Here is a 72089-nt window from a genome sequence, read left to right as displayed (position 1 = left end):
CGATGATTCCTAGACGTCTCGCGCCAGCCGAAGGATTAACTTCCCCTATTAGAAGAAACACAGACCTCACTTGCCTCCAGAGAAACACCCCACAGAAATAGCAGCCCCCCACATGTAATAACAGTGAAATGAGAGGAAAGCACATACGTAGTTATGAAAATAGAATCAGCAAAAACGAGGCCCGCTAAAGCTAGATAGCAGAGGATACAAAAGTGAACTGCGCGGTCAGCGAAAAACCCTTCAAAAAACCATCCTGAAATTACTTGAACTCATGTGCCAACTCATGGAACATGAGGAGTAATTTCAGCCCACTAGAGCAACCAGCAGCAAGGAATCACATATCAGCAAGCTGGACTAAGACAAAAATAAAGCAAAACGTGGAACAGGAAAATCAAAACTTAGCTTGTCCTGAAGATAACAGACGCAGGGAGCAGAGGTAAAAAGACACGCTGATTACATTGATAGCCGGCGAGGAAATGACAAAAAGGCCAGGTTAAATAGGAAACTCCCATAACCTGATGGAACAGGTGGACACCAGAGACCGCAGAGAACACAAGTCACCCAGTACCATCAGTAACCACCAGAGGGAGCCCAAAAACAGAACTCACAACAGTCACCGAACCCTCACCAGGGCCCCCAAGACGATCAGGATGACCCAGATGAAAGGCACGGACCAAATCAGCAGCATGGACATCAGAGGCAAAAACCCAAGGATTATCCTCCTGGCCATAACCCTTCCAGTTGACAAGGTACTGAAGCCTCCGCCTCGAAAAACGAGAATCCAAAATCTTCTCAACCACATACTCCAACTCTCCATCAACCAACACAGGGGCCGGAGGATCAACAGAGGGAACAACGGGCACCACATATTTCCGCAATAAAGATCTATGGAAGACATGGATAGCAAAAGAGGCCGGAAGCGCCAAACGAAAAGACACCAGATTAACAATCTCAGAAATCTTATAAGGACCAATAAACCGAAGCTTAAACTTAGGGGAAGAAACCTTCATAGGAACATGACGGGAAGGCAACCAGACCAGATCCCCAACCCGAAGCCGGGAACCAACACACCGACGACGGTTAGCAAAACGTTGAGCCTCCTCCTGAAACAACACCAAATTGTCCACCACATGAGCCCAAATCTGCTGCAACCTGTCAACAACAGAATCCACAGCAGGACAGTCAGAAGGCTCAACCTGCCCAGAAGAAAAACGAAAATGAAAACCAAAATTACAAAAGAAAGGCAAAACCAAAGTAGCCGAACTAGCCCTATTATTAAGGGCAAACTCGGCCAATGGCAAGAAGGCCACCCAATCATCCTGATCAGCAGACACAAAGCATCTCAAATAAGTCTCCAAAGTCTGATTAGTTTGCTCGGTCTGGCCATTTGACTGAGGATGAAATGCAGAAGAAAAATCAATGCCCAGCCTAGCACAAAAGGCCCGCCAAAACCTAGAAACAAACTGGGAACCTCTGTCGGACACAATATTCTCCGGAATACCATGCAAACGAACCACATGCTGAAAAAACAATGGAACCAAATCTGAAGAGGAAGGCAATTTAGGCAAGGGCACCAAATGAACCATCTTAGAGAACCGGTCACAAACAACCCAGATAATCGACATCCTCTGGGAAACCGGAAGATCAGAAATAAAATCCATAGAAATATGCATCCAGGGCCTCTCAGGGACCGACAATGGCAAAAGCAACCCACTAGCACGGGAACAACAAGGCTTGGCCCGCGCACAAGTCCCACAGGACTGCACAAAAGAACGCACATCACGTGACAAAGAAGGCCACCAAAAGGACCTACCAACCAAGTCTCTGGTACCAAAAATACCAGGATGACCAGCCAACACAGAACAGTGAACCTCAGAAATCACTCTACTAATCCATCTGTCAGGAACAAACAGTTTCCCCACAGGACAGCGGTCAGGTTTGTCAGCCTGAAATTCCTGAAGAACCCATCGTAAATAAGGGGAAATGGCAGAAAGGACCACCCCTTCTTTCAGAATACCGACCGGTTCTAAGACCTCAGGAGAATCAGGCAAAAAATTCCTAGAGAGGGCATCAGCCTTAATATTCTTAGAACCCGGAAGGTACGAGACCACGAAATCAAAACGGGAAAAAAACAAGGACCATCGAGCCTGTCTAGGATTCAGCCGTTTGGCAGACTCGAGGTAAATCAGATTCTTATGATCGGTCAAGACCACAATACGGTGCTTAGCTCCCTGAAGCTAATGTCGCCACTCCTCAAACGCCCACTTCATAGCCAACAACTCCCGATTGCTGACATCATAATTGCATTCAGCAGGCGAAAACTTACGGGAAAAGAAGGCACACGGTTTAATGAAGGAACCAACAGGATCCCTCTGAGACAAAACGGCCCCTGCCCCAATCTCAGAAGCATCAACCTCAACCTGAAACGGAAGAGAAACATCCGGTTGGCGCAACACCGGAGCAGAAGTAAATCGACGTTTAAGCTCCTGAAAGGCAGAGACAGCTGCAGAGGACCAATTCGCCAAATCAGCGCCTTTCTTCGTCAAATCGGTCAAGGGTTTAACCACGCTGGAAAAGTTAGCAATGAAACGGCGATAACAATTTGCAAAACCCCAACATTTCTGAAAGCTCTTCACGGATGTGGGCTGAATTCAATCATGAATGGCGTGAACCTTAACCGGATCCATCTCTATAGACGAGGGAGAAAAAATAAAGCCCAAAAAAGAAACCTTCTGCACCCCAAAGAGAGACTTAGACCCTTTCACAAACAAAGCATTGTCACGAAAAATCTGAAATACCATCCTGACCTGTTGCACATGAGACTCCCAATCATCGGAAAAAATCAAAATATCGTCCAAATATACAATCAAGAATTTATCAAGATAAGTCCGGAAGATATCATGCATGAAGGACTGAAAAACAGATGGAGCATTAGAGAGTCCGAATGGCATCACAAGGTATTCAAAATGGCCTTCGGGCGTCTTAAACGCAGTTTTCCATTCATCACCCTGCTTAATACGAACAAGATTATATGCCCACCGAAGGTCAATCTTCGTAAACCAACTAGCTCTCTTAATCCTAGCAAACAAATCGGAAAGCAAAGGTAAAGGGTATTGAAACTTGACCGTGATCTTATTCAAGAGGCGATAATCAATACAGGGTCTCAAGGAACCATCTTTTTTAGCAACAAAAAAGAACCCCGCTCCCAATGGTAAAGAAGATGGCCGAATATGCCCTTTCTCCAAAGACTCCTTAATATAGCTCCGCATGGCGCTATGTTCAGGCACAGACAGGTTAAAAAGTCGACCCTTAGGAAACTTAGAGCCTGGAATCAAATCAATAGCACAATCGCAGTCCCTCTGCGGTGGAAGGAAACTGGACTTGGGCTCATCGAATACATCCTGAAAATCAGACAAAAACTCTGGAATTTCAAAAGAGGAAGAAGAGGAGATTGACATCAAAGGAACATCATTATGAACCCCCTGACAACCCCAACTAGTCACAGACATGGACTTCCAATCCAACACAGGATTATGTACCTGCAACCACGGAAAACCCAGCACGATAGCATCCTGCAAATTATGCAACACCAGAAATCGACAATCTTCCTGATGGACTGGCGCCATGCGCATGGTCACCTGTGTCCAAAACTGGGGCTTATTTTTAGCCAAGGGTGCAGCATCAATGCCCCTTAAAGGAATAGGGTTCTGCAAAGGCTGCAAGGGAAAACCACAGCGCTTGGAAACTCAAAGTCCATTAAGTTCAAGGCGGCGCCTGAATGCACAAATGCCATGACAGAAAATGATGACAATGAGCAGATCAAGGACACAGATAACAAAAATTTAGGTTGTACAGTACTGATGGTAATTGAACTGGCGAGCCTCTTTGTCCGCTTAGGGCAGACAGAAATGACATGAGAAGCGTCGCCACAATAAAAACACAACCTATTCTGACGTCTGAAACCTTGTCATTCCGTTCTAGACAGAATCCTATCACACTGCATAGGCTCAGGAATTTGCTCTGAGGATAACGCCACAGCGAGCACAGTTCTGTGCTCCCGCAAGCGCCAGTCAATCTGAATGGCCAGAGACATAGAATCACTCAGACAGGAAGGCGTGGGAAACCCCACCATAACATCTTTAACGGATTTAGAAAGACCCTTTCTGAAAATTGCCGCCAAAGCATCATTATTCCATTTAGTCAACGCCGACCATTTTCTGAATTTCTGACAATACAATTCTGCCGCCTCTTGACCCTGAGACAGGGCCAACAAGGTCTTCTCAGCTTGATCCACAGAATTAGGTTCATCATATAACAATCCCAAAGCCTGAAAAAAGGAGTCTACATCAAGCAAAGCCGGATTCCCAGATTCTAGGGAAAATGCCCAATCCTGCGGGTCGTCACGCAGCAGGGAGATGACAATTTTAACCCGCTGAATGGAATCACCGGAGGATCGAGGTCTCAAAGCAAAAAACAGTTTACAGTTGTTTTTAAAACTAAAAAATTTGGACCTGTCACCAAAAAACAAATCAGGAGTAGGAATCTTCGGTTCTAAAACAGGAGTCTGAACAATATAATCAGAAATACCCTGTACCCTAGCAGCAAGCTGGTCTACACGAGAAGCTAATTCCTGAACATTCATGCTAGCACAAGGCTCTTCAGCCACCCAGAGATAAAGAGGGAGAAGACAAAGTAGACTGAAGAAAAAAAATGGCTCAAGACCTTTCTTCCCTTCTTCTGAGATGCATTTAACTAATTTTTGGCCAGTTGTACTGTTATGATCAGGTGACCTTGGAGCAGCATGAAAACTTTCACTGGAGTAGGTGGTAACTATACTGACCGCAAACCCTGATCTTAACACCGCAACTAGAAGTAGCCGTGGGGTGTGCCTAACAAAACCTAGACACCTCGACACAGCCAGAGGACTAAATACCCCTATAGATGGAAATAGGAATTTCTACCTTGCCTCAGAGCAGAACCCCAAAGGATAGGCAGCCCCCCACAAATATTGACTGTGAGTAGTAGAGGAAAAGACACACGCAGGCAGGAAACAGGATTTAGCAAATGAGGCACACACTAGCTAAATAGGAAAGGATAGGTCAGGATACTAAGCAGTCAGTATTTAAAAATCCTTCCAAAAATATCCACAGCAGAAAATACAAAAACTCCACCATCTAACTAAAGATGTGGAGCGTATATCTGCAACTCCAGAGAATCCAACAAGACTGAGAAAACACTGACACAGTCTAAGCTGGACAAGAGAAAAACAAAAGAATAGCACAGAATATAAGCACACTGCATGTGTGCCACAGAAACAAAACCAGACACTTATCTTTGCTGAATTGGCAGCTAAGCAGGAGAAGCCAGAAAGTGATCCAACACTTCACAAGAAACATTGACTACTGGCAAGGACTAATGAATCTTGCACACCTAAATATCCCAGTCAGAACTGCAATCAGCAGATACACCTGGCCAGGACTGCGACTCAGACAGCTGCATTCCCACCTACAACCACTGGAGGGAACCCAAGAGCAGAATTCACAACAGACAGGTCCCTCTGGAAGAGACTCCATCAAAAGATGGAGGAGTTTCCCCTGTGTGCCCTCGCTGGAGAGGGGGATGAGACGGTGACAGAGGAGCCCATTTTCCCAGAGTTAGAAGTGCCTGAAGAGAACTTCTGACTGCTCAACTTGGAGATCTTACCTTAAAGGGAACCTGTCACCTGAATTTGGCGGGACTGGTTTTTGGTCATATGGGCGGAGTTTTCAGGTATTTGATTCACCCTTTCCTTACCCACTGGCTGGATGCTGGCCGCAATATTGGATTGAAGTTCATTCTCTGTCCTCCGTAGTACACGCCTGCGCAAGGCAAAATTGCCTGCAGTGTGGAGATTGAACAAAATGTGAGACACGTGTCTGTAATGGCCATGCAAGGTGACCTTGTGTCTCATAATGTAAAAAAAGATGGAGGAAACATGGTAGGAGACATGAGAACGGACGAAGATGATGTACAAGGGCCACTAAAAATAGAAGACGTCTCAGAGGCCCAACTCCAAACTAAAGTTGGGTAAAACTTGTTAAAATTATGCAAAATCATTCCTGCATATGATAACAAAATCCATGTGTACAGAAATTCAGAGTTACTTGAAAGTTTTGCTGATAAGTTTGATTTAACTTATGAGGAGAAAAATCAGTTGTTTAAAATGTGGCTTCCTGTAACTTTTTCCAGAAGGTTATCATTAAAAAGATTAAGAATCCTGATATTCTGTGGATTAAAAGAAAATTATCCAGATATTGATATTCTTGGGCAGCACGGTGGCGCAGTGGTTAGCACAGCAGCCTTGCAGCGCTGGGGTCCTGGGTTCTAATCCCACCCAGGACAACATCTGCAAAGAGTTTGTATGTTCTCTCCGTGTTTGCGTGGGTTTCCTCCGGGCACTCCGGTTTCCTCCCACATTCCAAAGACATACTGATAGGAATTCTAGATTGTGAGCCCAATCGGGGACAGTGATGATAATGTGTGCAAACTGTAAAGCGCTGCGGAATATAAAAATAAAGATTTTTGCGCTATATAAAAATAAAGATTACTATTATTATTATTATTATTATTCTAAAATTAAGGATTGGCCGGAAAGAATGTACTTTTACATTCATGTTCATATTTGAAAGGTTGTACAAAACTCTCATTAAAAATGTCAATACACAATCAATGATAAAATGTTTTGTAAACAAATTTGGATTCCTAAATTCTGTATCTCATGTTATTGCTTCATAAAAAGATTCTTTATTTGAGTGTGCCCAATTCCTTGATTTTTCTAGAAAACATGAGAATCTTGAAAGGAAAATAATTCATACTAAGTTTTTGAAAACAGACAGAGTAAAGTCTTATCAGAAGCCAAAATCAAAATCTCCAAAACTGAGTTATCCCCAAAATCAAATCTATGAAGTATGAAGAAAATTACATATTTATTATAAGTCCTACCAAAAGATCCAAGAGTCCACTTATGAAGTTGCACAGACCGAGTTAAAAATTGAAGGTTCAGATCTCTCTGTAAAAAGGCAAATGGCGGAATTTGACAGACAGAAGCAGGTGGCCTCACAGAGCCACATTATGGGAGGTAAGCTAAAGACTTCATTATCAGAGCTCTTCAAAGAATCTGTACATTTTAAAATGGCAATTTTAAACAGAGCTTTTCAGGACATTATCGACAGAGAGATACGATTTGGTTTAGGAATTGGCTAACAATGTAATTATATTATATGTTGCGTAAAAGTGTGATACAATGTATTTCGTAATTAGTCCGCAAGGACAGGGTCCTCTCGCCTGTGCACAAGTCTGTCATTGTAAATTTCTTTACTGTAAACGTTATCTATAACCATGTACGTAACCCCTTTTCTCATGTACAGCACCATGGAATTAATGGCGCTATATAAAATAATAATAATTTGTAATTATTTTAAACAGTAATTCTGTAGTTCTATAGTTTTTGTAGATATATATTCATACAGTATACAGTTAATAGCATATTTGTATAAAGTAGAGATTGTATAACTATTTTTATATGTATAGTGAAATAACTAAAATTTACTCCAGAGATAAAACTTAGAATAACATTAAATATATATTAAATATATACATATGTATAAGATATTCAAATTAACCTTTTATTTTTTATTTTTCCTTAGAATTTCCACTTCAAAGCAGGAATTTGATCAAAAAACCTTTTACATGGATTTATGTCTTTATTTACACAGGAAGTTATAATAACTGCATGATTTTATATATTTAACAATTAAAAGAAATAATCTAACATTTAGTTTTGTGTACTGTTACAAAAAATGTTAACGTAATGCAGATTTTTTTCTTTGCATGGTAATAAATAAATCTTTATTGCATGGCATGACATGATAGTCGCAGATGACATCTAAACAGTTTCAGTGTTTGGATTCAGTTGCAGCCCCTGCACCAAATATATGGTTATAACTCATGCCCAAGTTTCTTAGGAGTACTATATATCGAATGTTTTACAAAGTGTTAGGTAATGTGTATTTGGGGAATATTCAAAGAAATATTAACCCCTTCATGACCGGGGGATTTTTCGTTTTTCCGTGTTCGTTTTTCGCTCCCCTCCTTCCCAGAGCCATAACTTTTTTATTTTTCCGTCAATTTGGCCATGTGAGGGCTTATTTTTTGCGGGACGAGTTGTACTTTTGAACGACATCATTGGTTTTAGCATGTCGTGTACTAGAAAACGGGAAAAAAAATCCAAGTGCGGTGAAATTGCAAAAAAAGTGCAATCCCACATTGGTTTTTTGTTTGGCTTTTTTGCTAGGTTCACTAAATGCTAAAACTGACCTGCCATTATGATTCTCCAGGTCATTACGAGTTCATAGACACCAAACATGACTAGGTTATTTTTTATCTAAGTGGTGAAAAAAAATTCCAAACTTTGCTAAAAAAAAATAAAAAAAAATTGCACCATTTTCCGATACTCGTAGCGTCTCCATTTTTCATCATCTGGGGTCGGTTGAGGGCTTATTTTTTGCGTGCCGAGATGACGTTTTTAATGATAGCATTTCGGTGCAGATACGTTCTTTTGATCGCCCGTGATTGCATTTTAATGCAATGTCGCGGCGACCAAAAAAACGTAATTCTGGCGTTTCGAATTTTTTTCCCGCTACGCTGTTTAGCGATCAGGTTAATACTTTTTTTTAATTGATAGATCGGGCGATTCTGAGCGTGGCGATACCAAATATGCGTAGATTTGATATTTTTTATATTGATTTATTTTGATTGGGGCGAAAGGGGGGTGATTTAAACTTTTATGTTTTTTTTATTTTTTTCACATTTTTTTTAACTTTTTTTTTTTAACTTTTGCCATGCTTCAATAGCCTCCATGAGAGGCTAGAAGCAGGCATAGCACGATCGGCTCTGCTACATAGCAGCGATCTGCTGATCGCTGCTATGTAGCAGAATTGCACGTGTGCTGTGAGCGCCGACCACAGGGTGGCGCTCACAGCGACGGGCAATCAGTAACCATAGAGGTCTCAAGGACCTCTATGGTTACCATTCACAAGTATCGCCGACCCCCGATCATGTGACGGGGGTCGGCGATGACGTCATTTCCGGCCGCCCGGCCGGAAGCGGTAGTTAAATGCCGCTGTCTGCGTTTGACAGCGGCATTTAACTAGTTAATAGGTGCGGGCAGATCGCGATTCTGCCCGCGCCTATTACGGGCACATGTCAGCTGTTCAAAACAGCTGACATGTCCCGGCTTTGGTGCGGGCTCACCGCGGAGCCCTGCATCAAAGCAGGGGAGCCGGCATCGGACGGTATAGTACGTCCGATGCCGGTAAGGGGTTAAGATATTAAATGTAATAGTTTACAATACGCATTGATAATTAGGATACAATAATTTGTGGTGTGAGTTTGTATGTGTCTGTGTGAGTGACAGATGACAGATGCGTGTATGAGCAGCTGTTAAGAGTGAATTTAACGTAAGACTACCGTGGAATGTGTATGTATGAGCTGTCTCATGATTCATGGTATGCTGAAAAAAAAGCAAAAACCTTGTAGTTATGGGAAGTAATGCAAATCAGTTAAATTATTAGAATATTAAGATATAATAATTATCTAATCAACATATGTCTATATTTCTTTAGTAATTATTATTATTATTATTAATTTAGTATTATTTCTTGATGTAGTTAATAGTGGATAAGTGCAATCACACATCAAAATGGTTTAAGAAAATCTACATAATACATACATAAAATATTAGAATATTTTTTTTCCAAATGATAATTTTATGGTATTGTGTTTTTTTTTTAATGGTTACATATATGGGTACATATCTTCAGAGAAATATATGACATAAAGCTGATATGACAGTTATAAAATAATATTTTTTTAATATTGATATTTACAAATGGTTTTTTTTCAAAAAAATAATATTTTTTGATATTAAGGGGGAAATGTGTTTTTGATCCTGATTACATCATCACATTTCATCAATACCTCTTCTTCACACATTTTAATAAAAAATATTAAAAAGGTACTATTGGGTATAATAAGATGAAGTATTATAAAATAGTCTTTTTTTATTCTAATGAAGGGTGTTATATGCAAAGTTGCATAATTTAAATATTTTGGTAATACAAGGTTATGACAAATATGAAAACATCCAAATAATAGAAATATTAAGGGTATGGGATACTTAGAACATAATTACTCTGCATTTGTCACCAACATATAAAGACAAATAGCAAAAAAAATGGCTAAAAAAGCCAAAGCCAGCTCACCAACCAGACCATCAGATGCGGGGCACGGAATCCGTCCACACCAAGACGTCCTGCAATAGTAACTCCAAACATGAAAAATATTCCAGCTCCAGCAGATGGGTAAAAAAATTATTTTCTTTATTAGGATAACACACGTAAAAATATCCTTACACCAGGTAGACCAGACAGGTGATAGTGTGGATAAAACGGCTACGCGTTTCGACCGAAATAGGTCTTACTCATGCCAGTGAAGTCTCAGGACTGAACGCCATACATATAGTAAAATCAAAAGACACACCCATATGGGTCACATGATTCAATCGTAAGGTCCTGAAGCTACACAAATCTTAAATAGAAAGTGAAACAGATAATACAAAACACATTAAAATTATACATAATGATACAAAATTTCATTCCTCTTATTCATACCTTTCGGAAAGCGAGTATTTAGATTGTACATCCAGAACGCCTCTCTGGTGAGCAAGCGTCTTTTGATGTCACCTCCGCGGTATGATAGGTGAACCTTTTCAATGCCGTGCACTTTCAAAGCCGTAATATCTCCATTATGCTGCATGTGAAAATGTTTCGATACCATAGATACATTTCTATTCATTATGTTTGGACAAGTAGCATCCCTAATATGCTCTGTTATTCGAGTTTTTAGCTTACGTGTAGTGCATCCTATGTAGGACAAATGGCATAATGTGCAGTCTATCTTATATATTACGTTTTTAGTATGGCAATTTATAAAGCTGTTAATTTTATATTCCTTAGTGTGTTCCGAATTATAGAACACACTACCTGGCTGTATATGTGCGCAAGTGCTGCAGGCAGAGGTGCCGCATCTAAAAAAACCTTTGCATTCAAGCCACGTATTAGACTTGGTTGCAGGCGAAACAAAACTAGGGGCAATGAGGTCACCGATGGTTTGAGCCCTCCTGGCTACCACATTAACTCCATCCTTTAATAGATCACATAAGGTGTTATCCTCATATAGAATAGGCAGCCTCTTATTAATGATCCCTCTAATTTGACTAAATTGGGAAGAAAACTGCAAACATACATATGGCTTTTTATTATATGTTTCTTTCTTAGATTTCTTATCGATAGGGGGCACCAGCATGTCATCTCTATGTTTTTTATTTACTATGTTAATAGCCCTCTCAATGGTCCAGTTCGGATATTTCCGATTTTTTAATCTTTCTCTCAATTCTCCAAATTCCTCTAACCTATCCTGCTCTCTACTACAGTTGCGCTTATGCCTAAAAAACTCCCCTACAGGTATGGATTTAATAGTATGGGCAGGATGGCTGCTATCCGCATGTAGTATAGTATTGCCACTAATTGGTTTAACAAATGTTTTACTTGCAATAAATTCTCCACTACAGCCTGACAACTCCAAATCTAAAAAAGAAATACTAAATTCGTTATGCACAAATGTAAATTTGATACCACAATCATTACAATTAATGTATTCCACAAATCCCGGTATGGCAGACACATCACCCCTCCAAATAATCAGGGTGTCATCAATGTATCTGCCATACCAGGAGATGTGTTCAACATAAGGATTATTAACAGAATATAAGTATCTTTGTTCCCAGTATGCCATTGTGAGGTTAGCCAGAGACGGTGAGTATTTTGCACCCATAGGGACGCCCGACCTCTGGATGTACATAACATTATCAAAAGAGAAAATATTATTCTGCATAAGGAAATGTAAAACCTGCAGATAAAGGGCTTATTTTTATTCTCATTTTTATTTTTACTTCATTTTTATTCTTAATTTTTATTTCTCAAGAAAAAAAATCAATATTTAATAAAGTAATGTCTAGTGCAAGAATATTGCTTCATTAAATATAGTGATCATATAGTTTCATTATAAGAGAAATGTTTCAATTCTGAGTTAAATACAACAATTTTCATTCATTCAATTTATTATATATATTCTTATTTTGGTTCATGGCTATACATTCATACATATTATTGGTCTAATATAGGCTATTAAAGTTTTAGTAATAAAGATGGAAACACACAACATCTAAAGGTAATTACACCTATGGCATAAAAATGTTCTATCACATGAAGAATATGGTTAATAATGTATTATCATTTATTATTGTTTTATTTTCCAAATATGAATTCCATATTGATCTGATAATTATGTGGATATTATTGATTGCTATGGTACGCTGTGATATTATAGGTCAGGGAAATTACCAGATTTGGTATAGAATAGGGAATGAAGACTTCAATCAAGATACTGGAGTTACGCTAATAAAGACTTTTCATATTTCTAAATTCAATTGATTCTTAAAAGTTGCAAAAAGAAAAGGCCGCTATCCAGAAGTCCCACAAGGTAACAATGCTATGATATCTGAGTAATAATAGATTGTGTCAATTACAATCCAATCACCACTGACAACCACAACTGCAGTATCCATCACTGACAACCACGATTGCAGTATCTAAACTGACAACCACAATTAGAGAGGACGATGATCCTGTGAAGCTAAAATGAACTGTGTTATCATGTTTTTAGCATGTTGCAGTGGTTTCCTATCACCTATAAAGCTTAAAAGAAAAGCTGGTGAACAATAAGGTAATTGTCAGGAAGCTACAACCCTGACATGTGTCCTGTGAATTAGGACTAAAAACTGGTTATGATGCTATGTTTAGCAAGGAAGAGTCATTTTAACCCTTGCTGTGCTGACCAAAGATGTCATACCAGTTCCAAGACCAGTGCGGATGATATGGAAGGATTCCAGAAATATCCAAGGCGAGCCAATGTAAGTCTAGATCTCTAAAGGTGACACTGCACAGATATTAAAGCTACATTTCATCTATGGACATTGTTTTCTTATCAACATTTGAATTTATGGACTTTGACATGACACACGGTCTCTACAACATCTACATGCCATTTCAAAAGAATTATAATACTGTTTTAGAAGACATCAAGATGAAGACCAGATGACATCAGATGATGATGATAGGACCAGAAATGCTTAAATTTTGTATAGGGAAGTATAATAATATATTTTATATGAATATTGGTAACGGCTTACCATAATATGAATTTACATATCATTATGTTATTGAGTACGTATAAACAATATTATTATTATGGACATTAAATTATTTTGCCAAAGAAGAAGATCGGACATTAAATTATTTTGCCAAAGAAGAAGAAAAGAAGATCTTATCAATATATTTACTTTGAGGGTTCCAATCAATGTCTGTCACCCTCAAAAGGGGGAATTGTTAAATATTAATGATTGATTATTACACTCAATTCTGTACTGAGCCTCGTGGAAAGTTTTACTGACATTACAAAAGCTATTTCTGTATATTTAGCTCAGAGCAAAAGTTAACACCCAATAGAGAGAACACATGTTCTATGGGACATATATAATCACGGCTCTTAGGAGGGTGGGGGCTGTCACTTGGGACCTTCTCTTTCACTCTCTACAGACTTCACACAAATGGAACGAACAGCTGGTATGCGAGTTAACAACGATGACTTCTACTCCATGACAGAGAGACACCATTTACCATTCAAAATCTCAGGAAAGATGGGGAACAAACTTTGATATGGAGAAATGGACAATCTCTTTGTAACTATTTCACCTATGTTATGTATTGCTGCAATGATGTTTTTTGGTGGACAATCCAATAAACCACTACATTTTTTATGAGGCATTTGATAAAGAGTCCTGATTAAGTAAATATGCTAAATAAGTATATTCAACAGAGTGCCAAGGAGATGGCCTTTGATGCTGGATGGGTGTTTACAGTACATCAGAATACCCTTCGGACTGGAGGGGGCCCCAGCTACCTTCCTTTGGGCAATGGGTCAGAACATGGCTCCACATAAGTATGCTGCGGTCTACCTTGATGACATTGTGGTCCTCAGCCCTGACTAGAGTAGTCATCTACCAAAGGTACAGGTGATCCTAGATGCGTTAAGAAAAGCTGGGTTAATAAATCCAAAAAAGTGTGCCATAGGAAAGGAAGAGGCCAAATACTTAGGCTACATCCTTGGGAGAGACGAAATCCAGCCACAGTTAAAGAATATCAAGGCAATTCAGAAGTGGCCACAACCGCTTTCCAAGAAACAAGAGAGTCTTTCATGGAATTTTGGGATAAATCGACAGTAATACCCCACGTTTCACCATAATTGCCTCACCATTAATGGATCTCCTTAAGGGCACAAAGTTAACGATAGTGAAATTGACTACTGACATAGAGGTGGCATTTCAGGAGCTCAAGTGGGCTCTGTGCAAACATCCGATTCTGGTAGCACCGGACTTTAGCAAAGAATTTGTGGTCCAGACAGATGCTTCAGAAATCGGGTAGGGAGCGATGATGTCTCAGGAGATAAATGGGGTAGAGCATCACATCCTGTATCAGAGCCGGATACACTCTTCCTGCGAGAAAAACTATGTGACTGTTGACAAGAAGTGCTTAGACATAAAGAGGTTGGTGGATACACTGAAATATCTACTAGGCCGAAAGTTCAAACTAGTGTCAGACCATGCCCCTCTGAGATTGTTAAGAATGCACAGGTGACTGGGTGGTTCTTAGCCCTTCAAGATTTCAGTTTCCACATAGAGCATAGAACAGGCAAGTGACATGGTAATGCGGATGCTCTCTTCCAAATCCCATTTGGTGTCTAAAGGTGCCAAAGCCCACGGCTTTGGGCAGAGGGGGGTGGATGTGTGACAGGGTCACTGGCACTGTATGTGAGGAGAGATACGTGTCAAGAAGATTGCTTTCTTCTGTGATCTAAAAACCCATAAGTTTCTGTCCAGCATGCTATGTGCTGAAGGGGTTAATCAGCCATAATAAGGGACTGGGTTTTTTAGGCGAGTAGGTCAGAGATGGGCTGGAAGCCTACTCACCATATCTCCACCTCAAGGGTGTGGCTGGGAAGTTAAATGCTCAGCCACTGTTTTTTTTTCTGTGTTGTGGTTTGGAGAGGAAAGTCTCCAGACGTGGCTCTAAGAGGAGCTGAAGACATATGGTGGTCTGAGCGGGCAAACTCCTCAGATATAAGGACTTTGCTGTGATTTATCTTTTGTTTTGCACTTATGCCAGAAAGGCCACGTTTACTTTACTTAACCCTGCTATGGTTATTACTGTTCCATAATAAACCTGCAGGTGAGTTACCTAAGAAACATTCCAGTGTCTCCTGCCACTTCCAATGACACTCTGATCCAATGGCAATTATCCTAGTATCCCCCACACACATACCTGTGTGCTATTCATGGTCTATCAGACTTCCAGAGATAGCAGTGTGGCACCCCAGGAGTTCGGGTACCACAGTAGTGCTGCCTTCCTCTCGAGGAGGGTAGTGCTATGCCTGGAAACAAGAGGGATCTCTTTGGCAGGTAAATCACACACACACACAACACCTTCTGAATCCAGGCCAGGAGGGGGGGCTCAAAACCCTGTTTAGGGCAGCTTCCCTAGATAAAGATCCTGGTTTGGAGGAGGAGCTAGTTTTAGTCTGGATCATCATCAGACAGTCTGGAGAGCAGGCAGGAAAGGAGCAGAGGAGAGATTTCTGGGCTCAAGGAGGCTACAAGTGGGCCTCTGAGGAGCCAAAGCGCAGAAACTGGGTACTGGGAGCCCAAGGCTGTGGGGAGCTGCAAGCCCCATAGCAGAACCGGAGGGCACAGAACTACATGTGTACTGCCCAAATTAAGCCTGTGGTACAGCAGCACCCTGGAGCCTGGAGTTACCATGCAGAGACCCCAGAAGGAATGGCTCAAGCTGCCTACCATACAGGTACCTGTCCCAGGACAGGGGAAAGGACCAGGACCTTGTTAGGACACTACAGACAGCAAGAGACGATAGCAAGCGCACAGTGGAAGGCTCCCAACCTGACTTGCCAAGGGGATTCCACTTGTTTCCGGGCTGCCTGGACTCCTAATGTACCTGTTGCCGGTACCCTGGACTGTGGCCTGCCAACTACAGTAAACCAGGTAAAGACTTTACAACTTGTATCCTTATACCCATTGACTAGCAAACACCATCATCACCATACACTCTAGGAATCCTGGGGACCCTGCTTCACCTGTGGGAAGGTCACCATCATTGCTGCAAAAATATCCCCCAGAGGACCCCGTTAAAGCAGCGTCGGTCCCCCTATTGACCGAACACCACAGGTGGCGTCACGACAGACTAATTCACAATTCCCCTTTAAAGACCATTCCCCTTTTAGGCCGGCGCCACACTTAGCGTAGGGAAATAAGGTCCATTTTTTACAGGCGTAATACACAGAAAAGTTCCTGAACAGTGATTTGTATTCAACGCGAGGATGCGATATTTCTCAAAAAATTATCCGTGTCATCCGTATGGCGAGACTTTTTCGCCGGCTTGCAAAATGGACATAGAATGGATCCATGGGCTCAAATATTCGTGAAAACATATATACAGTCTATATATATATATATATATATTTTTTTTTAATACAGAGCTAGATAGCAGAAAAGCCGGTAATTCAATTGTCGGCTTTTGCTATCTCCTTATCAAATCCGACAGGATATGAGACATGGTTTACATACAGTAAACCATTTCATATCCCTTATATTTTTAAATATTCCTCACTAATAACGTTAGTGTGTGTGCGCAAAATTTGGGAGCCCTAGGTGTTAAAATAAAGGGTTAAATCACGGAAAAAGCTGGCATGGGCTCCCACGCAATTTTCTCCGCCAGAGTGGGAAAGCCAGTGACTAAGGACAGATATTAATAGCGTAGAGAGGGATCATGGTTATTGCTCCCCCCTGGCTAAAAACATCTGCCCCCAGCCACCCCAGAAAAGGCACAACTGTAAGATGCGCCTATTCTGGCACTTAGCGTCTCTCTTCCCACTCCCGAGTAGTGGTGGGATATGGGGTAATAAAGGATTAATGTCACCTTGCTAATGTAAAGTGACATTAAGCCTGGTTAATAATGGAGAGGTGTCAATAAGATACCTATTTATTATTAATCCAATAGTAATAAAGGGTTAAAAAACACACACATTAGGAAAAAAGTATTTTAATGAAAACTACACATGGTGTAATAGCTTTATTATACGCTCAATCCAAACTACCCTTGTCTTCTGAAAAAAAGTTAAAATAAAAAAAAACAATATCCCATACCTCTCGGCCATACAGTCATGTCCCACGATGTAAATCCATCTGAAGGGGTTAATCTTTATCTTTTTATTTTTTATTTTTTATATAGCGCTAACATATTCCGCAGCGCTTTACAATTAGCACACATTATCATCACTGTCCCCGATGGGGCTCAGAATCTAAATTCCCTATCAGTATGTCTTTTTGATTGTGGGAGGAAACCGGAGTACCAGGAGGAAACCCACGCAAACACGGAGAGAACATACAAACTCTTTGCAGATGTTGTCCTTGGTGGGGTTTGAACCCAGGACTCCAGCGCTGCAAGGCTGCTGTGCTATCCACTGCGCCACCGTGCTGCCCCTGGTTAAATAATTTTACAACCAGGAGCCTGCTAAGGCAGCTGCCCCTGGCTTTAAAAACTGGGGAATTATTATTATAGCGCCATTTATTCCATGGCGCTTTACATGTGAGGAGGGGTATACATAAAAACAGGTACAATAATCTTGAACAATATGTCATAACTGGTACAGGAGGAGAGAGAACTCTGCCCGCGAGGGCTCACAATCTACAAGGGATGGGTGAGGATACAATATGTGAGGATAGAGCTGGTCGTGCAGTGGTTTGGTCGATCGGTGGTTACTGCAGGTTGTAGTCTTGCCGGAAAAGGTAGGTCTTCAGGTTCTTTTTGAAGGTTTCGATGGTAGGTGAGAGTCTGATATGTTGTGGTAGAGAGTTCCAGAGTAGGGATGATGCGTGAGAGAAATCTTGTATGCGATTGTGGGAAGAGGAGATAAGAGGGGAGTAGAGGAGGAGATCTTGTGAGGATCGGAGGTTGCATGCAGGAAAGTTCCGGGAGATGAGGTCACAGATGTATGGAGGAGACAGGTTGTGGATGGCTTTGTATGTCATGGTTAGGCTTTTGTACTGGAGTCTTTGGGTAATGAGGAAGTATAGCGCGGCACAGCTGTGTCGGTGCTCAAGAGAGGTTTCCCACACCAGTACGCCAGGCTACTGGCCGTCTTATTTGTCCTACTGGATTCTAATATAGGACCCCTCATCCATATATACACATACAAGTGCTATATACATTCTACCTTTCAGCAGTCGGGTACGTAAAAATAATTTCTTCCCTTCCTCTCCTTCCTTCCTTCCCTTCCATCACTTTCTTTGGTTTTGAGATTTATCTTTTATTTTATTTTCATATTTTATTTCCATACATTGTGATTACAATACATTGTTATATATCTATGCAGTTTACTGAAGAAGGTCTTTATGTTGGACCGAAACGTCTATTATTTTCTGGACTGCTACTCGAAGTAATAAATTTTGATTTTCTTGATTACCACCATTCACCAAGTTGAGTGCCAAGTTATTTATTTATTATACTTACTGGTGTGGGAAACCTCTCTTGAGCACCGACACAGCTGTGCCGCGCTATACTTCACTATTGACTTCATCTACGCGAGCACGCTGTCTGCTATGTCATCTCTGACATTCTCCTATAATCCGGATGAAACTAATACCATACTCTCTAAGTTAAATCTCCCCAGTGACTTCCTCAAAACACCTCCGAGAGAAACGAGAGGGAGGGACCTGGAACGTGAACAAAGGCACCAGATCAATCTAGAATTACATTGCGCCACCCTTACCGAATACCTACGAGTGAAGAGAATTCAAAGGGGACTCAGAGTTCCTCTCCGTCCCACCCTGTTCAGTGACTGTCAGGAATATTGTCAGAAATATGAGCAAATACTGAATAAGTGCTCGTTTGACTTAATGACTCTTACTGTAGAACACCTACAGAAAGCCATCGCTTCTAGTAAAGACATTATTAAAAATATCGAGACGCAACTGTCATCTTCCAGCACTGTCGAAGAACTTGAGGCTTTAAAAACTCGTCTAAAAACAGTCACTGACCAACATAGACGGGATACTAAATATAGAAAAAGATCTAAATTTCAGAGAGACTCTGATGATTATCTAAATAATCGAGTCTATCGCTGGCAGAACAAAACCACATTCCAGTCTAATACAACCAGATCTGATTTTCATTCCTCCATTGACTTCTCTACTTCAGGTTCAGAATCAGACAGACGCGACAATCCCAGTGGATCCAACGTTTTTTTAGGCCAGCGAAGAAGACGACAACCACAAATAAGAAGAGGACAAGGAGGAGTCAACGAAAGAAGAGACGCGGACTTCTACAGGGTGACCCGGTCCCAGGTAAAACACCATTGGTAATTAACATCTCCACAAAGACTCTCAGCATTGCGGAACATAGTGTCCTACAGAAGGGTCTTTCGTTCTGCCCTTCATACAAGTTCAACACATTTACAATGGACATGGACTTACACCGTTTTTACCGCCGCTTGAGACTACTGGTACACTTTGACACCTCTGAGACTACTCCTGTTACTACCCCAGAAGCCCCTAAATCCCTGATTTCATCACATAGTCTAGGCCTACGTAACAAGAGCACATACAGACCACCCAGGTCCTCCCATGCGGTTGAAGCCTTCATAGGCATCATTGAACAGTCTTTTTCTAAACTCCGTCAGGATATTGAGACACATAAGCTATACACGTCTACCAACCTCAGTGCCCCCGATTTCCAAGCACTACAGACACTGAGAAACGACAAGGAGATCATCATTAAGCCAGCCGATAAAGGCGGGGCTATAGTGATTATGAACAAATCCGACTATACTAATGAGATTCACCGACAACTAAGAGACGATACTGTCTATCGTCCGCTACCAGGTGACCCCACTATCATGACTAGAAATCTCATCAAGGAAACTCTTGATCCCTACGTGGAAAAGGGTGTCATTGATGGTAAAACGCAAGAGTATCTGACTAAGGATTTTCCAATCACTCCGGTATTTTACATACTACCCAAGATACACAAAAACCTTGAGCATCCACCAGGCCGCCCGATAGTAGCCTCTACCGAGTCCATACTCTCTCCACTAGCCATCTTCCTGGAAAAAATCTTGACACCTCTCATTTGTACATTTCCATAATTTCTCCTCGACACAGGAGATTTCCTACGCCAATTACGGAATTTGGACTCCCTTCCTACTGATCTCCTACTAGTCTCTCTAGATGTCAAAGATCTCTATACTTCCATCCCCCATGCACAAGGGATTTTTAGTGTAAGACATCTTCTCACTAACTCCTCACTCCACCCAAATATAGTTAATCTCTGTTTAGACCTACTGACAATAGTTCTTACCAGAAACTTTTTTATGTTTGAGGATCAATTTTTTCTACGAACAAAAGGCACCGCTATGGGGTCGAACGTAGCTCCGCCATACGCTAACAGTTACATGGCCCTCTTTGAGGAGGAGATTGTCTATCCAGACCCCCTGTTCCAAGCTTACTGCCCCTTTTGGAGACACTACATAGACGACGTTTTCTGTCTATGGACTGGCACATCAGAGTCCTTGGACCTATTTTTGCATACATTGAATACGGCCTGGCCAGGACTAACGTTCACTATGACAAGCAGCACAGAAAAAGTAAGTTTCCTTGACACACTAATTTTCAGGGATGAACTAGGTACCCTCAAGACAGACCTGTACACTAAGCCAACTGACAGAAACAGTCTGTTACACTACAGCAGCCTACATCCGGCTGTCACGAAAAAATCGATTCCCCGATCACAATTTAAACGTGTACAGAGGATAGTCACCGATCCTAACTTACTGAAGACTAGAACCGATGAGATGTTTCTCAAATTTAGAGAAAGGGGCTATCCTTCAGACCTCCTAACAGAGGCGATTAATCCCCACACCACAACACGTCCCCTCAACAATAAAAGAGTACCCTTTGTACATGTATATCACCCATACGTACACATCCTGCATCATAAGATCAGACGTCATTGGAACCTACTACGCACAGCCCATCCACAAATCCCAGAATTTCAAGATCACTTCTTGCCTTGTTACAAACGCCCTACGAACATACGCGATACACTGGTCAAAGCTGACTTTGGTACCAATAAGGACAGCACTCAACGCTTCCTCACCCAACCTAAGTATGGTACCTTTCCATGCTTACATTGCAACCAATGCAACAGCGTTATCAAGGGAGACGTGTTTCACCATCCCCATTCCGGTAAGAGATACAATATCAAAGGGTTTTATACCTGTGACTCGTCATTTGTCATTTATGCGATTAAATGTCCATGTGGCCTACTGTATATTGGCGAGACTACTCAATCCATCAGATCTCGTATTTCTAAGCACAAGTCCACAATTCGTTGCCAGAATCTACTATTGCCACTTCCGTCCCATTTCATATCAAAGGGTCACAACGTATCACAATTAAGATTTCAAATACTGGAACACATCCCGGTACAGAGACGGGGTGGGAACAGGATCCACCTCCTTAAAAAGAAGGAGGCTTATTGGATCCATGAACTACAAACTTTGTCTCCTAAAGGTCTCAACAGAGATTACGACCCTCTGGCATTTATCTAATTGCTAGATCATGGCCAAATTGTGTTTCTCCTTTATGCCATGTATTAGGTTTTTATGCAATCTGTACAGTATGTCATACACTATTTTGCCTGTTTTGTACAGAGACACATCGCTTTAATATGAAGTTTGTAATAATCTGTACAGTATGCTATGTACTAATTAGCCTGTTCTTCCTTTCAGAGTCGCCTTTATTGACGCTCATCATGCAAATCACCGCCTGCTCCCTCCCCCTCCCTGGATTTTCCCTCCCTTTGTCCCCTACCCGACTGCATTTATTGCCATTATTTTTACACATTTCCTTGTCTTCTCCTTGGTCTGTATTCCTATCCCACTTTCCCACTCACGGCTCTATTTCTGTATACATTTGACATCCTGTATCTCATACTAGTATCCGTTCTTCTATATTCGATCCTTGATATCATATTACATATCAAAGGTAGTGCTTTCACCATGTCCTACTATATTACGCTCTTTCTCCTTGATCGCTCGTACTTTACGTGCTCTAGCTGTTCTAGCTACTTCTATTCCTGTGACTACTGTTCCCAGTTTGCTTTGTGCCCTAATCCGGCCCTCCTCTAGCCCCATCGTCATCATTAGTCTCATGACACGCCTCCTGGCCCTAGCCGCGTAATCCACGGCGCGCTTCCTTCCACACATAGTGCCGGTACTTGCCGCCTTTGGGACTACATGTCCCACAATCCCCAGCGCTGGTTTCCGGACCTACGTTCTTCCGGTTGTGGTCCCGCCCCACCGCCATGTATTTCTGCTCCGTTCCATTGGGAGTATTCAACCAGCGGTGGACGCCGCGTTGATGTACGCCCATGGTCCGCAGCATATCGGTAAGTCTCCCGTGCCACTCTAGCCTTTTATCTGCCTCTGTAGCCCCATTCACGTCGGTCACTGTGTACTGTTAGCTATTTCTCTATGTATACTTTAGGAGCTGATTGTTTCCATTATTACCCACGTCTACTTAGAGGTTTTCTCTGCTCCTGATATTACATTTAGGACCTTTTTCTATCCATGGTGAGCAACAATGTTTCTTTTGTTTTTTCCACCTCTTTATAGCATTTACTTTAACGGCTCTTTCTCTCACCTGTAGTTTACTTCTGGGCATATCGTTCTGCCATATATGTGACATTACCCTCATGGCTACATATCTCCCCAGACATCTTTATTAGGTGAGACCCCCTCTCCTTCGTTACCCCTATAGTTTAGTCTTACTACTAGTGGCTTATTACCTACTATTCTACCCCCGCAGCTCCGCTCTCCGTTTACTCTTCTGTTCCTTATTCCTTGTGGATGAATACTGATGACCTATATAGTTCGGTTAGTATATATACCTCTCTCATATTCCGGTTATTGTTATGACACTTGTCCTAATACATTGCCCTACGATTCCAGGCTACTGGCCGTCTTATTTGTCCTACTGGATTCTAACATAGGACCCCTCATCCATATATACACATACAAGTGCTATATACATTCTACCTTTCAGCAGTCGGGTACGTAAAAATAATTTCTTCCCTTCCTCTCCTTCCTTCCTTCCCTTCCATCACTTTCTTTGGTTTTGAGATTTATCTTTTATTTTATTTTCATATTTTGTTTCCATACATTGTGATTACAATACATTGTTATATATCTATGCAGTTTACTGAAGAAGGTCTTTATGTTGGACCGAAACGTCTATTATTTTCTGGACTGCTACTCGAAGTAATAAATTTTGATTTTCTTGATTACCACCATTCACCAAGTTGAGTGCCAAGTTATTTATTTATTATACATTTTGGGTAATGAGGAGCCAGTGAAGGGATTGACAGAGGGGAGAGGCCAGGGAATAGCGGGGGGACAGGTAGATTAGTCGGGCAGCTGAGTTTAGAATAGATTGGTGGGGTGCGAGAGTGTTAGAGGGGAGGCCACAGAACAGGAGGTTACAGTAGTCGAGGCGGGAGATGATGAGGGCATGGACTAGGGTTTTTGCAGATTCTTGGTTTAGGAATGTATGGATCCGTGAAATATTTTTGAGTTGAAGGTGGCAGGAAGTGGAAAGGGCTTGGATATGCGGTTTGAAGGAGAAATCCGTGTCAAGGATTACCCCAAGACAGCGAGCTTGTGGGACTGGGGAGAGTGGGCAGCAGTTTACTGTAATGGATAGGTTCGTTGGGGAGGGGGGGGTCGCGTCAGATGGGGGAAAGACAATGAATTCTGTTTTGTCCATGTTAAGTTTTAGAAATCTAACGAAGAAGAAGGATGAAATAGCGGATAGACATTGAGGGATTCTGGTTAGTAGGGTGGTGATATCTGGTCCAGAGATGTAGATCTGTGTGTCATCAGCATGATGAGATGAACATAGCTACTTAGATTTGTGGTGCTGCGCCCCCTGCTGGCATAACCTCATATGAACTTTAGTGTGGGAATTTTTCGGAATATTTCCGTTCGATTCAGAAAGGGCTCTGCATTTACCTCTATTCATGGGATTGGTAGGGGTCCCAGTAGTCTGACCTCAACTGATTAGAGGATCTATCACATGGATAGGCAATAAATTTAAAGGGTATATAAACCTACAAAAATATCCACTTGGCTAAGTGGAGCATACCCCTAAGCGATGACATATAACCAAAGAGATAAAGGAGATTTTTGTGTACTCACCGTAAAATCTTTTTCTCCGAGCCAATCATTGGGGGACACAGGACCATGGGTGTTATGCTGCTCGCCACTAGGATGACACTAAGTAAACACAAAGAGTTAACTCCTCCTCTGCAGTATATACCCCTTGACTGGCCAGTCACGACTCAGTTCGGTAGTAAAGCAATAGGAGTAAAACCAAGACAAGTAAACTATTTCCAAAACTGAGAAACAAAATACAACAACAAACAGCCAATAGGCTAACAGGGTGGGTGCTGTGTCCCCCAATGATTGGCTCGGAGAAAACGATTTTACGGTGAGTACACAAAAATCTCCTTTTCTCCTACGCCTCATTGGGGGACACAGGACCATGGGGCGTCCTAAAGCAGTCCCTGGGTGGGGAGCGATAGCACTGCTAAAACCCCATGTACCACTGGCTTACTGAGGTACCGCTGTCTGCAGAATGCGCCTGCCAAGGGCCTGGTTATGAATGTGATAGTGCTTCGTGAAAGGTAAGCAGACTGGACTAAGTCGCAGCTTTACAAAGCTGTTGTGCGAAAGCCTGGTGCCGAATGGCCCAAGAAGCACCGACCGACCGAGTCGAATGCGCCTTAATCCCTGCTGGGATAGGGGTGTTCCTGGCGCGGTAGGATTCCTGAATAGTGGAGCGAATCCACTTGGCTAGAGTGGCCTTTGAGGCAGGTAGCCCTTTCCTATGTCCCTCTGGAAGCACGAACAGGACATTCAACTTACGGAAGGGAGCCATGCGAGATATGTACCGCCAAAGAGCTCTAACCACATCCAGAGTATGGAGAGCTTTCTCGATACGATGGGTTGGTGCCGGACAGAATGATGGCAAGACAATGTCCTCATTTAGATGAAAGGAGGAGATGACTTTAGGTAGGAAAGAGGGAGAGGTTCTCAAAACTACCTTGTCTGGGTGAAAAATCAGGAAGGGGGGTCGGTAAGAGAGAGCCGCCAACTCAGAAACTCTCCTGATTGACGTAATCACCACGAGAAAGACCACCTTCCATGAAAGGAGGTTGAGAGAGATGTCCTGCAATGGTTCGAAAGGGGCCTCCTGAAGAACTCCGAGAACCAAGTTAAGATCCCATGACGCCAAAGCCATTCTATAGGCAGGGACCACTCAGGAGACTCCTTGAATGCACGTCTTAACCGGCAGTCTGGAAGCGATCTTTCGTTGGAATAGAACAGACAATGCGGACACTTGTCCCTTGAGCGAGCTTAGGGCAAGGCCTGACTCTAAACCTGATTGAAAAAACTCCAGAATGGACTGAATGGAAAAAACCAAAAGGAGAACGTCCATGGGTATTGCACCATGAAAAGAAGATGCGCCAGGTGCGATGATAAATGCGCATGGATACGGGTTTCCTAGAGCGAATCATGGTAGAAGAAACCCCTGGAAAGAATCCAGCTTGGGCTACAATCCAGGATTCAACGGCCACGCCGTCAAAGACAGGGCCCCGGAGTCCTGGTGGCAAATCGGGCCCTGTGAGAGAAGATCCGTGTGATCTGGAAGGCGCCAGGGGATGTCAGCGACCATTTGGACGAGTTCCGCGTACCATGCTCGGCGCGGCCAGTCTGGCGTGACGAGAATCACCGGTCTCCCTTCTGCTCTGATCTTCTTGATGACTCTTGGGAGCAGAGGAAGAGGTGGAAATATGTATGGCAGTTGGAACCGATGCCACAACAGGACCAGAGCATCTGCCCCGATGGCGCGAGGAACGCGGGACCGCGCAATGAACTGGGGAACCTGGTTGTTGAATCTCGAGGCCATGAGATCGACATCCGGCGTCCCCCAGCGAAGGCAAATCTGCTGGAAGACTTCCGGATGGAGGGACCACTCACCCGAGGCAAGACCTTGGCGACTGAAGAAGTCCACTTCCCAATTCTCCACGCCCGGTATGTGGATCGCCGAGATGAGCAAGTGATTGGTCTCGGCCCAGCGCAGGATGTGGGAGACTTCGAGCATGGCTGCCCTGCTGCGGGTTCCCCTTGTCGGTTGATATACGCCACGGCTGTGGCATTGTCGGATTGGATTCTGATGGGATGGCCTGCGAGAAGGTGGTGAAAGTTGCGTAAGGCAAGAGTGATCGCTCGAATCTCCAAGATATTGATTGGGAGGCACGACTTTCTTGTGGACCAATGACCCTGTGCCATGTGATGATTGAAAACTGCGCCCCAGCCCAAAAGGCTGGCATCGGTGGTCTCCACTAACCAGTGCACTGAAAGAAAGGACTTCCCTTGCTTCAGGGAGGACTGTAGCAACCACCACCTGAGGGTCTGCCTGACCTGTGGGGGCAGGCGAAAACAACAGTCGAGGGAAACCGGGCCCAGGCTAACAGAAGCGCCTGTTGCAAGGGACGGAGATGGAACTGCGCAAACGGAACAGCTTCCATCACCGCCACCATTTTCCCGAGGATGTGCATTGCGAAGCGAATGGAGTGAGAGACTGGGCGGGAGAGCTTGCATGCTCCCTGTTGTAAGGACAAGACCTTCTCTGGAGGGAGAATGACTAGCCCGCAGGAAGAGTCCAAAATCATGCCCAGGAAGATTTGCTGAGCCGGCACTGGAGATGATTCCTCAAAGTTGATCTTCCAACCCAGGTGAGAAAGAGAATCCATGGTGATACTTACAGACTCCTTGCAGGCAGACTGGAGCGGACCCTTGATTAATAGGTCATCCAGATAGGGTAGAACTACCACTCCCCGGGCGTGAAGAATGGCCATGACAGCCGCCATGATCTTCGTAAAGACTCTGGGGGCGGTGGCAAGTCCGAAGGGCAAGGACACAAACTGGAAGTGTTCTTCTTGGACTGCAAAGCGCAGGAACTGCTGAGGGGGAAAAATTGGAATATGTAGATAAGCATCCTTGATGTCTATGGATGCAAGGAACTCTCCTTTTTCCAGGGACGCGACAACGGAACGGAGCGAGTCCATCCTGAAGTGTCGGACCCGTACGAACTTGTTCAGCAGTTTGAGGTCCAGTATGGGCCATAGAGTCCCGTCCTTCTTTGGGACCACATATAAACCTATAAAAATTTGCACGAGTCAAACCTCAAGGTACAATACAATATCAAACTTTATTAGCGTTAAAACATAACAAAAGACAATGATGATGGTGATAACTACCAATGAACAGACACCATAGACCTGAGGCACATTAATTATAACTCACTTCACTACCACATTATATAGATCTCCTGTACGTCAACAGTCCATTACGCCCAATGGCATTGTGATCTTGTATCCCATACTTAGATATCACAAGTGTGGCATGAAAAGACATTCATAGTAGATCACACGTTACATTACCTCAGGTCTGATGGTGCCAGTGCCCCTATGCACATTTCGGCCGCGTGTGCCATCTCACAGTGGAGTGGCATTATCAGATCACAAGCCAGATTAAATAGTGCTACTGTCCAATCATACTAAGTTAAAATATACCACGTGATATGGTCTCCTCCTCGGGGACTCGGGCTTCCTGACGGCGGTCGGCGCATGCACCGCACCAAGGAGGAGACCATATCACGTGGTATATTTTAACTTAGTATGATTGGACGGTAGCACTATTTAACCTGGCTTGTGATCTGATGATGCCACTCCCCCGGAAGAAGGCACACATGGCCGAAACGCGCATAAGGGCTCTGGCACCATCAGACCTGAGGTAATGTAACGTGTGATCTACTATGAATGTCTTTTAATGCCACACTTGTGATATCTAAGTATTGGATACAAGATCACAATGCCATTGGGAGTAATGGACTGTTGACATACGGGAGATCTATATAATGTGGTAGTGAAGTGAGTTATAATTATGTTTTAACGCTAATAAAGTTTGATATTGTATTGTACCTTGAGGTTTGACCCGTGCAAATTTTTATAGGTTTATAGTTAGTTTTTGTACGGGACCGGTAGGATTTTATTATCCTTTGATGGTCACAGGGTGTAATTTGTATTTTCCCTGTGTGGTGTTTGTCATTCTTTGGTAATTGCATTCCTGCTGTGTATTTTCACAGTTTTTTCTTGACAGGCAATGGATTATAAAAATCGAGACATGACCTGGCAGGTACAAGCCGCTTCGGTTTTTGATGGTGAGGGTGCCAGTGCAGCAACCAATAGCAATGAAGAGGTTAAAAACTTGGAAGCTCAGTTGAAACGTCTGGTACATAAGCGTACTAAATTATGGTGGTATAGAGCGTTCCTTGAGAACTATTTGAGTAAGAAATTGATCCCAAGGGGATTAAGAATTCAGGTCTTCCCTTCATTTCCAGTGCAAGATGAAAATTTCATTACGAAATGGGAGGATATCTGTACGAGATCATCCTATCAGTTTATGGAATTACTTATTGAATTGAATAAAAAGTCTGTATCTGCTATAGAGGAGGAGATTGACGAATCTTATAGCAATTTGAAGAAATTAATATCTACAGAATCTCTATCTAGTTTTAACCTAAGCATGGATAAAAATTCAGATGAGTGGGAAACACAACTAAAAACAGTACAGGCCAAGAAGGTGTCCCGTGATAATGCAGATTTCCAGCAAGGCACAATGTATAGATGGAGACGAAAAGGCGTTGGGAACCGCATTAGAAGAACCTCTTCGGTGTCATCTTTAGCATCTTCTGGTAGATCCGAGATAACTCAATACTCGATTCAAACGAGGTTTGGGAATAATAAAAGGAAAAAAGAGCAAAAAGCGGATACCAATAAACGCCCACAGACTTCTACCTCCAGAAACGATGCCCTTAAAGGTAATAAATGTATCTAATTATGAGCTTAGTAATGAAGAACTATCTGTTTTATCTAAGGGTTTGACTTTTTCACCCAGTAAACGGCTTGACACCTTCACAGTGATAAAGGACTTGCATGTGTTCGGGAGATCGTTGTTATTCAAAAAATGGTACCATAGTGAAGAGATTCAGAAATTATTTCCTTTACCGAAGGAGCAAGCTGCATTGAGAACTTTGGAGGAGCTGGCAGAGGAGCATGTCAACCCATCTCTGGGTAAGGTACCACCCTCTCTTCGCCCCAAATCTAAAAAATTCCCACCCTTGTCATTGTGTCCGAATGTTGAGATCTTTATTCAATTAGTAACAAAAGAACTAGAGGAAATTCCACCAATAGTTTGGCAGGACAATCTAACGAAGGAAGAACATCAGTCCATTAAGGGTTTGAGTAACCTTAGGGACATTGTAATAAAGCCTGTTGACAAGGGGGGGAATGTTGTGATCTGGCCCACCAACTTATACGAGACAGAGGCATATTGGATGTTGAGGAACTCTGTTTGTTACAAAAAATTAACGTTCAACCCCCTTGTCTTGTATAAAGAGGAGTTACAAAAAATTTTGTGGAGGGCGGAAGAGAGGGGGATTATTACCATGGAGGTGAGGGAAAACCTTTTGGTCAAGGATCCACGTATCCCGACTCTATATTTATTGCCAAAGGTGCATAAAAATCAGACAAATCCCCCCGGGGAGGCCCATCATCTCCGGGATAGGCAGCCTTACGGAGGGCATCGGGAGATACATAGATATGTTCCTCAAGCCGTTGGTAGAAGCAATCCCCTCTTTCACTCAGGATACATCAGATTTTCTGAGAAAAATAGATTCACTGCATATAGAGGATATGCTATTGGTGACTTGCGACGTCGAGTCGCTATATACAAACATTCGCCACCAGGACGGCTTGAGGGCGGTATCTACTTTTCTAGCTATGACCAATTTGTCAAGGGAGGAAATTGATTTTTTGTTAAATTTACTACAATTTCTTTTGACTCACAATTTTTTATTTTTAATGGATCCCTCTACCTGCAGCTCCAGGGCACTGCGATGGGGGTGGCTTGTGCGCCTTCATATGCAAATGTGTTCCTGGGGCTGTGGGAGAGGGATCTATTCACGTCGGATCGGGGTACATCGATGGAGCGGGTCATTTTTTGGACCCGCTACATCGATAACATATTCTTGATCTGGCGTGGCTCACCATCTGATCTTGATACTTTCTTTCAGTGTTTGAATAATAACGATTATAATATTCAATCAACGTACAAGTATAGTTTTGAGCAGATTGAATTCCTTGATGTTTTGGTCAAAAGGGACCCTAGTGGTCTCTTAATCTCCGATGCCTTCCGTAAGGATACTGCGGTAAATGCAGTTTTACACGCCAGCTCCTCTCATCCATCTCATGTAATCAATGCAGTACCATATGGCCAGTTTCTTCGGATCAGAAGAATTTGCTCCACTGGAGGATTTTGAAAGTCGTGCACTGGAAATGAAGGCAAGATTCCTGGAAAGGGGTTACAGCCGAAGAAGTATAAAAAGAGCATATAATCGTGCTAGAAACATGGATCGCCACCAACTTCTTTATTCACCTGCTAAAAAAGTTGCAACTAATCAGGTAAGGCTGGTGACAACTTATAACTCCCAGTGGGGTAAATTGTTTGAAAGAGTGGCAAAGCACTGGCCGGTTCTGTTGGCAGATCCAGTGCTCAAACAATATTTGTCGCAGAAACCCTCACCGCACGAAGATCCAAGAATTTAAGGGACATGTTAGTTAAGAGTCTATACGTCCCAAAAGAGCGCCCACTATTTGCGTCCCAGAAGCAACAGCTGAGGTCCCCATGGGGTTGCAAACCATGTGGGAAGTGTGTGGCGTGTCCCAACATGGATACAGTGACTGATTTCGTATCTTCAGATGGACGCAATTTTAAAATTACGCATACTATAACGTGTACCACCACTGTAGTAATTTACTATGCGTATTGTACGTGTACCAAAATTTATGTGGGCTTGACCACAAGAGCCCTGAAGATACGAATCAGAGAACATGTGAGAGATATCCTTGGTAAGGATGAGGAAAACTTGGATGTGTTAAAAAGCATTCCGAGGCACTTTAAGCAATTTCATGCAAGTGATCCCTCTTTTTTGCGGGTCAAAGGGATTGATTGTATCCCCTCTAATCCACAGGGGGGTAATGTGAGCAAAATTCTAGCTCAAAAAGAATCCCGTTGGATTTGGGAACTCCGTACGTTGAAACCGGATGGTTTGAATGAAACCCTGAGCTTTGCTCCTTTTCTTTAATATGGTTGCTTTTTAGTTTGTGTGTTTCATTGGATTTTATGGTTTTTGTCTTTTTATTTGATTTTAACGTATTTTGATTCTTTTTTCAGCCTCCATATTGTTTTTTCGTTTTCTTCTCCATGAGTGATGAATATAGTCGGATGAGTAAGGGAAGAACTCTCTACTGAATGCACCTTTTCGGCCACAAGCACCTTTTATACAGCACAACACATATTTGTGTTTATTTAATAGAATATAATAATGTACGTTGTAATTTTTTCTGTCTGTTAACAAATTTAGCACTTTACTATTTATATATTTGTACAATGATATTAGATTCATTTTTGTACTTTAATAAATGTGTTAGGTGTTTACACTGCACTTTTGTGCTCTAATGAGCATTTATATATATGTCATGGAATGCACATCTTTTATAGTGTTATTAGTTTAATCTGTGCATATTGTAATAAATGTGGGGGTTCACGTTTGCACTGTAATATTGTGCGTTATGAGCCTCCATATATATTTAGTATGTTGTAAAGTGCACAGTTTCTCATATGTATAATCTTGGTAGTAGTGTCTTCTCTCTATCTGATTTTAATATTTAATGCTCGGGTTTGAAGTACCGTATATAAATTTATACCTATAGCATATATGGTGGCTTGCTCCGTGGATGGTCTCCTTCTGTGCGCGTGCAGGTTCTCCGTCATGGGGCTGTGCGTTGTTCATCGGCATCTGTATCGGGTCCTGCGCTCATGTGACCGCACTAAGGGGCGTTCACATGGGTGTGGCTATCCGATGACGCCATGGGGGACTCGGGCTTCCTGACGGCAGTCGGCGCATGCCCCGCACCAAGGAGGAGACCATATCACGTGGTATATTTTAACTTAGTATGATTGGACGGTAGCACTATTTAACCTGGCTTGTGATCTGATGATGCCACTCCCCCGGAAGAAGGCACACGCGGCTGAAACGCGCGTAGGGGCTCTGGCACCATCAGACCTGAGGTAATGTAACGTGTGATCTACTATGAATGTCTTTTCATGCCACACTTGTGATATCTAAGTATGGGATACAAGATCACAATGCCATTGGGCGTAATGGACTGTTGACGTACGGGAGATCTATATAATGTGGTAGTGAAGTGAGTTATAATTAATGTGCCTCAGGTCTATGGTGTCTGTTCATTAGTAGTTATCACCATCATCATTGTCTTTTGTTATGTTTTAACGCTAATAAAGTTTGATATTGTATTGTACCTTGAGGTTTGACTCGTGCAAATTTTTATAGGTTTATAGTTCGTTTTTGTACGGGACCGGTAGGATTTTATTATCCTTTGATGGTCACAGGGTGTAATTTGTATTTTCCCTGTGTGGTGTTTGTCATTCTTTGGTAATTTCTTTGGGACCACGAAGAGGTTGGAGTAAAACCCCTTGAACCTTTGGTGTCGAGGGACCGGAGCGATGACACCGTCCCTTTGAAGCACCTGTATGGCCTGAAGATGTGACGCCCTTGATTTGGGGGGAGAAGACTGGAAGAAGCGCGGTGGGGGGATGGAAGAAAACACGATTTTGTATCCGGAAGACACAAGCTCTCTGACCCACTTGTCGTGAACGACCGAGAGCCAATTTTAACGAAACGAAAGAAGGCGTCCGCCTACTTTGTCGGTGTCCGCCGGACACGTCGACGAGTCATTGTGTAGAAGGTTTAAGGGATGCGGATGGTTTAAGGGCAGAAGGTCTCGGTCTGGGTTTCCAGGAACGGTTTGGTCTGTATGAGACCTGGGGATTTCTGTTTTCCCGTCGTCCCGAACCAGGGGAAGAGGAGGACCAACTTGAGTTGTTACGAAAGGACCGGAATCGAAACTGCTGTTGATTCCGAAAAAGCCGGGCAGGTTTTTGCTGGGGAAGAAATTTACTCTTCCCTCTGGTAGCGTCATAAATGATTTGGTCTAGTTTCTCCCCAAATAAACGGCCCGCTTGGTAAGGTAGAGAAGTCAGCAACTTTTTGGAAGCAGAATCTGCTCACCAATCGCGGAGCCATAAGGCCCTCCAGATGGAAATTGCGTTTGCAGCCACTTGCGCTGCGCAATTCGCCGCATCTATGGAAGCGCAGACTACGAAATCTCCGGCCTGAGCTATCTGGTTAGCTAGTCTGGCCGCCTCTGGGGGAAGATTACTGCCATGGACGGTAGAGGTTAACACCTCTGCCCAGGCCACCATTGCCTTAGCCACCCAGGTAGCTGCCAAAGATGGAAGGAGAGCTGGTCATGAGGCCTCAAAGACTGAGCGAGCTAGATAATCAATTTGACGGTCAGAAGGATTTTTGACTGATGAACCGTCGGACAGGGGTAAGACTGTTTTGGATGCGAGTCGCGATACAGCAGGATCCACAGGAGAGAGAAGCCTCTCCCTCACCAGATCCTTGGAGAAAGGATATTTAACTTCTGTGGCTTTTTGAGCCGTAAAGCGCTTCTCCGGGTGTTCCCTGTGTTTTTGGATAATGTCCTGAAACTCAGGGTGATTAGCAAATATCTTTTGGATGCGTTTAGACTTTTTAAAAGATACGACGTGTTCCTGAGAGGAAACGGACTCATCGTCCACCATTAGAGTTTTGTTGACTGCGTTAATAAGGGAGTCAAGTGTCTCCTGACCGATAGAGGAGACTTGGTATACGAGTCGGAGGAATCTTTAACCCGAGTCATGTACGCTGCGACCCTCAGGGGAGAGGGAGCGAGAAGATGAGCTGACAGATGCGGAAGCTCGAGCATAGACAGGAGATGAGGGAAGGGTTCTTTTTCTGGCACCCCGAGGGTCCCGTAGAAGGGTACGCCCCCTGTGGTCGGACGGCCGCGCACCGTCGCCAGATTCCGTCGCAGCCGACGGAGGTGAGTTATGGCTTAAGGAGGACCTTCGGAAAGAGTCCAATGCCTTGACCAAGGACTCCATTGAGCGTGACAGGGACACGGTCCACTCAGGAGGGTAAGGCTCGGCGGGGTCAGTGGAGACATTGGAGGTGGCTGCGCACAGGCCGGGTCACAGTTCTGGCACAAAGGGGTATTGTGGGCACGTGGCAACGCAGAATTGCAAGTAGCACATGAAGTAAAAAACACAGTGTGCTTTTTATTGCCCCTTTTTGCGTCCTTAGATTGAGACATAGTGTATGTCTATACTCCAATTAGACTGCGACAGCAGGGCTATGAGAGCAGAGAAGGGGTTAAGCTTTTCCCTAAGGAGTGGAGCAGCTTACCCACGGTCCTGTGCTGGTGTCCCCGGGGAGGCAGAGAGGGAAGGCAGCGTTTTCGGCTGGATGTTCCCTGCAGAAGTGGAGTCCCAAGATGGCGCCCGAGATTTGCAGGGACTTCTCGGTCAGAGTGAGAAGCGCCTGAGTAGTGGGCGGGGCTTCGACAGTGGGCGGGAATTTTAAGTTGCGGCCTAGTCCGGCAGTAGAAGCCGGGGACTAAATTTGTGGAGCCGGACGGCAGGCGCGGTGTAGCGTCGAACGATCGCCGCTGTCACCAATCAGCGGCGCCTCTCCCCAGGGACCCGGACCGCATCCTCCCACGCTGCAGCGTGATGGGACTACTCACCGAGACTTGGTGCGGCCTCCAGCTCAATTGGTCCTCCCTGCGCCGGAGCATGGAGAGCGTCATATGTGTGCCTGCCGCAGGGGACTTACGGCTACCGTGGGGACTACAAGACGCCGAGGTGAGGGCTTGAGTGCAGTGGAGCCCAGGAGATGCACATGAGAGGTATACTCTATGTGCTCGCCCACCTATATGGGGGAGATCGGGACCGAATAGGAACCGTCGCCCTGGGTTTAGGTTAGGCGTGCCCCATTCGTCGCAGGAGAGGCACGGGGAGGTATACTCGCCATGCTCGCCTGTTGATGGTTCGGGGGAGAGCGGACCCTAAAAAGGAGTCCATCTCCCCCTTCACTCCGTTAGATAAAAATAAAAATTTACAGAAAATAAAATAATGAATGGTGGGGTCTGAACAGACCCAAGTGCCTCCTACAGACACTAAGCAAGAACTGGGTCGTGACTGGCCAGTCAAGGGGTGTATACTGCAGAGGAGGAGTTAACTCTTTGTGTTTACTTAGTGTCCTCCTAGTGGCAAGCAGCATAACACCCATGGTCCTGTGTCCCCCAATGAGGCATAGGAGAAATCTCTAATGGTATGTGCACACGTTGGGGATTCCATTGTGGATTTTCCGGGCGGATTCTGCAAAATCCGCCCTGCGTTTTACCTGCGGATTCATCGTGGATTTAGTGCAGTTTTTGTGCGGATTTCACCTGCGTTTTTCAATTATGAAACAGGTGTAAAACGCTACAGAATTCGCACAAAGAATTGACATGCTGCTGAAAATAAACCGCAGCGTTAACACACTGAATTTTCCGCAGCATGTGCACTGCGGATTTTGTTTTCCATAGGTTTACATTGTACTGTACACCGCGGATCCGCAGCCAAATCCACAACGTGTGCACATACCCTAAATCAGAAGATACAGAAACTGTAAATAGAATAATCTAGGTAATGTAGAGTATACATAAAAGAGCGATAATCAAACATGAGGGGTAAGCTTATCAAAAATATTAAATTTTTATTAAAAATTAAATGTCTAACAATGATAATGTGAGGTAATGGAAGAAAAAACAGCTAAAACAGATGTGGGAACAGATGGAAAAATTACATGACATCAGAGAGAAAAGAAAAGTGTCAAACTAGTGCGCCAAACACATCTAATATAAAGAAACTCTGCCGCTGTAGTATGGAAATAAGATCAATGATGAAGTACATCAACCTTATAAATCAAAAATCAGTGTCTTTTAAAGGGCAATGTAATAAAATAATAATACTGCCACACAGAAGTCTCGTCTGAGGGAGCACAGATAAGATGGAAAGTTAACATGACTAGTTGCCACTACCATCTCAATGTATAAACCTATTAGGACCCAGGAATGTGAATCTATTAACCTTGGCTTCGCTAAGAGGCGTGGTTTGGTAAAAAGGCAGGGACTATTTATATCAAAGGGTAATAATTAGTGTTGAGCGAGTGTACTCGTTGCTCGGGTTTTCCCAAGCACGCTCAGGTGATCTCCGAGTATTTGTTAATGTTCGGAGATTAAGTTCATCGCCACAGCTGAATGATTTACAGCTACTAGCCAGGCTGAGTACATGTGAGGATTCCCTAGCAACCAGGCAACCCCCACATGTACTCAGGCTGGGTAATAGCTGTAAATCATTCAGCTGAGGTGATGAAAACTTAATATCCGAATATTAACAAATACTTGGAGATCACCCGAGCAACGAGTACACTCGCTCATCACAAGTAATAATCCTCGGCAAATCAACGTGCTAACCATCATGTTAACTTTAGGGGTTGTCTGGTCCAAATCAACAAGTCTGCAGTCACTCTGTGACTGCAGACTTATGAATCCCCCAGTGTACGCACTATACTCTGCGGGGATTCACGGCTTTATAACCCAGAACCAGAAGATATGTATGAGTTATACATACACCTAGCCAGTGGTTGTGGCCTCGCTCAATATACTTGGCCTCGTCTGGTGACGCAGCCATCCAGTGGGCATGGCCGACTTGAGGGTGTGGCAGCTCTCCATAGGTGCACCCACCAGCCAGGAGCATGTATAACATCAGTCCCAACATATCATCGGTCCCAGTTCAGAAATCAGTGCCTGCGCTGGGGGGGAGGGAGATTCATAACTCTGCAGTCACTCATTGTAACTTTAGACTTATCGATTTGGACCGGACAACCCCTTTAAAGCATGGTAGAAACCTTTAAAGGCTTGTGCACATGGTTATAAATATTTTGTATATAGCAGTTGCTAGGCCATTGACTTCTACACCTCTGCATGTCTGTTTTTTAATAGAACTCCACAGTCCAATTTTTTTAGCTTCCTAAAAGTATTTTGTACCTTTTGATTGTTCAATGAACAGGTTGAATTGTGTCTTCCTCAAATATCAATTGCATAAAATGGAACAATTCCAGAAATTAACCTATACAACCTTATTAAATATGAATAAATACTGACCACCTATTAAGAGTTTTCCATAAAAGTGTGATCTGACTTCTGTAGTAAATACTTTGTGTAGTCAGAATACAGTAATGTGGGCCTCTCTTCCATGTGACTATTTTGATGCTGAACAAGAATGGATTTTTGAGTGAAACATTTGCCACATTGTTCACAAGGAAACAACCTTTCTCCAGCATGGATTCTCTGATGTTGGATGAGATTTGATCTGTGTGTAAAAGATTTATTACACTCTGGACAAGAATATGGCTTCTCTCCTGTGTGGATTCTCTGATGTGTGAGAAGATTTGATTTGAGGGTGAAACACTTTCCACAGTATGAACATGAGAAGGGCTTATGTCCTGAGTGGATTCTCTCATGTCTGACAAGATCTGACTTCAGGGAAAAACATTTTCCACACTCAGGGCAGGAAAATGGTTTCTGCCCTGTGTGGATTCTCTGATGTCTGACCATATCTGATTTTAGGGTAAAACTTTTCCCACAATCTGAACACGCATGTGGCTTTTGGTCTGTATGAATCCTACAATGCTCGACAAGATGTTGCATGTGACTAAAAGATTTCCCACAAATTGAACACACAATTGGCTTCTCACCTGTATGAATTCTCTGGTGCACAATAAGATTTGATTTCCTTGTAAAACATTTCCCACATTCTAAACATGGAAACATTTTGCCCCCTATAAGATCTGCACTTTGCATATAAATATGGGATGGGTCCAAAGAACGATCCAAGTGTTCAGATGATATATCTCCACTGTAAAGCATCGGGGATATACTTTGAGCCATGAGGTTTTGTGCCATAGTATATGAAGCTTCAGGAAAATATTCTAAGCGATCAGAAGTATCAGAAGAAAGATCTTCATTGTAAAGAACTGGTGGTATATTTTGGACCATATGGTTTTGTGATGCATTTGAAGACAGATCTTTATTTTCAAGGTCTGGTGGTATATTTTCTCTTTGAAAAATTTGGCCCATGACTTTGTGTTCTGTTTCATCATTTGAAGACCAAACATGGTGTCTTTTCGAGATACTGCTATTGTTGGGTTGACCTATTAAAGATAAAATAAATAATTTGCATGATAACCTAAAGTATGTAAAATATATTTAGATTATTCAATCTCGTAAAGGAGCTGTCCACTGCTGGTCAACCCCATCTTAATCATTTCAGAACGAAAATTAAAATAAAAACTGTGTAAGCTCACTTTTTGTAGTGGCAGGGTTTCAGCGATTCTGGAACCCATTTCCGTAGAGTAACTGGGCGACAGCCAATAGGCCGCCACTCATCAGCTTTACTACCTCATCTGAGCGAACGTCTGACTTAACAGAATATTGAGGAGTTGCAGCCTACACGTGACATAACAAATCTTGTTACTCTCGGAATACAGTTGCGCCAACTTCAGTGGAATGGTGCCAATGCAGAAGGTGACTTTTTAAAACTTGGTGTCCTGAAATGATTAACTTGAGGTGGTCCTGTAGTAGAAAACCCCTTTTAAAGGAAATTGTGGATTTAAAATATATATATATATATATATATATATATATATATATATATATACACATACATGTACAGTGGGGCAAAAAAGTATTTAGTCAGTCAGCAATAGTGCAAGTTCCACCACTTAAAAAGATGAGAGGCGTCTGTAATTTACATCATAGGTAGACCTCAACTATGGGAGACAAACTGAGAAAAAAAAATCCAGAAAATCACATTGTCTGTTTTTTTAACATTTTATTTGCATATTATGGTGGAAAATAAGTATTTGGTCAGAAACAAACAATCAAGATTTCTGCCTCTCACAGACCTGTAACTTCTTCTTTAAGAGTCTCCTCTTTCCTCCACTCATTACCTGTAGTAATGGCACCTGTTTAAACTTGTTATCAGTATAAAAAGACACCTGTGCACACCCTCAAACAGTCTGACTCCAAACTCCACTATGGTGAAGACCAAACAGCTGTCAAAGGACACCAGAAACAAAATTGTAGCCCTGCACCAGGCTGGGAAGACTGAATCTGCAATAGCCAACCAGCTTGGAGTGAAGAAATCAACAGTGGGAGACTAAATACTTTTTTGCCCCACTGTATGTATGTATGTATGTATGTATGTATGTATGTATGTATGTATATGCAATAGTACTCTGGAAATATTGTTTTTCCCCAAAATAAGATCTACTCTGAAAATAAGCACAAGCACGATTTTACTAGATTTTTAAAATGTTTCTTGAAATACAAGCCCTATTCTAAAAAAAAAGCCAAGCTACGGTCAGTCAGCGTTGTGAGGGGAGAAAATTGGGCAACTGCCCAGGGCCCCCACACACTTGGGACCCCCAAGCGCTTTTATTCCAAGCTTAAGACTGCTTAAGGACCTTAAGTGACATCACGGTCATGTGACCAGATCAAAGATCCTTTAACTGTGGGAGTCTAGAGAAACTGAAGAGGAGATGGGCTGGGATGCACGGCCGTTATTAGGGGAACTATGCTAATTCTCAGTGCCCCAACTCTCCTAGAAGCCCCCAGTGTTTCTATTCCAAGGTTAAGGCAGCTTATCGACATTTGATGACAGTCATGTAACCAAGATATCACCAAAGGTCCTTTAACTACGGGAGTATAAAGGAACTGACACAGGCTGGCTGATGTACCATATATGCAGCGTGCGCGTGTGATGACAATCATATTTTAACCCCTTAACCCCTGGAGCTTTTTTGTGTTTTTGTTTTTCGCTCCCTTCCTTTCCAGAGCCATAACTTTTTTTATTCTTCTGTCAATATGGCCATGTGAGGGCATACTTTTGAACGACACCATTAGTTTTACCATGTCGTGTACTAGAAAATGGGAAAAAAAATCCAAGTGCGGTGAAATTGCAAAAAAAAGTGCAATCCCACACTTGTTTCTTGTTTGGCTTTTTTGCTAGGTTCACTACTAAAACTATCCTGCCATCATGATTCTCCAGGTCATTACAAGTTCATAGACACCAAACATGTCTAGGTTATTTTTTATCTAAGTGGTGAAAAAAAATTCCAAACTTTGTGCAATTTTTTTTTTTTTTAGCAATTTTCTGATACCTGTAGCATCTCCACTTTTCGTGATCTCGGGTTAGGTGACGACTTACTTTTTGCGTGCTGAGCTGAGGTTTTTAATGATACCATTTTGGTGCAGATACATTCTTTTGATCGCCCGTTGTTGCATTTTAATGCAATGTCATGGCGACCAAAAAAAACCATAATTCTGGCGTTTTGATTTTTTTCTCGCTACGCCGTTTAGCGATCAGGTTAATTTTTTTTTGATCGGGCGATTTTGAATGCGGCCAATACCAAATATGTGTAGGTTTGATTTTTTTATTATTTTATTTTGAATGGGGCGAAAGGGACGTGATTTGAACTTATAGATTTTTTTTTTCATATTTTTAAAAACATTTTTTTTTTACGTTTGCCATGCTTCAATAGCCTCCATGGGAGGCTAGAAGCTGGCATAGCCTGATCGGCTCTGCTACATAGAAGCGATGCTCCTATGTAGAACTACTGAATTGCTATGAGCTCCGACCACAGGGTGGCACTCACAGCAATCTGGCATCAACAACAATAGAGGTCTCCAGGAGACCTCTGGTTGTCATGACGATCATGGGACGGGGGTCAACGCGATGGCCAGAAGCACTTGTTAAATGCCGCTGTCTGAGTTTGACAGTGGCATTTAACTAGTTAATAGGTGCGGGCGGATCGCGATTCCACCCGCGCCTATTGCGGGCACATGTCAGCTGTTCAAAACAGCTGACATGTCACAGCTTTGAGGTGGGATCACCGCCGGAGCCCACCTTAAAGCGGGGGTACTGACCTCGGACGTAGTATTCTGTCCGAGGTCAGTAAGGGGTTAATAAATGTTGATTTTTGGTTTAAAAATATATGTGGATTGTTGTTCACAGAAAAAAAAATAAGACATCCCCTGAAAATAAGCCGTAACCCATCTTTCAGAGCTAAAAAACAATATAAGACCTTTTCTTTTTTCAGGGGAGAAAAGGTATTATTAACATGAAACACTATAGCTACATACATAAAAACGTTGATCAAATTATGTCAGCCTATCTACCAATAAGGTACCCTCTTTTGATGGACTCAAGCTAAAAAAATTCAACTCTCTCTCTGTGCCTACACTTCATATGAATTAAGATCCAGCAATACTTTGCTGTAACTAAAATAACAGTTTTTGAAAACAGTGACTGTTGCTGGTAGATGGGCTCACATAATTTGATCAAATGTGTGCAAAGAACCTGACAGGTTTATGTAACACACGCATTACTGCCCTTACTGGCGTATTGGGCCCGATGAGCAGAGGTGGGCCCGGACCTGACCCGACTGCTCACCGGGCCCGAGCAGCAGGATTCGGCTGGCTCAGTATCTGAATGTGCATCCTTTGAAGCACATTCAGTTGAAATCCATTGATAGATTTGAAACAGGTAACAGCCAATCAGAGGCCGGCAGGTGACGTCACTGTCATGCGCCGGGTGATAGAATCTGAAATGGATGAAGAGAAGAGGACGCTGTTGAACAGTGGCCAGGTAGGGAGACACTTTTTTTTCTGTAACTTTATGGGGGCAGTTTACTTTGTTGTACTGAAATCAACAATATGGGGGCAAGAAGGGAAGACACATGGGGCAGGATGTGGGACATTATTACTGCAGGGGCTAATTAAGGGATATTATTACTGCTGTGATGTATTTTATTTTTGAGGTTATGTTTTTCAGTGGGGGAGGTCCTGTTACTGTTAAGGATGACACTCGCTTTTTTTTCCCGCAGTGGATAAATTGTGGAATGTGCTCTAGATAACAGTCTGTTATTTTCTGCAGAGATGAGCGATTGCGGTCTGCACTGGATGAAGAAACAAAGATGAATATCTTCACCTAGAAACGTCACTGGTGAGTCAGTATTACCTGTACACTTACACCATACACTGACACTATGTACAGAGCTCCTGTGTATAATGTCACAGGTGATCACTGTAACTGTAGACCCACACTACATACAGAGCTCCTGTGTATAATGTTACTGTACACCGACACTATAGACAGAGCTCCTATGTATGTCAGTTTTTCTCACTGTGCTAGCGGGGATGTCACCGAAGTCACCGCAGTTTAGCCCAGCTGGGAACACAGCCTCCGCGACATCACCGCCAGTCACTGACGCGGCACTCGCAGCAGTTCGTTACCCAGTGGTTCTCAGCCTGGACAGTCGCATCTTGGCACCATCCAGGTTGCAAACTGTTTTTCCCCCAGACATGGATTACGGTGTGGGACAAAACAACGAACAAGTATGGTACATTGTTAAAATAAAAGGGGAGAAGCCAGCGCTGCTTATGGTCAGAACGCAATACAAAAATTACACATGCACATATTAATTTCTAACTGTATATCAAAATGAGACATTTAGCAAACAATTGATCAATTCTTTGAGCCACCCCGCCACGCCAAGGCATTCTCATAATGGGGCAGTCCTACTCTACAATTTTTATATTCGCTGTGCCATTACGGCCTCCTAAATGTGTTGGAAGCAAGACCACATTAATCCCACTTTACCTTTTTTATATTCGCTGTGCCTCCTAAAATGTATCAAAAGCGGGACCATATTGAATGCAAACTGTACCTATAGCGTTTCAGAATCACTCCCATAGCGCCAGAAAGGGTACGCGCAGATAAAGGTCGACCAGGTCCAAACAGACATTTCAGATCTGACCTCCACACTGCCTGCCAGCACCACAGATAAGAGTGAGACAGGCCCAGTCACAGGTGCACAAATCAAACCGAGTCTGGGGCAGGGCAGGGCTGCTGTTTGGGTGTACAGCAGCCTAGATCAATCACAAAGAAAACAAAGAATGGCGTGCATAACCCAGCGCGCCCGGCAACAGTGGTGGTCAGCTTCATAAACGCTTCATGTACAGTTTGAATTTAATGTGGTCATTCTTTTAATACATTTAGGAGGCCGTAATGGCACAGTGAATAAAAAAAATTAGAGTTGGACTGCCCCATTATGAGAATGCCTTGGCGTGGCGGGGTAGCTCAAAGAATTGATCAATTGTTTGCTAAATGTCTCATTTTGAAATACAGTTAGAAATCAATATGTGCATGTGCACTTTATATATTGCTTTCTGACCATAAGCAGCGCTGACTTCTCCCCCTTTTCTCTAATTTGACATTGGATTGTGGTTGACCACCACTGTTGCCGTGCGTGCTGGGTTATGTACACCATTCTTTCTGTGTTCACTGTGATTGATATAGGCTGCTGTACACACATACACACAGCAGCCCTGCCCTTCCCCAGGCTCTGTTTAATTGTGCACCTGTGTTCTGAGCCAGTCTCATCCTTCATCTGTGGTGCTGTTTTGGCAGTGTGGAGGCCAGATCTGAAATGTTCGGACATCTTACCCGGACCTGGTCGGTCTTTATCTGCGCTCGCCCTTTCTGGCGCCATGGGAGTGATTCAGAAATGCTTCAGGTACAGTTTGCATTTAATGTGGTCTTTCTTTTAATACATTTAGGAGGCCGTAATGAAATGGCGAATATAAAATAAAAAGTAGATTAGGACTGCCCCATTATGAGAATACCTTGGCGTGGCGGGATGGCTCAAAGAATTGATCAATTGTTTCCTAAATGCCTAATTTTGAAACAGTTAGAAATCAATATGTGCATGTGCACTTTATGTATTGCGTTCTGACCATAAGCAGCGCTGGCTTCTCCCCCTTTTCTCTAATATGGTATATTGTTTTATTATTTTTGGATTATTACAGAAGAACGAGGGCTTCGGTGGAATTAGGCAAGGCCGTAAGTATGGTTTAATTGAGATTATTAAAGGAGTCTGTCATTTTTTCAATTAAAGGACTTTATTCTGGGTTCAGGTCTGGAGTTTGGCTAAGTCACTCTAGGACCTTGAAATACTGAGCCATTACTTAACTGCCCTGGTTGTGTGTTTCAGGTCATTGTCATGCTGGAAGACCCAGCACACGATCCATCTTCAATGCTCTTACTTAGGTAAGGAGGTTGTTGGACAAAATCTCACAATACCTGACCCCATCCATCCTCCCTAGTGATGAGCGAGTGTACTCGTTGCTCAGGTTTTCTCGAGTACGCTCGGGTGGTCTCCAAGTATTTGTAACTGCTCGGAGATTTAGTTTTTGTTGACACAGCTGCATGATTTACGGCTGCTAGTGAGCCTGAGTACACGTGGAGGCTGCCTAGCTGCTGGGCAATCCCCACAAGTATTCAAGAGGTCCATCAGCTGTAAATCATGCAGCTGAGGCAATGAAAACTAAATCTCCGAGCACTTACAAATACTCTGGAGACCACCCGAGCATGCTTGCGAAAACCTGAGCAACGAGTACACTCGCTCATCACGAATCCTACCTTCAATACGATGCAGTCGTCCTTGTCCCCTTTGCAGAAAAGCACCCCCAAAGTATGATGGTTCCCCCACAATGCTTCATTGTTGAGACGGTGTTCTTGGGGGTTGTACTCATCCTTCTTCCTTCAAACACAGAAAGTGGAGATGACACCAAAAAGTTCTATTTTGGTCTCATCTGACCACATGACCTTCTCCTATGCATCCTCTGGATCATCCAGCTGATAATTGCCAAACTTCAAACATGCATGGGCATGTGCTGACGTGAGCAGGGGGACCTTATGTGCCATGCAGGATTTTAATCCATGACGGTGTAGTATGATACTAAAGGTAATGTTTGAGACTATGGTCCCAGCTCTCTTCAGGTCATTTACCAGATCCTCCCATGTAGTTCTAATCTGATTCCTGACCTTTTGCATGGAGCCTCAGACTGAGGAAGATTGATAGTTATCTTGTGTTTCTTCCATTTAATAATAATTGTGCCAACAGTTGTTGCCTTCTCACCAAGTTGGTTGCCTATAGTCCTGTAGCCCATCCCAGCCTTGTGCAGATCTACTGGTGTCCGTAGACAGCTCTTTGGTCTTGGCCATGGTGCAGAGGGTGGAGTGTGATTGAGGTTGTGGACAGGTGTCTTTTATACAGATAACAAATTCAACAGGTGCAATTAATACAGGCAATAAGTGCAGAGTAGGAGGGCTTCTTAAAGAAAAACTTACAGGTCAGGGAGAGCCAGAATTCTTGATGGTTGGTAGGTAATTAAATTTATTTTATGCAGTAAATTGCAATTTAACTATTTAAAAATCATTACAATGTGATTTCCTGGTTTTTATTTTAAGATTCTGTCGGCAGTGTATCAAATATTTATTTTCCCCACTGTATGTGATGCAGTGTTTGATGGGAACTGTTAATGTGTGTTTAGTGAGGACATGGTGCAGAAGTGAAGTTTTTCCAAGATTTGGCAGTGGGTCTGTGGATGGTTCGAAGGGCGTAGGCGTAGCTGGGGTAGAGTCTGGGTGGAGTCTCAAGGAGACCCGAAAATTTTTGCCAGAAGCACTAGCTGTTGTGATAAAACAGATAGGGAAATGTGTTACCTGCTATGCTACGAGGTCTATATACACTTGTGCGTCCTCCCCTCCCAGGAGCTGTGGTATGATCAGACCATGTTCCCGCACGGTTAGACAGTGTGCCAATAAACTGATGTTTCCGGATTTCTTCATCTACTCCCTTTTGCTGTATATACACAGTGTTCCAAATTAACATGCAAATTGGATTTAAGTGTCATAAAGATTTAATTGTTTTGGTTTTCAAATAAACTTATGGATGTTATTGTGTGTCAGGGCTCAATGGATCACTGAAATCAATCTTAACCCCTTCATGACCAGGGGATTTTTCGTTTTTCCGTGTTCGTTTTTCGCTCCCCTCCTTCCCAGAGCCATAACTTTTTTATTTTTCCGTCAATTTGGCCATGTGAGGGCTTATTTTTTGCGGGACGAGTTGTACTTTTGAACGACATCATTGGTTTTAACATGTCGTGTACTAGAAAACGGGAAAAAAATTCCAAGTGCGGTGAAATTGCAAAAAAAGTGCAATCCCACATTGGTTTTTTGTTTGGCTTTTTTGCTAGGTTCACTAAATGCTAAAAATGACCTGCCATTATGATTCTCCAGGTCATTACGAGTTCATAGACACCAAACATGACTAGGTTATTTTTTATCTAAGTGGTGAAAAAAAATTCCAAACTTTGCTAAAAAAAAATAAAAAAAAAATTGCGCCATTTTCCGATACTCGTAGCGTCTCCATTTTTCGTGATCTGGGGTCGGTTGAGGGCTTATTTTTTGCGTGCCGAGATGACGTTTTTAATGATAGCATTTCGGTGCAGATACGTTCTTTTGATCGCCCGTTATTGCATTTTAATGCAACGTCGCGGCGACCAAAAAAACGTAATTCTGGCGTTTCGAGTTTTTTTCCCGCTACGCTGTTTAGCGATCAGGTTAATACTTTTTTTTATTTGATAGATCGGGCAATTCTGAGCGCGGCGATACCAAATATGCGTAGATTTGATATTTTTTTTATTGATTTATTTTGATTGGGGCGAAAGGGGGGTGATTTAAACTTTTATGTTTTTTTTATTTTTTTCACATTTTTTTAAACTTTTTTTTTTAACTTTTGCCATGCTTCAATAGCCTCCATGAGAGGCTAGAAGCAGGCACAAGCCGATCGGCTCTGCTACATAGCAGCGATCTGCTGATCGCTGCTATGTAGCAGAATTGCACGTGTGCTGTGAGCGCCGACCACAGGGTGGCGCTCACAGCGATGGGCAATCAGTAACCATAGAGGTCTCAAGGACCTCTATGGCTACAATGGAGACGCATCGCCGACCCCCGGACATGTGACGGGGGTCGGCGATGACGTCATTTCCGGCCGCCCGGCCGGAAGCGGTAGTTAAATGCCGCTGTCTGCGTTTGACAGCGGCATTTAACTAGTTAATAGGTGCGGGCAGATCGCGATTCTGCCCGCGCCTATTACGGGCACATGTCAGCTGTTCAAAACAGCTGACATGTCCCGGCTTTGGTGCGGGCTCACCGCGGAGCCCTGCATCAAAGCAGGGGAGCCGGCATCGGACGGTATAGTACGTCCGATGCCGGTAAGGGGTTAAACACGCGATAATTGGTTTTCCAGGTGATTCTAATTAAAGGAAAACTACTTAAAAATGATGATCCACGTTATTAAGCAGGCCACAGTTTTCAAGTAACATGGGAAAGAAAAAGGATCTCTCTGCTGCCTAAAAGCATCAAATAGTGCAATGCCTTGGTCAAGGGATGAAAACATTAGATATTTTCCGAAAACTTAAGCGTGATCATTGTACTGTTAAGAGATTTGAGGCTGAATCTGAGCACAGATGTATTCGTGCTAATGAAGGCATTATGAGGAAGGTTTCTGCCAGGCAAGCTCATCAGATTAATCTGCTAAAAAGCCATTACACACCAGCAAACAGATATTTGAAGCTGCTGGTGCCTCTGGAGTCCCTCGAACTTCAAGGTGTAGGATCCTTCAAAGACTTGCTTTGGTTCATAAATCTACTCTTCGGCCACCCCTAAACAGTGTTCTCAAGCAGAAACGGATGCAGTGGGCCCAGACATACAAGAAGACTAATTTCCAAACAGTCTTGTTTACTGATGGGTGTCGAGCAACCCTGGATGGTCCAGATGGATGGAGTAGTGGATGGTTGGTGGATGGCCACCATGTCCCAACAAGGCTGCAACGTCAGCAAGGAGGTGGAGGAATCATATTTTGGGCCGGAATCATGGGGAAACAGCTGGTAGGACGCTTTAAGGTTCCTGAAGGTGTGAAAATGACCTCTGAAAAATATATAGAGTTTCTGACTGACAACTTTCTGCCATGGTATAAAAAGCAGAAACGTGCCTTCAGGAGCAAAATCACCTTCATGCATGACAATGCCCCATCTCATGCTGCAAAGAATACCTCTGAGTCATTGGCTGCTATGGGCATAAAAGGAGATAAAGTCATGGCTTGGCCACCATCTTCCCCTGACCTCAACCCTATAGAGAACCTTTGAAGTATCATCAAGCAAAAGATCTATGAGGGTGGGAGGCCATTCACATCAGAACAGCAGCTCTGGGAGGCTATTCTGACTTCATGCAAAGAAATACAAGCAGAAACTCTCCAAAAACTCACAAGTTCAATGGATGCAAGAATTGTGAAGGTGATATCAAAGAAGGGTTCCTATGCTAACATGAAACTTGGCCTGTTAGGATGTTTTGGAGTTAAATAGCTTTTTTGTTCAGTGAATGTGACCTCCTAATGCTGCAAATTCCACAAATGAGCATTTTCAGTTCTTTAAAACATATCAAATGTTTAGAAATTCTACTGTGCCTAATAATTTGGAACAGTTCATTTTGAGTTTTTATTCATATTGGAGATTATGCTGTTATCATTGGGAGGTTTCTTCAATAAAATTCGATGTATAATCTAACGGGTGATGACTTTTATTAGACTGACTGTCATTTGGAGTGACCATTTAGAAAAATCGGAGAAAAATGTAATTTGCATAATAATTTGGAAAATAGTGTAGCTTCACTGGATAAGTCCAAATATATTATTCTCATTATTAAGAGTGGGAGTTGAATCCCTTACCCATATATGATGTACAAGTATGTCATACAGTATGTTTGCTCCTTGACTGACGCAGGCTCAGAAACTGGATGATGATGGCAGTATGATTCAGCCATCATATGCCTCTAACAGCCACAAGTGGAGCGGAGCTCCGCCAGCGGCTGTTAACCTGTTGACAATATATGACAGAGGAAATTTACAGTGGGAAATCATTGAATCACACTATTCTATACTACCAATCTCAAAATCACTGGGATCTGTTGAAGCATTCCAGAGTTATAACCACATAAAGTGACACTGGTCTATCCTCCATGATTATACATTATCATTGTTTCTTTGCCAAATTAGACTAGTAGACAACTGGTCATTACTTATGACGCTGGGTGTGGCATACCAGGGGGTGTATGTGTGTTTTTATTGATTATTGTGTTAGTGTGTTCGATACGTCATGTCCTTTTGTACCACGTGGGACTTTGACCAGGTTTCCGATTTCACAAATGACCCAATAAAAGGTTATGCTTTAAAATTCTCACTTAACGCTATATTTACAATCATGATGCCAGGTCAATATGCGGCGTAAAAACAATTTCCCAAAACAATGTCAGAATTGCATTTGTTTTCCTGCAATTTTGGAAACCCTCATACATCTATGTGCATGAAAACGTAAAAAAAAGTTATGGCTCTTGGAAGTAGAGGAAAAAAAAAAAAATATCAAAAAATGAAATTTGGCCACGTCAAAAAGGGGTTAACTGGATTGACGGTGAAACTAAAAAAAAAATTGACCGCATTATTTTACTTTTCCAGATTTACACCTAATATTACATGAGCCAAACAACATCCTAAATCACACAAACGCCAAGGTTAAGGGCACAGTTAGACACGGCCTTCTTTATGGTAGGTCCCCAAGTCTTTTAGATATTCCAGTATTCTAGGGGGCTTCTGATTAGACAAAGCACAGGATTATTTTCAGCATTTGGCCGGCATTGCTTACCATTGTAGAGATCTGTAGAGTGTTCCATCGCCATGAAGTGATGATTGCCCATCATGGATGCGTCAACATCATCATCTAGATCTTCAACTTTAATGTTCAGGAACCTTTCACCCTACATGCAAACATTTAACACAATACCAGTGAAAATAAGTCACACGGCCTATACAATTCATACAGACATGGACACATCAATCTACCTGATAGTCCTGTGCTGGAGCTTTGTGGTTGTCCTCGGGACCATCCGGGAAGCATGGCGGACTGGGAGTGCTCTCTGTTCTATTTCTCTTACCGCTTTCATCTGTAGTAAACACAGTGACCAAATAGGTTGTGATCAGACACAGAACGGCATCCAGGCTTTATAAGAACGTACCGGCGGCACTGAATGATTGCCGATGGAAAACATTTACTAATTGGAGTTGATTTAGTTGCCCATTTACCCAGGTAGATCGCGTAATCGATGCACACAGAGATCCGTACTACATCGCTCTGGGCGCACAGGCTGCTCAATCATTAACTCTATGCCATTGAAGGTGTTGTCCGGCCTTAGGCTTCACTCTATATGACTGCAGATTTGTGAATCCTTAGGTCATGTGCAATATGAGGATTCTCTGGTGCCAAGAGCGGGTGGTCACATGACCGCAAGTATGCAATTTGAATATCCGGCCTTGTTCAGTATACTTGCATTGAACAATACCGTGCCCATGTAGTCGACATGTGACCGTACGTATACATGCAAATTGCATACTTGCGATCATGCGCCCCCACCACCATAGAATCATCACAGCCCTGCAATGTAAGGATTCGCAAGTCTGGAGTCACAGAGTGAAGCCTAAGGCTGGACAGCCCCTTCAAGACCTCGGCACAGTTAATACCAGAAATTCAGAATTCTGAGTTTAGTCAGCAGTGTTGATGACTTTTATGGAGTAAGCACTCATTGATCCCGCTCTCGCTAACTTTCCGTGGTTTGTAATTTGTGACTGAGCCGTATCTAAAAGCTTCCGCCGACTTGATACAATGGCGGAATCCTATTACAGGACCAGACTAGAGTTTAGGATGATGGGCTTCACCTCCAATGACTTCTAGTCATTTTCAATTTTGAATGCAGATTGACTGCATTATAAGCTTCTAAATACCAGCTCTATGATCGTGGGATTGAAATTCCTTGAAATATGATCACAAGTTATTTTAGTGTACAGCCCTGGAAGCATTAGGAATTTCACAGGTTTCAGCCAAGTCTAGTTACAACATCTGGCAAACTCTTAGCCAGTCTACTAAACATATGGAAATTCTAAGAAAATTCTATATGAAAAGTAACAAAATTAATTTACCTGAAGCTTGGAGGTCACGATAGAATAATCTGACGATTTACGGCCTAGATTTACTAAACCATTATGTATATGATCCCATTTTATGTTGTCTTCCTTAACCCCTTCCCCTACATATAACGTACAGTTAAAGAATTATTTAGCCTCAGATGTTAATTGCTGCTCTCAACCTCTGATAACAAGTGCCGGTGGGGAAGGGGGGTGGGGGGGGAGTGCTTCATTCCATGCAATCATCAGCGCGCCCATTAAGTGATCACAGGGCACCGATGAGCTGTCATGATTGTAAAAGCTAGCGGTTAGCTGGAGTTCATAGGAGACTGTGATTTTCCGCTATACATAGGAGTGCTTATGCATTAATTGTATAGTACAGATGATCAGAAGATAGCAGGTTCAAGTCCCCTAAGGCTTCTTTCACAGTTCCATTTTTACAATCTGCACAGGATCCATCAAAATGTTGAAAAGAAGGATCCTGTGCGGATTGTAAAAAGCGGGTGCACTGGAGCCGTTTTCTTGACTGTTCCAGTGCATCCTAGAAGGCTATGTGCACACGTTGTGTATGCGTCTTCGCCGCGGTTTCTTGCTGCGAAAACACATACACAACACAACCCATGATAAAAATAATAATAATAAAAAAAAACCAAAACAAGATATTCTTACCTTCCGGCATCCCGCGCAGCCCCCTGCAGCCTTCCCAATGCTCACGATGCTGCCGGCAGCTCCGGTTCCCAGTGATGCATAGCGAGATAATGACCTGTGATTACGTAGCGGTCTCGCAAGACCGCTACGTCATCAGAGGTCATTGTCTCGCAAGGCATTACTGGGAACGCCAGCTGCTGGGAGCATCGCGAACATTGATAATGCTGTGCGGGACGCCGGAAGGTGAGAATATTGCGATTTTTTTATTTTGTTTTTAATTTTTAACATGGGTTTTGTTGTGTATGCGTTTTCGCAGCAGAAAACCGCAGCGAAGACGCATACACAACAGGTGCACATAGGCTCGACGGGTCCGTCAGAAAAACGGGCCCAGTGCACACGTTTTTTTATAATCTGCACAGGATCCGTCATTTCAACATTTTGATGTATCCTGTACAGATTGTGAAAGAGGGCTAAGTGGACATACAAATACAGTAAAAAAAAACAAAAAAACATTTAAAACTATAAAAAAAAAATGAAAAAAAAAAAATACAAAAGTTCCGATCACTCCCTTTTGCCCCATTAAAAGTAAAGCAAAAAAAAACAACAACACATATTTGGTATTGCTGCTTTTGTAAAAGTTCGATCTATCAAAATATAAAATTAATTAAACAGCGTAACGTGAAATAAAAATCGAACTGCCAGAATTACAGGTTTTTAGCTGATGCAACAATGTCTCTCATAGCATTTTTTTTGCAATCAAAACATTGTATCTACCCCAAAATAGTATCAGTAACAATGTTTTTTTGCAATTTCAACCCACTTAGAATTTTTTTCCCTTTCCAGTACATCATAAAATGATGGTGTCATTCAAAAGTACAATAAGCCCTCATATGGTTATGTGGATGTAAAAATAAAATAGTTATGGTTCTTGGAGGAATAGGAGGAAAAAACGAAAAATAGCCCGGTTTATGAGAGGGTTGAAATCTCTACCTTTACCTACAGTTCTAAGAATCGATATCTTGAGGAATGCTTTACCAAAGTGAAGAGTTCTCCTTGTGGGCTACATGGAGATGATTTTTCTTACATGTGCGATCTGATTTCAGTATTAAAGAGGTATTCCCATCTCCAAGATCCTATGCCAAAAATGTAGTAGGTGTAAGAATAATATTACAAAACACTTCCAATTGGAAATGGAGTATAGTTTTTCTGATGTGCAATGCCTCATTCCTTATGGGCAGGCATTGCAAGACCTTCGGTATCCATGGTTACGACCATTGATATAGTGACAGTTAGCTACTTGCTAATGGTTGTAACCATTGGATACTTAAGGTCCTGCAATGCCTGCACATGAGGAAAGAGACATGGCGAATCAGAAAAACTATACTACATTTCTAATTGGAGGTATTGGCTGATGGTATTATTACACCTACTACATATTGGGATAGAATATTAGAGATGGGAATACCACTTTAACGTTGTCTTCTCTACCACTAACAGAGGAATAATTTATTGATTTACTTTGCATCTTCCTTTATGCTAATTAGGGCAATCAATTTCTTATGTACAGATACCACTATAGTTACAGTCATTGGCTACTCTCAGGAACTTTTGATATACGCATACTAATCACTAATTTTTCAATTAAAGGGGTTGTCTACTACTCGAACAAGCCCATGCGTGACATTACACTGCGTGAGCACTGCAGCCAACCACTGGCCTCTAATTAACTGCAGTTCTCACAGGTTTTTTGGACATACAAGGTTCATCTGAAGGAAGTGTGAACAAAGCAGTCCATCAGCAACCACTTATTGTTATGTATGCCCCTCTGAGCACAGCAGCCATTATCAAGCGAGTCCTGGAAGACATGGCACCGACATCGCTGTGATTGCACCGAAGTGAAAGGTGACTTATGTTTAAACTGGGGGGTAGTATTTAAGAAGGGGTTGTCTGAGTAGGGTACAATCCATTTAATGTGCAATTTACCAGCTAAATATACTTATCTGGAATTATGAGGTATATGTTTATCTCATATCTCCTTTAAAACTGCACGTGCTTACCTTTTCATGCAAGACATATTACATAAGACCCTATAGACAGTAAAGGCCCTAAGTGACACTTCTAATTAAAAAAAAACAAAAAAAACGAACAATTACCATGTTCATTGCCTGTAACGTGTCCTTCTCCTGCATGGATTCTCTGATGCTGAACAAGATTTGATTTGTGAGTAAAAGATCTATTGCACACAACACAGGAATATGGCTTCTCTCCTGTGTGGATTCTCTGATGTGTGAGAAGATTCGATTTGAGGGTGAAGCACTTTCCACAGTAGGAACATGAGAAGGGCTTGTGACCCGAGTGGATTCTCTCATGTCTGCCAAGATCTGACTTTAAGGAAAAACATTTTCCACACTCTGAACAAATAAATGGCCTCTGCCCCGTGTGGTTTCTCTCATGTCTGACCATGTCTGATTTCAGTGTGAAACATTTCCCACATTCTGAACATGAAAACGGCCTCACCAATCCATGTGTCCTCTGGTGTTTAACAAGATCGGCCTTTTTAATAAAGCATTTGCCACACTCTGAACACGTATGTGGCCTTTGGCCTGTGTGAATTCTCCGATGTTGAACGAGATTTGACTTGTGACTGAAACATTTCCCACATTCCAAACACGAAAATGGCTTCTCTCTTGTATGAATTCTCTGATGCACGATGAGATTAGACTTCTGTGTAAACCACTTCCCGCATGCTGAACACGAAAACCTTTTACCCCCCATGCTTTCTGTATAAATATGGGACAGATCAGGAGAATGTTTCAGGTTATTGGAGGGATCAGACGACAGATCTGCAGGACACAGCACCGAGGGTAGATTTTTGGTAATATGGTTCTGTGACATAATTAATGAAGCGTCTGAGAATTGGTTTATGTGACTAGAGGGATCACATGGTATATCTCCTTTCAGAGAAAGTGGAGATAGAGCTTGAGTACTGAGGCTTTCTCTTGAAGAATTCTGGACAACGAAGTTGTGTTCTGTTACAATGTCCGGAGGCCAAACAAGGTGTCTTTTCGGAATAGTCTCACTTATGTTTCCACGTGCTGGAGATAAGAAAACATTTATGTTTCAATACAATATTTGTATCATTATTCGCATTAGTAATAGCATGATTGTAAGAATGACAAAGTATTTCGGAGATATAGAGTGCTGCACGAAAGAGTAAAATTACAAAACCAAGAGTGTGTGTAAGCAGGTAAATAACTGCAGTACTAGGTTTCTCTCTAGACACTATCAACCTTTAACATTAAATAAGCCCTCCATACAAAGTTTTTATCTTTTTATATAGCACTGTGTACTTACAATTGCTCATTTTGCCTTTCTACCCAGCTAATCCTTCTCTTATCTCCTCTATGTAGAAACAGGAAATATCTTGCGTGTGCAGAAATCATTCAACTCTTCAACGCCTAACCCAGGTGCTTGGTCCTGCCACTAACTTTTGCAGTGACTCTTGACTGGTGCAGGGAAAATTGACCTCCTGTTTCTACATAGAGCTTAGAAGCTAGTCAGTTTCTAATCACAAGATGTCATAGACCTAATGGAAAACATGTGAATTAGCTGGGTAACAAGGGAAAATGAGCAACTGTAAGTACACAGTCCTGTATAATATGATGATTGCAATATATTATGATAAAAAAAAATGATGGGAGTGCTTCTTTAATCAATACATAAATCTAAGAGGTAAACTCTCCTTGTGGAGAATGACATGCCTGACAAGCTGGTGTGAGGAGTCTTATTGGCCATGCAATGGTCCTCTGGGAAATTAAATATACAAAAAGACTTAAACTCTAGTGCCACCTATTGAATGTCACAATTCTAAAAGTCAACATGGACCTTTTAATGAGTCTTGCCACATGACTTAGCATAAAAGCCAAACCAGAAACTTAATTTGCAGACGTGTTTCAGGGTGTTTGCCTCTCATGAGTGCAAAGCAAGAGGATTGATTTGGCTGGATGAGAGGCGTCTGACAAGAATCTAGGGAGTAACACGTGTCCTGTGACATTCCAGTAATGGATGGCACTAGAGCGCAATGCGTTAAAACGTCATTTTGGAAGCAAAAAAGAGTGATGGAAAATAGGTAGCAAAAAAACAAACAAACATACCCAAATATACATATTAAAAGCAATTAAATAACAAGGAAGAGAGAACGTCATCTTCGTATTACCATTATTGGAACTAATGAAGTAGTGAATGTCGCCCAACTACCGTGGACGCTGGTATGTGGCTTGGTATGATGACCTCTTTTAACCTTGAGGTGAAAGTGGCATCAGTGATTCACCTACCATGTTTGTACAAATTGCCTTCTGGCAAAAAATACCTGTATATTCGGGACGGTTTTAATCCTAAGTTTTTATTAGTGATTATCTATAAGAAAATACCTAAATTACATATACATCTGCATGAATGGCAAGAGGGTAATAAAGTGACAGCACAAATAAAGAGCGCTCTTAGAAAAGAAATATAAAGGGGTCATTTTATGAATAAAGCTATCCAACAGCAGGTCTTTAATAAGTCTGTAGTGTATATAGATATTAAGTGGTCGTGTAATTTAGAAATGGCCTTCCAGGTCATCAGACCTATAAAGAAATACAGGTTACATTTAAACAGTCTTGAATATAGGGATTTTTAATTGATCACCAGTCATCTTGATGCCATGCTGGTAGCTAAGCATATTTATAAGATAAAAGAGGGGTTCCTCCTGCCCTACAATAATTTATAGGTTAGACTACATAATTTAATAATATAAAGTCTTTACAATTGTTTATTACCTTCCTAAAGGGAATCTGTCACCAGGCTTTTGCTATTTAATCTGAGAGCAGCATAATATGGATCAAAACAGCCTGATTACAGGGATGTGTCACTTACCAGGCTGTGTGTTGTAGTTACAAAATAATCAGCGTTTTATCAGAAGGAGATTATCACTGCCTGACTGGGTCTCACATACAAAACAGTCAGTGTAATCTGTGTAACCCCGCCCTCACCACTGATTATCAGCCTGCCAACAATGTACAGTGGGCACAGTAAGCTGCCAATCAGGAGTGTGGGCAGGGTTATCACAGCTCAGCATTCTGAGCCCTGCTGCATTTAGAAAAGAAAAAAACAGGGATTCTATCAAAAAGTACACCAAGCAGTTCAGTATGTGACACATTGCTGGAATCAGGCTCTCTACCCCTACATCATGCTGCCCTTAGATTACATAGCAAAACCTGATAACAGATTCCCTTTAACAACAAGAAGTCAATCGAGTGATCTGATAATAACCTATCTGTCCTAAACTTTTGCTAGAGTTGAAAATATTACCCGCAAGACTCAGCAACCATTGCATTATACAACAGCTTCTACAATTTGCAGTCTTTTATATGGTTAGCAAACAATCTGAAAGTGGAGAAACTAGTGAGAACTATACAATGAATATATTTAGGAGCTGCTAGGTCTCTGTACTGTATGTACCTCATAACTGGCCCGATGTTTTCAGCAATAGTAAGGTAAGCCCTATTTCCTGATGTGTCACATACACATATTTTAGAATAAATAAGTAGTAAAGCTGCATGGGATGGTCACCAGCCAGATTCTGTATATATTCAGATGTCACCTTCTATTAACAGTGGGGGAAACTGTTAGAAGAAGGGACCAGATCCAGAAACGTTCAGTTATTGTTCTAGTCATGCTAAAAAAGTTGTCTTTTTAGGGGATGCCAAGAACTGTGGACAATGGGAATAAAACTGATTAAAAGCTGGAGCAGCACAAGAAAGGTCTTGGAAACAGAATGTTAGAATAATGCAGGATATTAGCCTTAGAGTGAAGCGTGTGTATAGGGTGTTCCACCATAAACATGAGGGAAGATAAGTAGTGTTGTGCAGCACCATAAATGGGCTTTAGAGGCGGAATTGATATGTTTATATTGTATTTTATTGTGTATGGGCAACTAGTGCAAAGACTGGCACAGCGTGGAGGCATTGGTGTAGTGTTTGGACAGGAATAAGAACATGGCTGCAATTAGTAGTTAATTACAGAAATGAAACAGCACATCACTAACAAATATTTGCCATTTTGAGGATAAGAAAAGTGTAGATCCAGTGATGGTTTTGATTTGCAGATGACATGAGCAAGTGAGTGACTGGATATAAGGAGCAAAGGAAAAATCTGAGTGAAACATAACCCAAAGACAGCGGGTGTGCAGCTACAGTTATGGTAGTACTAGACACTAAAAAGGAAAAAAAAAAATCAGATTTAAGTAAATCTGTAGAGAGGAAACACTTGAAGTTCAGTTTTAAAAAGATCCTGTTTCAGGTAAGGACAAATGTTATAGGCAGCCAGATAAGGAGTGATATCACGAGTGAAAAGAGAAGAGTTACTGATAATTTTATCCCTACCTCTCAGTCCGCTCTAAGAGTAGTATCCTTAAAGCAAACAGGGCGGAGCACACAGAATAGACATTGGTGGTCTACAGTGTGAAATGCTGCAGAGCGATCCACAAAAGTCAGCAAAGAATAGTTTCCATGAGATTCAACCATTAGAAGATTAGAAGTTATTATAGTTATGACAGGATAACACTCCCACGCTACCTCCTCGCCCCACCCTCTCTCTGTTGGAGTCCCCCAAGGCTCTGTTCTAGGACCCCTACTCTTCTCAATCTATACACTTGACCTGGGACAACTCAAAGTCTCATGGCTTCCACTACCACCTTTATGCCGATGACACTCAGATCTAACTCTCTTGCCCAGACGTCAACTCTCTGCTGTCCAGAATCCCGGAGTGTTAATCAGCCATATCCTCATTCTCCTCTCGCTTCCTCAAACTCAAAGTAGACAAATCTGAACTCACCATTTTTCCTCCATCTCATAGATCTTCCTTACCTGATCTATCACCATTAATTTATTTTTTTTCATATTTCTCTCATTTTTCATATTTCTAGTGCAGTAATGCAGTTCAAATTTCGTGTTTTCAAGTTTGCATGTTTTAGCGCTGCAGTGTGCTGCCTTATTTACTTAACTATATACGAGTTGGCGACTCTAGGTTCAGCACCTGTTCACACTTGGTCTATGTTTGGATGTGCCGGTCAGTTTTTTGAAATGTATTCTCTAGCCTTCTGATCGTGCACTCCACCTCCTAGCTTCAGGTGTTTTAATTACAGCAGGTCCAATACCCCTCCACAGAGAGAGAGAATTTTAGTCTAAGAAGAGGTTTCACATGTACCCATTCAGATGGAGACGTTTATTCTCAGCGAGGTAAGGCAAGTTTAGGACCTGGTATAAGAGAGATGCCGTAAAGGGGCTACCAGGTACACATAAAATTGGCCATTTTTATGCGCTAAAAGCTCTCATTTTTCATATTTCTAGTGCAGTAATGCAGTTCAAATTTCGTGTTTTCAAGTTTACATGTTTTAGCGCTGCAGTGTGCTGCCTTATTTACTTAACTATCACCATTAATGACATATCGCTTTCCCCCGTATCGGAAGTCCGCTGCCTTGGAGTAACCCTTGATTCTGCCCTGTCCTTCAAACCGCGCATCCAAGCTCTTTCCACCTCCTTTCGCCTCCAGCTCAAAAATAAGTCCAAAACCCGTCCTTTCCTCAACCGTCACTCTACCAAAATGATTGTGCGTGCCCTCATCATCTCCCTCCTCGACTACTGCAACATCCTCCTGTGTGGCCTCCCTGCTAACACCCTTGCACCTCTCCAGTCCATCCTTAACTCTGCTGCCCGACTAATTCATCTCTCTCCTCGCTACTCCTCTGCTTCTCCCCTCTGCAAATCTCTTCACTGGCTCCCATTCCCTCAGCGTATCCAGTTCAAATTACTAATACTGACCTACAAAGCCATCCACAACCTGTCTCCTCCATATATCTCTGAACTAATCTCCCGATATCTTCCCTCACGTGATCTCCGGTCCTCCCAAGACCTCCTTCTCTCCTCCACTCTTATCCGCTCCTCATCCAACCGCCTCCAAGACTTCTCCCGAATATCCCCCATCCTCTGGAATTCTCTGCCCCAACACGTCCGACTATCAACCACATTTGGATATTTCAGATAGAACCTGAAAACCCATCTCTTCACGAAAGCCTACAGCCTGCACTGACCCCGCTGCCTCCTCATCAACACCGGAGCTGCCGCAATCCCCCACCCTACTGTCTCCTTCTCCACCATCCTGTGGAATGTAAGCTTGCAAGGGCAGTGTCCTATCCCCTCTGTATCAGTCTGTTATTGTTAGTCAGTTTACTGTAATTTTTGTGTAACCCCTTCTCATGTACAGCACCATGGAATCAATGGTGCTATATTAATCTACTATATAATTGTCTAAGGGTCACTTCCATCTTTCTGTCTGTCCTTCTGTCTGTCACGGATATTCATTGGTCGCGGCCTTTGTCATGGAATCCAAGTCGCTGATTGGTCTCGCTAGCTGCCTGTCATGACTGCCGCGACCAATCAGCGACGGCCACAGTCTGATTAGTCCCTCCCTACTCCCCTGCAGTCAGTGCCCGGCACCAGCTCCATACTCCCCGCAGTCACCGCTCACACAGGGTTAATGCCAGCGGTAACGGACCGCGTTATGCCGCGGGTAACTCACTCTGTTACCGTCGCTATTAACCCTGTGTGTCCCCAACTTTTTACTATTGATGCTGCCTATGCATAGTCAATAGTAAAAGGATCTAATGTTAAAAAAAAAATAAAAAAAATTATATACTCACCTTCCGCCGCCTTCCACGCTCCTCGCGATGCTCCGGTAACTGCTCCCTGCAAGCGGCAGGTGCCGGTGCCAAGGATGGTATGCAACAAGGACCTGCCCTGACGTCACGGTCATGTGACCGCGACATCATCACTGGTCCTGCGCTACCAACGCTGGGACCGGAAGCTGCCGAGTGCACGGCACACAGGCGACATGACTACAAGGGCTCACAATATACTACGTGGCTGGGCAATATACTACGTGACTGGGCAATATACTACGTGGCTGGGCAATATACTACGTGGCTGGGCAACATACTACGTGGCTGGGCAATATACTACGTGACTGGGCAATATACTACGTGGCTGGGCAACATACTACGTGGCTGGGCAACATACTACGTGGCAGGGCAATATACTACGTGGACATGCATATTCTAGAATACCCGATGCGTTACAATCGGGTCACCATCTAGTAAATAATAATAACACTTGTACACATAAGAAGAATATGTCAATATTTGTCGAAATGCAGCGACCCATGAAAACGCAATTTTGGCATTCTTGAATTTTTTCCATTTACGGTGTTTACTGATCGGGTTAATTGTTTTTATATTTTGATAGATTGGACTTTTCTGAACGTGGCAATAGCAGCATAACACCCATGGTCTTGTGTCCCCCAATGAGGCGACAGAGTAACCATATTTTCCGGACTAGGAGATGCACTTTTTGTCCTGCAAAAATTTGGAGGAAAAATGTGGTGGTGGTGGGGGGGGGGGGGGGGGGGGGTGCATCTTATAGTTCGGATGCACTTGCTGTGGCTGTGGATGGTGGAGAACCAGCAGAGGCGGATGATCTGATCACAGGACCTGTGCCCGCTGTCAAAGAGAAAAGAATATTTACTGCACTCCACACCCACAATCCCTCTCACCTCTATGCACTGAAGCCTGCGCCAAGAGGTGGGAGGAGCTATGGGCATACGGAACAGTGAATACTCATTTCTCTTTTAATAGCAGGCACAGTGTTCGCCACAGCCACCAGCTCCTGCAGCCACATTTAAAAAGAATGAATATTTACTGTTCCCCACGCCCATGGGAGTGGAGAGCAGTGAAAATTCATTCTTTTTAATAGCAGGAACAGTTTATGTTTTTTTTTTATGTTTTTCTGATGGGGGCCATGTATACCAGGATGAGGTTGAGGAAACTATGCCTACCAGGATGGGAATGAGGGGACCATGTATAGCAGGATGGGGATGAGGGGACCATGCACACCAGTATGGTGATGAGGGGGCCATGTATCCCAAGATTGGGATGAGGGGACCATGTATACCAACCTGGCATGCTAACCCGACTCCACCCCCTCCTGTGATAGGCACCTCACTGTGTATAGACATTGTACAGTATATACAGAGCCTAGTAGGGGCGGGGGTAGTTTTCTCTGCTCTGTTGCATTCTAAATCTAAGAACTCTGTCATAACAACTGCACTCAGTAATCTAAGTGATACATCATTGGATTCAGGGTCTTTTTTCCTACATCATGCTGCTCTCAGATTCAGATGAGGTAGCAAAGAACGGCTGATAGATTCCCTTTGAAAGGGGTTTCCTCAGATCCTTTAAATAATTCTGTTACTTGCACATTATTGTCAAAGTTTTTCTAATGGAATAATGGTAAAATGGAAACCAAAATGATTTCCTGATCTATCTGTGCTAATACCTATAGGCGTGTCCTTCTCATCCACGAGGTGCGTCTCTTCTCTCTCTGTAACTTCCACTTTTATGTTATTCTTATTTGCGCTCTAAAATATAAGAAAATGAGCAGTTATAGGTCTTAGATAATAGGAAATTAATTTATTATCTGGTCTTATTCAACCATGTACTCGGAATCATTAACTACTGTTCATATCAAAAATGCATCCAATAAGATTTTTGAAACAATGAGCAAAATGCCCTAACAGCGAAATGATGGAAAGTCCTATAAGATGTTTGTGCCAAAAGAATATGCACTCCTTAACACTGACATCGCAACATCAAGAAGGGAAAGTTGTGGAATTATGGAATATTGCAGGATGGGCAGGCATGTTGAGGAGTCTATATGTTAGAGTTACCTTTGCTTTATAAGAAATAAATCTTTTGACAACAGACCCTTATAGTAAGAACGGTCCTGTAACAGCAGCACACACTACAGGAGCCAGCGGCCAAAATGGCAAGACACAGTTGTGTACATGCAATCCAGTAATCATATGTGATTGGGCCATTCAGCTCCATCTACCTGATGATCCTCATGGGCATTAGAGATTTGCTCTGGACATTTCTGGGAATGGAGAGGACTGGGACCCCTTTCTGGTGTGTCTACAATACTGGATCCACCTGTGGAGGTCAGATAGTGGGTGAATGTAGGACTCAAAGCGGCTTTTACTTAAATTATGTTCAGAAAAGCTTCCTCTTACCTAGTAAGGAGGTGGGACAGTGGTTCTCCATCATCACATCACTGTACAGGTCCTTGTGTCCTTCTATGTACTCCCACTCCTCAATAGAGAAACAGACAATGACACCCTCACACCTTATAGGAACCTGACACACAATGATACAGTCATCACCCCAAGAAAGCCTTGCATTACTGTATAATGTCCCAGCAGCGCTCACCTCTTCAGTCAGCAGCTCAGTGATCTTGTTGGTGAGGTCCAAGATCTTCTGCTCCTTGCTTCTTTCATATATCAGTGAGTGAACAGGAGGCTCTCTATTGGGGTTCTTGGTCTTGCTCCATCCTCCCGACACTTGGAAACTGCCTTTGAGGGTCACGCATTCGCCAGACGACTTCTTCACTATTGTGTAATCCTGTATAAGGATAGAGACCCTAGTAAAAATCAGTATATAAAGTTGGGACCACATCTTCCGGGAAAGGACGACAGGGATGGAGTATCCCAGTGTCTGAGTAGTGAGCTGCCACTTATAGTTACACCCTGCAACTGTGTGGTGGGCACCTGCTATAACTAATCAGCACCCAAAGTGAAGAGGTGCAGCAGCAGGGCCAGCACATTGAGAACTGCGTCACAGCAGCACCTACTGCCCATACACTCATCAGCACACTGGGAACACACAACCTGAGACATCGTAATAGAAAAGCATTCTTGCACAGAATGTATGCTGCAACTTGCAAGGAAGGTTTCTGCAAATTCTCCATAGGCCGATCCACATTCCCAGACTCTTCTTTCCTTGTCCCTATTGGTCAATCTTTCCTTTACCTATCTGCTTCTTTACTTCATTCTGACCATTCTCCCCTAGCACCAATGACACCATGAACAAGTAATTTTGTGCCATCTCCCAGCTGCAGCCACTAGGGGGAGCTTCCTAAACATAAATTCATAGTTAGTATTGACTGCTATGATTGGCTATTTTTTACATGAATGTGTCCGAAGGTTATTGCTATGTAATCTGAGAGGAGCATGATGAAGGTGCTGAGACCCTGATTCCAGGCATGTATTATTTACTAGTCTGTAACAGTGTTTTATCAGGAGATTATTATTACAGGACTATGGGTCTCATGCCTACTATATTAGCAGCATACAGTATCCTCTAAGCTGCTAATATATATTTATACTGAGGAGGTTACCCTGTAATGCAAAAAGCAAGAGTTTTTGCTACGCATCTCGTGCCTAGAGATCAACTGCTATGTGCATCCCCGACCCCACCGCAGATTAGCAGCTTTCTTCCAATCACTGGGTGGGGAAAACTGATTGTATCAAAATGACAAACCATCAAAAGTGACATCACTGGAATCAGGGTCTGCATCAAGCTGCTCTCATACTACATGAAACGAAGAACCTAAAGTATGGAAATCAAAATATATAATAACACCTTGTGTGGGTGTGTAAAAAATACCCAGATAAAATAATAAAAACAAGGAAAGGTATGGTAAACTAAAATGCCTTTATTACATAAATATATAATTATATACTATACAGGGCAACAATAGGCAATCACAAAAGTGTGCCTGTAACTGGAGGACAGAATATATATATAAAAAATAGCAGCAATATTGTAACGGATACAGAGAGGACTGGGTGTGTATAAAAAAGAGAAATATAAAAAAATATATATTATAGAAATAAAGAACAATATATATATATATATATATATATATATATATATATATATACAATGTATATAGATGGCAATATACGGTAAGTATAAATTATTCAATATCCGTATGTAGAAAAATGGCCGTAAAAAAAGAGAGAAATGGGCACTGAGCAAGCTAAATGGGGCTACCTGAGCAATATAAAAATATAATACGAAAAAAAACGTGTAAATATATTAAAAAACACATTTTTACCTGTACCTGGAGGGCCGGACACTTAGTTGGCAGAGGTAATTATCTCTTGTGGCCATATGGTATTCTCTGCATTGAGCAGCTTCTGTGATCTAGGGCTCATTTCTCACCACCCCTACACGTTGTGTGTTTACTTATGCTTGATCACTTAGAAGCCCTCCCTTACCCTTGTTCACACTAGCTTGCATTACTATTTCCTGCACTTTCATTTGCACCTTACTGCCATTGAGGACACCTTATACGTATTGTGTTTTTTAATATATTTACACGGTTTTTTCGTATTACATTTTTATATTGCTCAGGTAGCCCTCATTTAGCTTGCTCAGTGCCCATTTCTCTCTTTTTTACGGCCATTTTTTACATACGGATATTGAATAATTTATACTTATATTGCCATCTATATACATTGTATATATATATATATATATTGTTCTTTATTTCTATAATATATATTTTTTTATATTTCTCTTTTTTATACACACCCAGCCCTCTCTGTGTCCGTTACAATATTGCTGCTATTTTTTGCTGCTATTTTTTATATATATATTCTGTCCTCCAGTTACAGGCACACTTTTGTGATTGCCTATTGTTGCCCTGTATAGTATATAATTATATATTTATGTAATAAAGGCATTTTAGTTTCCCATACCTTTCCTTGTTTTTATTATTTTATCTGGGTATTTTTTACACACCCACACAAGGTTTTATTATATATTTTGATTTCCATACTTTAGGTTCTTCGTTTCACTTCTACACCGAATGGTCTGCCATTCACGTATTAAGTGGTGGTCTTCTGGTACTTGCACATCTTGCACAATCCTTTTACTATTACTATTTCAGCCCAGGTGTGGTTTTAATATTATCAGTTACTTGACCGACCGCTACTTCTGTTCCACTCTTCTCATACTACATGGCAAAATCCTGCTGAGATTCCCTTTAAAGGGAACCTGTCACCCCGAAAATCGCGGGTGAGGTAAGCCCACTGGCATCAGGGGCTTATCTGCAGCATTCTGTAATGCTGTAGATAAGCCCCCGATGTTACCTGAAAGAGGAGAAAAAGACGTTATATTATACTCACCTAGGGGCGGTTCTGCTGCTGGTCAGGTCGGATGGGCATCTCCGGTCCGCTGCGGCGCCTCCCATCTTCTTTCCATGACGTCCTCTTCTGATCTTCAGCCACGGCTCCGGCGCACTTTGCTCTGCCCTGTTGAGGGCAGAGGATAGTACTGCAGTGCGCAGGCGCCGGAAAGGTCAGAGGCCCGGTGCCTGCGCACTGCAGTACTTAGTCTGCCCTCAACAGGGCAGAGCAAAGTACGCCTGCGCCGGAGCCGTGGCTGAAGATCAGAAGAGGACGTCATGGAAAGAAGATAGGAGGCGCTGCAGCGGACCGGAGACGCCCATCTGACCAGACCAGCAGCAGGACCGCCCCTGGGTGAGTATAATCTAACCTCTTTTTCTCCTCTTTCAGGTAACATCGGGGGCTTATCTACAGCATTACAGAATGCTGTAGATAAGCCCCTGATGCCGGTGGGATTACCTCACCCGCGATTTTCGGGGTGACAGGTTCCCTTTAACTCCTAAGCAATGAGCTCCCGTAGTGGTAAGTACGCAGTTGTATGTTGCAAAAAAATGTGACAAATACTGAATTTATGCTAGATGTTCTATATTAGAAAAGAGCTGCACCAGGGATGTTTTGACAAGTATGAAGGAGATTTAAAATACTTTTTCCTATTTCTGGTTGCCTAAACCTTGGTGCCTTTTATAGTCAGAAAAATGTGGCAATTCCCAGAATCCTTCACCTCTCCAGACAGCAGGCAGATGATCTTCAGAGCGAGCTTTAATATTTTCTCAGTCACACAATTGGGGTTCTTCTCATCCATATGATGTCTTTTCTCCTGTAGCTGGTGTGGGAGCGACTGAGCCTCCGATGCCGTCTGCAGGAACAAATGGGAACAAACTAGTGAGGTGCAGTTATAAGTGGGGACACCCGAGGCTCAGACTACGCTACCCTATCAATTCTTCAGCCTGCAGGTGTATAGTAATATAGCTACACTGCACGTGGGTAAATATGTCCGGCGTCACACATCCGCCACCATCAAGGTATGACTTATGCTAAGCTAGCTGAAGTTTCTAAACCCCAGGATGGTCTTAAAGGCTAGCCAAACCCATCGCCTATGGTTCTACTGATTACACCCTGAAAACTTGAGGAAAACCATTTTCTATTTAAAAAGGAATGCTAATTTTTCTTTTTTTTTGCTATTCCCAGACTCACTGCATTCCTATATTTTACCTCTTGATATTTTGTAGTGTCGGTGGAGGATGTACGGACGCCAGATATTAGTTTTCTGGAATAGTTTGCATTTACAGTTTTGCCACCATCTGATATCACTCCTTGAAGGCTTTCAGCCCTATAACAACCATTGTCAGGTAGATCACCGCACTTGTGGTTCTTCATTGGCTGGACACAGGACAATGTGATGTGTCCAGCTGTGGGACATGACACTTCAGTCTGCGTCTCGGCATCCTGCCTTGACTGCGTATATGAATGATGTAGAGCGCGGTTATGTTCTCTTTGGTGGGTAATGCGAGGTTTCTGAGGATCCGCCATGATCACATTCTGCACGTCTCGGCTTTAGATGGGGTCTGTTTCCCAACACCCTGTAACGGTCTTCTGGGCACAGACAATACGAATCACTTTCCTTCCCCGGCCAATTCAAAACCAGTCTGCTGAAACCCTTGCTTTATTCCACCGTTGCTCCTCGGTAACAGCAGACATATCCTCCTCCCGCAGCATGTACTGTTAACAGGGCAGCAGACCTGAAAGAAAAAGAAGAAATGGAGAAGCAGGGTGCTCTGAGTCACACACGCTGACCGCCTGTGGGTGCTCTGAGTCACACACGCTGACCGCCTGTGGTGGCTCTGAGTGACACACGCTGACCGCCTGTGGTGCTCTGAGTGACACACGCTGACCGCCTGTGGTGCTCTGAGTGACACACACTGACCGCCTGTGGTGCTCTGAGTGACACACGCTGACCGCCTGTGGGTGCTCTGAGTGACACACGCTGACCGCCTGTGGGTGCTCTGAGTCACACACGCTGACCGCCTGTGGTGCTCTGAGTGACACACACTGACCGCCTGTGGTGCTCTGAGTGACACACGCTGACCGCCTGTGGTGCTCTGAGTGACACACACTGACCGCCTGTGGTGCTCTGAGTGACACACGCTGACCGCCTGTGGGTGCTCTGAGTGACACACACTGACCGCCTGTGGTGCTCTGAGTGACACACACTGACCGCCTGTGGTGCTCTGAGTGACACACACTGACCGCCTGTGGTGCTCTGAGTGACACACGCTGACCGCCTGTGGTGCTCTGAGTGACACACGCTGACCGCCTGTGGGTGCTCTGAGTGACACACGCTGACCGCCTGTGGTGCTCTGAGTGACACACTGACCGCCTGTGGTGCTCTGAGTGACACACTGACCGCCTGTGGTGCTCTGAGTGACACACGCTGACCGCCTGTGGTGCTCTGAGTGACACACACTGACCGCCTGTGGTGCTCTGAGTGACACACGCTGACCGCCTGTGGGTGCTCTGAGTGACACACGCTGACCGCCTGTGGGTGCTCTGAGTCACACACGCTGACCGCCTGTGGTGCTCTGAGTGACACACACTGACCGCCTGTGGTGCTCTGAGTGACACACGCTGACCGCCTGTGGTGCTCTGAGTGACACACACTGACCGCCTGTGGTGCTCTGAGTGACACACGCTGACCGCCTGTGGGTGCTCTGAGTGACACACACTGACCGCCTGTGGTGCTCTGAGTGACACACACTGACCGCCTGTGGTGCTCTGAGTGACACACACTGACCGCCTGTGGTGCTCTGAGTGACACACGCTGACCGCCTGTGGTGCTCTGAGTGACACACGCTGACCGCCTGTGGGTGCTCTGAGTGACACACGCTGACCGCCTGTGGTGCTCTGAGTGACACACTGACCGCCTGTGGTGCTCTGAGTGACACACTGACCGCCTGTGGTGCTCTGAGTGACACACGCTGACCGCCTGTGGTTCAGGCAGCATGAATGGAGCGACAGCTTCCCTTTAAAGGGGTTGTCCAAGATGAGCCAGAAGTGGAGCAAAGGCAGGTACACAAGAGATCTGCATTACTTTCCTGTCTCCCCTCCGCTGCTTCCACAAGAAAGAAGGGTGGTCCCTGTGCAAGAACAGTATAACGCACCACTGCACACATTGCTGATGGCTACTTTGTAGGTGAAAGTGGCCCTCTCACCTCTTGGGCCCTTGTGCAGCTGCTCACGTTCCACCAATGGTGTCTGGCCCTGATTTGTTTACAAGGCTGCAGCCAATCATTGGCCTTATAGGGGATGGCGAGTAGATGGACAGGACCAGCAGCCCCACAACCAATGACAGCAGGGGGCGGCAGGGAGGACCCTGTAAGTGGTCACTTACACCACTGCCTGCCTCTGCCCACATTTTGCCCGATCACGGACAATCCCTTTAATAATGTCTCATTCTTACCCCCACCTCCAGCTTTATGCTGTTTCTTACACTGCACTGGCTATAAAATAACAGGTGTGGCCGTTACCCAACAGTGGATCCAGATGCCTCCTACCTGGGGCACTAGATGTCATGTACGTGTGTATAGCCCGGCACTGTCCGTTATCTCCACACACGGCTCATCCGGAGCCCCCAGCAATAACAGAACCACTACTTACTATCACATCCCGACCCCTGTACAGCCCTGCGCGACGCTCCGCCCTCTACAGCTTCCCAGCCTATCAGCGCTCCCTGGTGACGTCATCACTCCGCCTCCCGGCCTGACGACCGCGCACACTTATGACGTCATGCGAGGCAGGGCGCGCACGGGCTGTCGGGTAATGTAGTTTTTGTCTGATATAGCTCTGCTCAGCTGAGGAGACAAGGCAACTAACATGCAGTGCAGTCCTAACAAGTCTGCCCACCTGAGTGCAGCTCCATAACACAAGTGCACCCACCTTAGTGCAGCTCCATAACACAAGTGCGCCCACCTGAGTGCAGCTCCATAACACAAGTGCACCCACCTGAATGCAGCTCCATACTACAAGTGTACCCACCTGAGTGTAGCTCCATAACACAAGTGCGCCCACCTGAGTGCAGCTCCATAACACAAGTGCACCCACCTGAATGCAGCTCCATACTACAAGTGCACCCACCTGAGTGTAGCTCCATAACACAAGTGCGCCCACCTAAGTACAGCTCCATAACACAAGTGCGCCCACCTGAGTGCAGCTCCATAACACAAGTGCACCCACCTGAATGCAGCTCCATAACACAAGTGCGCCCACCTGAATGCAGCTCCATAACACAAGTGCGCCCACCTGAATGCAGCTCCATAACACAAGTGCACCCACCTGAATGCAGCTCCATAACACAAGTGCGCCCACCTGAATGCAGCTCCATAACACAAGTGCGCCCACCTGAATGCAGCTCCATAACACAAGTGCCCCCACCTGAATGCAGCTCCATAACACAAGTGCACCCACCTGAATGCAGCTCCATAACACAAGTGCACCCACCTGAATGCAGCTCCATAACACAAGTGCACCCTGTTGTGGATTCTGTTTTTGGGCTCCCTCTGGTGGTTACAGATGGTACTGGGTGACTTGTGTTTTCTGCAGTCTCTGGTGTCCACCTGTTCTATCAGGATATGGGAGTTTCCTATTTAACCTGGCTTTCTTGTCATTTCCTCGCCGGCTATCAATGTAATCAGTGTGTCTTGTTACCTCTGCTTCCCGCTTCTGTAATCTTCAGGACAAGCTAAGTTTTTGATTTTCCTGTTCCACGTTTTGCTTAATTTTTGTCTTAGTCCAACTTGCAGATATATGATTCCTTTTTGCTGGTTGCTCTAGTGGGCTGATATTACTCCTCATGTTCCATGAGTTGGCACATGAGTTCAAGTAATTTCAGGATGGTTTTTTGTAGGGTTTTTCGCTGACCGCGCAGTTCACTTTTGTATCCTCTGCTATCTAGCTTTAGCGGGCCTCATTTTGCTGAATCTGTTTTCATAACTACGTATGTGCTTTCCTCTCATTTCACCGTCATTACATGTGGGGGGCTGCTATTTCTGTGGGGTGTTTCTCTGGAGGCAAGAGAGGTCTGTGTTTCTTCTAATAGGGGAAGTTAGTCCTTCGGCTGGCGCGAGACGTCTAGGAATCATCGTAAGCACGTTCCCCGGCTACAGCTAGTTGTGTGGTTTAGGTTCAGGATCGCGGTCAGCTCAGTTTCCATCACCCTAGAGCTTGTTTTGTTTTTTGTGCTTGTCCTTTTGTGATCCCCTGCCATTGGGATCATGACAGCACCCACCTGAATGCAGCTCCATAACACAAGTGCACCCACCTGAATGCAGCTCCATAACACAAGTGCACCCACCTGAATGCAGCTCCATAACACAAGTGCACCCACCTGAATGCAGCTCCATAACACAAGTGCACCCACCTGAATGCAGCTCCATAACACAAGTGCACCCACCTGAATGCAGCTCCATAACACAAGTGCACCCACCTGAGTGCAGCTCCATAACACAAGTGCACCCACCTGAGTGCAGCTCCATAACACAAGTGCGCCCACCTGAGTGCAGCTCCATAACACAAGTGCACCCACCTGAGTGCAGCTCCATAGTACAAGTGCACCCACCTGAATGCAGCTCCATAACACAAGTGCACCCACCTGAGTGCAGCTCCATAATACAAGTGCACCCACCTGAGTGCAGCTCCATAATACAAGTGCACCCACCTGAATGCAGCTCCATAACACAAGTGCGCCCACCTGAGTGCAGCTCCATAATACAAGTGCATCCACCTGAGTGCAGCTCCATAATACAAGTGCGCCCACCTGAGTGCAGCTCCATAACACAAGTGCACCCACCTGAATGCAGCTCCA

The 72089-nt window shown here is 43.3% G+C and overlaps 1 protein-coding gene across 2 annotated transcripts; it reads right to left on the bottom strand.

Annotated features, from left to right (window-relative positions):
- Positions 1 to 36171: 36171 nt before the first annotated feature.
- LOC138665352 (zinc finger protein 420-like) lies at positions 36172 to 69940 on the bottom strand. 2 transcript variants are annotated; one of them, XM_069752751.1, is made up of 11 exons: positions 69887 to 69940; positions 67445 to 67971; positions 66954 to 67088; positions 63468 to 63659; positions 63272 to 63350; positions 63094 to 63191; positions 62539 to 62620; positions 54262 to 55203; positions 50345 to 50445; positions 50148 to 50259; positions 36172 to 38695 (listed from the first exon to the last, which is right to left on the bottom strand). In XM_069752751.1, exons 2-11 carry the CDS (start codon positions 67760 to 67762, stop codon positions 37653 to 37655), a joined length of 3102 nt encoding a protein of 1033 aa, XP_069608852.1. In that variant the 5' UTR covers positions 67763 to 67971; positions 69887 to 69940; the 3' UTR covers positions 36172 to 37652. The 2 variants fall into 2 exon arrangements, with proteins under 2 accessions (XP_069608852.1, XP_069608853.1); XM_069752752.1 differs by having other exon boundaries at positions 69784 to 69935.
- Positions 69941 to 72089: the final 2149 nt, after the last annotated feature.

The sequence above is a fragment of the Ranitomeya imitator genome, chromosome 2, assembly GCF_032444005.1.
Source record: "Ranitomeya imitator isolate aRanImi1 chromosome 2, aRanImi1.pri, whole genome shotgun sequence".
NCBI lineage: Eukaryota > Metazoa > Chordata > Amphibia > Anura > Dendrobatidae > Ranitomeya > Ranitomeya imitator.
This window is presented reverse-complemented; position numbering and strand designations above follow the sequence as displayed.

What these genes read in the sequence shown, in the direction of transcription:
- LOC138665352 (XM_069752751.1), bottom strand. Translation starts at nt 67,762, where the DNA reads ATGGCGGATCCTCAGAAACCTCGCATTACCCACCAAAGAGAACATAAC. An exon ending in TCTGCCTGCTGTCTGGAGAG is followed by an intron (nt 63,660 to 66,953) that starts GTGAAGGATTCT and finishes ATCCTTATACAG; the next exon opens with GATTACACAATAGTGAAGAA. An exon ending in CTCTACAGATCTCTACAATG is followed by an intron (nt 38,696 to 50,147) that starts GTAAGCAATGCC and finishes TATCTTTAATAG; the next exon opens with GTCAACCCAACAATAGCAGT.